The sequence below is a fragment of the Passer domesticus genome, chromosome 1 (genome assembly GCF_036417665.1).
Source record: "Passer domesticus isolate bPasDom1 chromosome 1, bPasDom1.hap1, whole genome shotgun sequence".
Classification (NCBI taxonomy): Eukaryota; Metazoa; Chordata; class Aves; order Passeriformes; family Passeridae; genus Passer; species Passer domesticus.
This window is the reverse complement of record NC_087474.1, coordinates 2,796,319-2,868,407: the sequence shown is the minus strand read 5'-3', so window position 1 is coordinate 2,868,407 and position 72,089 is coordinate 2,796,319. Positions and strand designations below refer to the sequence as shown.

Genomic DNA, 72,089 nt, shown 5'->3' with positions numbered 1-72,089 from the left:
TTCAAAGGCAAAGGGAAAATATGCACACACAGCATTCCTTGGAATAATTAAAGCTCAGCTTTGATCTCCTCCTTCCACCTCACCCCACAAACACAGCAGGCAGTGCCCACTTCATGGTAAAATTCTTGCAATCACTCTTTGGATACAACCTTGAATCATTAAAATAATTTCAAAGCTGTCTAAAAATATCAACTCCTTCATGAACTGGAGTTTTGGGGAAATAAGAGGAAAGTGAGTGAAAAAATCTCCTTTAACTGAAATGAAATTAATTTAGGGCTCTAGAAATAAGTTGCATTCATTCTGCATTCTTTGATGGCCTATTTCAGTGCCACATGGAATTTGTGTGTATTGTATAGGAAATAAAATAGTACCTTCTTTTTTGATTATGATCTCTCTCTGTAGACTACATTTGTGTTTGTATGAGCCTCATCAAGCAAAAAGTTATACAACTATATTTAAACAAATACTTGAGCTTAAGATCTTAAATTAATGACTTAAATGAAAATTTTTATATATAAATAGAAATTATTGAGAAAAAAAAAAAACAGTGGAAGTTGGAGTCATTTTCTTCACTGAACACAAAGAATTGCAGATATTCAGTTACCACCTACTTATAAATAAAGATGGAGAGCTGTAACTGTGGGGTTACTTTGTGCTGATATTGATGATTTCTCAGGTTTTAAAGATCTATTGTGAGTTTATGATTTGCCTGAATGATTTTCTATTTAAGAATTCCTTGTCCAAATCTTTCTTAAAGGAATTCCACCGAGGTCAGCACCAGTTCCTGCTATCAAAGTTTCACAATGCCCCAGGAGTCTGGGGACATCAAGGAAGAGCTGGAAGGTGCAGTGTCACTTTTATTCCTGTTGCCTTTCCATTCTGCTTTCCATGAGCAATTACACTCTCCAAATGTGATCAGGGTGTGCTGTGCTTTACAGGATTGTGGCTCATGAAACCCACATTGGTTAAATGAAATTTCATCAATGGGACCAACACTAAGTGATTTCAGAGGAAAGTTCAAGCTCACTGACATCTCTCCTTTCCTGAATTTCTATATTTTTGGGGAATATATATGTTTTAGGATCAGAAAAACTTGTTTTGAGATTAAGGGTTTCTTAATAATTTCTCCAAACCTATCATTCCTGCTCTTCTTATTGGGACACAAATCAACAACTTGTGTGTCCACACAGGAAAATCTGGATTTTTATATTGGGCCCACTTAAAGACTTTTTAATTTCCCCCCTTTTCATTGTGAGACCTACATGGTAAAGGCTAAAATGTCCTCTATTTCCTGACCAGATCTGGTAAAGATAATTTTCAGTTGAAAATGAAAGACAGATCTTGGGACAGCATTACTATCAAGTAGGGAGTAACTCCCAATCCAGTGGGATCATGGAATCCCAGAATATCCTGAACTGGAAGGGACCCACAAGGATCAGTGAGTGCAAACCCTGCCCCTACACAGACACCCCAAAAATCCCACCCTGTGCCTGAGAGCATTGTCCAAACACTTCTTGAGATGTGTCATTTCACAAAAAGACTCCTTGACTGACACTATTTTACAAATAACTACATTTGCGTAGAATGAAGTTTAACCAACTTCTTTATTATAGTCAGGTATTTTACATTTGATATTTGTCCAAGTACATTTAGAAGCAAGTGAATTTATCTCCTTTCTCCTGTTTATTGTTACCTTCCCTGAAAGCTTATGCTGCCCCTGAGAGCAAAGCAAAAAAATTTTCCTGCTTTTCAGATTTGCACAGTTCTACTAAATAAACCTGCATTTCTGTTTGGTTTTAAACCCATGAATACCAGTGATGCCCAGGACGAGTTGGGATTAAAATAAACAGCAGCACAGAGAAATTTCAGCAAAGACAGGGAATTGAAGGAGTAACATCATACTGCTAAGGCTTCAATGTGAAAAAAAGACGAAATGAACAGCATTTTAAGGACTGTTTCAGTGAAATAATTAGTTTCTATTTCTGCATCATCTGGCTGACAGTGCCAGATTCAGCTTTACCCGGCATCTGTACATGTTTGTCTTTGTGGGTTTTAGCACATTGATTATAGAAAGAGTTTGGCCAATACTGAAAGAGGACCTTGATCCAAACTCCAGTGTGATATTTATGCTCATTCCTGTCAGTTTTGGGGCAATATTTTCACAAGTACATTAAATGAATTCAGTAGTGTCGAGTGAGGAAAAGTTTGAGGGGAGTGGGAAACACCTTTTTTATTAAAGGATCCTTGAAAGCAATAATAAAAGACAAAACATTTCAGGCACCACATCCACACCATCTTTGTAAGAGAATCACAAATAATATTTTATATTTCCAGACTAATCCAGTCAGATTAACAAATGTAACTGACCCCAGGGATGATACAGGAAATTCTGTACTGATGTCACAACATGGCTTCAAAATGTCTGAGAATAAGAAAATTTCATCTTACTGCAATGAAACGTCACCAACTTTAGCAGTTGTGACAAACCCCTGCAATCTGGGATTTTCTAACCCCCAAAAAAGGATCCAGACTGTAAAACGATAGACAGCTCTAATTTAGCAATATGTCTTTTGGGAAGGAAAAAGAAATCACTGTAATATCAGTTTTTGGACAGAAAGAGGAGAAAACAAGTGTGTAGATAAAAGGAGGTTTCAGAGGGCACCTAAGCTATTTTTAGCTATTCAGTAAGTGAATATTTGAGCAATCAGGAGGCTTTTAGGATGCTTTACTGTTACATCAGTGTAGGATGAGCAATGATTTAGCAGCTGAAAAACTTCACTATCAATGCTTTAGCTAGGAAGAAGCCATGGGCCAAACTAGAAGGAAAAGGTTAAAAATAACCTTTCGCATAGTAATTTTGGGAGAAAACAGTGGATCTGATGCCTTGTAACTCAGGATCACTGAGCAGCTCCAAGGGTAGAGTTATTTCTTCTCTCTTGTTTGTCATCCCAGTTGATATGTGACAAATTGGGTGACAGATTTTTCTCTGAGAATTTATAGATCTGAAATGAGAAATGGGTTGATGAGGCCTTCCCTACTCGTGCCCCCAGGTGTCCCCTCATTCCACAGGACTGGGGAAAGATTTCCTCCACAGATTGCTGAGAGTTAGGCTGAGGTGTGAAATGAAATGAAGTGGAAAATACAGGAGAAAATATCTCTTACTGAGGGAACATTCAACAAGGTTTAAGACATGAAAATAAAGCTTAAAGTCAAAGCTGGGATCATAAGTTAAACAAGGAAAAGATTAGTAAGAAAAGCATAAATGACCAGTTCAGATTTTTTGGATGAAGCAAGAAGGAAGGAAAATTTTGCATGTAAAGGAGTTCAGAAATTATGATTAAAAAAATTTAAAAAAATTTAATTCCTTGTTTGGTAGAAAAATATGAAAGCAAGGAAAATGAGAGGCTGAGGCATGTGTATAAAACCTACTTATAACCAATTAAACACAAAAATAAACAATTTCTCTATATTTTTTCATTCCTTGTTTTGATTTTATATTTTTAGGATTTTTTTCACTTGGAATAGTTTCATCACTTCTGTAATGATAAGTGACCAATTCCCTGACACCAAGGAGACTTTACATCAAGCAATTGGCAGCTACTGGAGATTTTGTCACCTCTGAAAACAGCTAAACCTCTCATTCTGTGGCATGCTGGGAGTACACTGAGCACTGGACAGGGAACTATTTTCAGGATTTCAGGTCAGAAATTCCATGTTTACATCTTACAGGACAGTCCTGTCATGTATGCTCGGCACAAAATAAGAGGGAAATGAAGCCAAAAATGAGCTTTCATATTTGAAACAATTTGTTCTTCTGCAACACCTACAATTTAATTACTATTTAATATCCTCTGCAGGTATTAAACCCTGACATGTGGCAGCATTTCCCCAAAGCAGACAAAAGCAATTCTCCAGCTGTGGGTGTGCAGCCACTCCAGCCCACAGAAAGCTGCTGCTTTCCACAGAGCTTTTGTGTTCTGGGATGCACAAAGGAACAGATTAGAAGCTTTATCAGCTGGAAACTGATTAATTTAGTGTTTGTTTTTGTAGCTGAACCAATCCCTCTGCCTGCCTGCAGAAGCACAGGTGGGAAAGGGAAGGTGAGGAGATGGGCATGGATAACTTTCTCCTCTAGGTCCCTGGCACAGCTCAAAATGAAGTCCAAATTTCATTCCAACACAGGATTTAAGCTGATTATTCTTGAATTTTCCTAATTGCAAGGGAGCTGTAATGTGTGCAGAGATGGAAGGCACAGCAATGTTTATTTATGAGTCAGATTTCTCTTGATTTCTACAAGAGCCCTTAAGTGCTCACCTGTTTCTTCCTTGGCTGGTGAGAAACACTTCAACATGAAGAATAAAGTCCTTGTTTTGCACCAGCTTCTTATTCAAATGGGTTTGCTGTTGTTTTACTTTATTCTCTCATTAATATTTATTTTTCTCTTCAGAGTTTTGGTTCCTCCTCTCTTTTCTAAACCCCAAATATAACTGAGAAAAAAAGTCCAAATTAACAAAAAATAAAGTGAGAAGACTTCAAATCAATTCAGGTTGGTAAAGTCCTATAAGATTATTGAGTCTAACCATTAATTCAGCACTGCCAGGTCCTCCACTAAAGCAACTCCCTGAGCATCAGGTCTTTGTTTTGTTTTCAGTCCTTGAGTACTGTAATGAAGAATGAAGCAATCAGGATGTCCAGACTGGGAAAAAATAGGTCTTTCTTGAATTTACATAAATAAGGTCAAAATCTGGGGCAAAGAATAATTGTAGAAATCAGATTGCATTTCCCCCCCTTATTTTTCACTCTGAATAATTGTTATCATCAATTTTCTTTTTAATTTGTCATCATTAAGTCCCAGGTAAACTGGAGCCAAGAGAAGCACTGAACTAGTATGGTCTTTTTAGGTATTTTTCCTCATATTTCTCCAGCAGGGAGCACATAAAAGTTGTTCTGTAGATGCTGGGGGCACAAGTGATAGAGAATCAAGGTGTGCTGAATTTCAAAAACAGTGTACAAGGGGCTGCACTTCTGAATCAGTTTACAGCAAGGATTTGTTGCTTCAAGGTGATTTCAAGTGGAGTAGATACATGAAAAGGATTTTGTGTGGATTTCATGGTGTGTTTTAATGCATACAAATGTAAAAAGACCCCAAACACCATGAAGATAAAACTTTCTTAAAATAAGAAAGACCAAAACCTCTGTCTGCAGCAAGCCAAAAGTTTGGGAGTTTATTTTTTCCTTCCAGGCAAAGAAGACCACAAGAAGCTGGGCATCTACTGCAGTAATTCCTGGCAGATTTGCATAACCTGCACTTTAAATCCTCAAATCAGCAGCTGGATTAACTCCCTGCAATGCTGCAAACTCTTGGGTGACCCAGGCTCTGAACCCAGCCCTGGCTTTGTCAATAAACTGCTGCAGCACTATTGACCAGAGCTTAAATGAGTGTTTGAATGATCCAGCTTCAAAAGCTTGCAGAGCAAAAGGCTTTAAATGCTCACAAGCTGGGGGCAGTTCAGAGAACAGATAAACACATTATCCAGGGATGGACTGGTCTGTTGGGACATGGATATCCACATCCCCCACAATACAGGGTTTTTTCTTTACTAATCCACAATTTTCTGTACAGTTCTAAATTCCTTAAATATTAAACTGTTTCCTCACATTCATGCATCTGTTGTTTAGAAAGGCAGGTTGTTTTACCTTGTGAGTCACTCCTTTTTATTCCTCATTTGTTTATTTTTTATTTTCCCTTTAATCTATTTCTTCCTATATTTTCTGCATTTTGCCAGCATTATTCAGATGCCTCATGGGTAATGATAAATATGTCTTTAATATTTGGTAGGATCAAAATTCATATTGCCTGTTCCAGAGAAAATTGTTTTGTCAATCTCATTTTTACACTTGAAATGTCCATTCTTGATGTCAGGCTTGGAGAACATTTAGATAGAGGTGTAGGCACAGAAATAATCTGGGAATTTTAAGGATGCTGGTGACAAGGACATTAATCAGCTCTATCACAAAATTATTTATAATCAGACCTAGAAAAATGATAAGGAAAAGATCTCAAAACACTAAATCCCAAACAAACCCAAAATAGGAATCAGTTGTTATCCTGAAGAGTTTCTGAGGTGTTTGTAATGGATTTACTGTCTGAATGTGAGATTTAATCCCCTGCAGTGCTGCTGTTCACTTGTCTTTCCCAGGACCTCAAGAAAGGTGCTGAACTCACAGTCCTGTCCCTGGAAATTTATGTTCTCTGGGCTCTATTTAGTTTAATTGATTAAATCTTCTTTGAATAAACACCTAATGCACTGAGACACACTGAGAAGTTCATTAATCTTACATTTATGTGTCTTAACCATCCTGGGAAATCCTACCCTGAATCACCAGTTTCTTCTCTGTTTAAAAAAAAAGCATTTTCACACTAAATTTAGTCCTTCAAACTACATTGCAGAGTCAGTTTTTACTGGTTTTGTTTTGGTTTGGTTTTTACACATTGCTGTTAATTTCCCAGCCATGAACAGAGCAGGTGTGAGACCAGGTGTGCTGTACTAAGAAAATACTCAAAATTTTTAATGAACCTTCAGGTGTTGGAAATATTTACTGGAAATGCTGAAATTACCAAGGTTTCTTGGAAGTTGGGCTGCAGCTGCTGACTGGAAACTCAGTCCCTGAGGACACTGACAAATTCCCTGGCCCTGCTCTTTTCTCCATGGGATCCTGGGCTGACTCAACTCACAAGTGTCAGTGCTGTCAACTCTAAAGATGATTGTAGTGCATCAAAAAGTCCAGGCACACATTAATGTGTTCCTAATGGAGCTGCAATCCCTTAGTTCAGCACTATTTTCTACCTTGTTTTATTCCTCTGCCAATCAGAATTGAGGTACTATGCCCCAAAAATATATTTTAAAAAGATAACTTTAAAATAAATGTTAATTGAACAACAAAAATTAACATTTTATTAAGTTTTCACAGATTTTTATCCACCCAAAAGTTACATTTGCAGGAAAACTGACTTATTTATTTATTTAATTATTTTTTTTACCTCTTCAATTATGGGCCAAATCATGCCCCTGTGAAACACAAGTTGAAAAAGATCTACTTTATCAAGATCTCAATAAGAGATTGAAGTTTTCCTCATGTTTAGCCCTATAAATTTCCGTATAGGAACCCAGATGAAAAAATTTGCAAACTTATAAAAGTCTCAGGAACTTTCACACCTTTTCTCAAGTGGAAATTTCAGATGGTGACAGGAAGAAGCAAAACTGACTTCTCAATTTTCACCTGTGGACTTCCATCCCCAGGGCTGAGGTTCAGTGGGGAAAGTGGACAAAACACAACCAGTGCTTTGTAAAATCTGAGCTGACAGCTGGCCTGGTTGAGGGTTTTATGGAGACAAAATATGGACCTGTTCATTTGCCATGCACTTCACCTCTTTTTTTCAGTGGAAGTTGCATGGATTTAACTCCTAAAAATATTTCTTCATATTCATTGCAAAATCATAGAATGTTTAGGTTGGGAGGGACGTAAAAGCCCATCCAGTGCCACCCTTGCCATGGGCAGGGACACCTTCCACAGTCCCAGGGTGCTCCAAGCCCCATCCAACCTGGCCTTGGACACTTCCAGGGATCCAGGGGCAGCCACAGCTTCTCTGGGCACCCTGCAGGGCCTCACCACCCTCACAGAGAAGAGTTTCTTCCTAATATCCAATCCAAACCTGTCCTCTGTCACTGTGAAGCCATTCCCTGTGTCCTGTCCCTCCACCCCTTGTCTCCAGTCCCTCTCCAGCTCTCCTGGAGCCCCTTCAGGCCCTGCCAGGGCTCTGAGCTCTCCCTGGAGCCTTCTCCTCTCCAGGTGAGCACTCCCAGCTCTCCCAGCCTGGCTCCAGAGTAGAGATTCTCCTTCCATCATCATTTTCTTCCTCCCCTGGACTCATCCCAACAGCTCCACGTGGTTCTCATGCCCAGGGCCCCAGAGCAGACCCCAGCACTGCAGGGGAGCTCTCACCTGAGCAGAGGGGAATAGATTCAGCCTGGTACCTCCAGTGAATTACCAAAAGTAATCTAGCATTTAGTAGAAAGATAAAGTAGAAATATATGGAGAGATAACAACCTGGCAGAATGTGGGGGATTTTTGACCCAATATTGCCTGAAGCTCTTAAATTTTGGACAGAGGTCTTGCTCTTTGTTCATTAAGCTCAGAAGAGCTCATTGGAAGTGCACCTGGACAGATAACCTGACCTAGCTGGTTATTTCTGGAGTAGGAGATTAAACATCCAAATTTTACAAATTGATACCAACGGTTGTGCAGGAAATATCTTCCTTCAGAGAGGATTTTTACTGAATAAGGTTGAAGCTCCATCCGGAAACGACGCCTTCCATCTTGCAGTGCATGTTCTGTTTTAAAACCACCTCATCACTTCAAATCTCAGCATCCATTTCCGAAATGATTTCACCTGATTGGAGTTATGTAATGTCTCCTCTTGTGTTTATAGTTTGAGGTGTCTGATGTATTTCCTGAGATCTTTAGGGTGCTCAGAGAGTGAGTAGGCAGCTCTCTGCGAGTTTATTTTAAGTCCTGCTTTATCCCATTCTGATCACATTCAAAGCTGCTTCCATAGCAACACCTAAAAATATTAATTTCTAAAAATAAGAAACTCCTTTAGTCACTTACCACAGGCAATTCTCCTTTTGTGACAAACAAAATAATCACCTCTGTTATTTGAACTAAACTTTGGAAATGCTGTCATCAGTTTTGGTGAGATTTAAGTGACTTCTCAGATAAAACTGTCCTTGAGCAGTGATAAGGATCTTTTAATTCTGCCAAAATACCCCTCCTCTAAAAACATGAGAAACCCTGTAAGTAATTAAGATGGGTTGTTTTAAATTAAGACATGAATGCTCTTCCTGCTGGAGTCAGGGATAGGTCTCCACACCCAAACCCAGATGGACTGGAAAGAGGAGGTTGGGCATGAAATCCATGCAAATAAGAGTCCCATTGTTTGCACCGGAAGGTAGCAGTAGGATTAATTGGATCTTAATTGGATTAAGATTTTAAACTGTTATAGAAAAAACAAAGAGAATTAGAAAACCTCTGGACTTTATGGTAAGGACAGTTATGATTTGCATCTCTATCACAGAAGCTCCCCCAAAAAGGAAAATTATCTAGACTGAAACCTCAGTATTACAAGATATTTCTAAGTAATTTCTATTTTTAAGAGAACAAGTTTTAAGCATTTATCAAGACCCTAAACTTGGAGAATGTCAATGATGGCTGTTGAAGCAATTCACATAAATCAGGTATGATAGTTATTTTCTTTTTAATTTTTTGGTAATCTATTTTTTTTCCCCTAAACCCAGCTGAACTTATCTTGGTATCTCTGAGTATCAGGTAGTTTTACTTGAAACCATGGAGCACAATTCTACTGTGTTTGACAGGTACTCTCTGGTTCTGTCCCTGACATTGAACCTGAGCCAAGCAGGGAGTAAACATTTCCACCATGCCTGGAGACACAATGTTTTCAAAAACCTCTCTTTGGCTTGTTGATATAGATTTGTGGAAGAGCCAGTCCCAGGGCAGTGCTGTTGTCAGTTATTGATATTGCCATTTAATACACTTTACTAATGAGTGGAAATGCAGCTTTAATCACTGATAGACAAACAAGCAACAAAAAGAAAAACAAAAAAAGAGGAGGAAAACAAAAACTGATGGGAATGTGGATCTGCTTAATTGGGCTCACCATTCATCTCATGGGGTAGCTCAGACTCAAAGGTCTGTAGGGTTGGAACCCTGCGTGCTGAGAATTTCAGACTTTCTGTGCTGCCAGGCACTGACCCCCAAGAGAACACTGCATTGACCTGAGGCCTGGAAAATGCTTCCAAAATGGAATGACAGAACTGGGATTGTGGGTGTGGAGTTTGAATAGAAGTGTGTGATATCACAGGGTGGAAACCTAGAGTTTAAGGTTTTAGTAATATATATATTACTATATATATATAAGGCAAGATTGAGGTTTTGGGGCAGTGGCTGGTGCTTCTTCTTCACCTTTTTCTCCATGGGTTGGAGTGGTTTTGTGTAATTGAATAAAAAAGTCTACATTGCAGGCAATGAGTGGTTGGCTATTGAGTTAAAAATAAAAATAATTGAGGTGTCATTTGTTAATTGGACAGTTTATCCTTAAAAGGCCTTGTAGAAAGAGAAAGATGGGGCTGCATTTTTAGTTTGTCAGAGTGAAGTGCTGCAGAACTCAGGGTTTGTGAGACTGTGACATCGATAAGAACTGATAAACATCTGAGTCCCAAGAAGAAATCCCATTTAATCTCATGCATTTAATCACAACCCTAGCAAAAAGAAAGATAAAACCTGACACTGTAGCAGTATGTGAAAGGTGAGCTGGTGAACCAAGGTTAGGTAGATACAACAGAAGGGAGATATAGACACACATTATACACAGAAATTTTATGCAGATTTTTCAATAGTGGATTTGTAGGTGAACCATTAGCACAGCTGTGTGGGAAGAGAGGAGAATTAGCATTTTATAAGTCTGAAAATTTAGACACACACGCCTACTTTCACATTTGTGAAGTATTTCCTATGTGCTGGTGCACTCCTGTAATGTGAAGCTCAGCTGTGGGTGGCTGCATTTCATCCCAGCATGAAGAGGTGCTCATGTGTAAGATGGATGAATCTGTCATACGTTGAGAGAAGAGCAGTGGTAAATGGGGCTTGCCAAATGTTTTCAGCTGAAATCCACTCTGAATAAGGACTTTTGTCTGGAAAATGTTGTGGGATTTTGTTGTTATTGTTTTTTGTTTGGTTGGTTTGGTTTTATTTTTTATTTATTTATTTATTTATTTATTTTTGCCCAACTAACCAAATATCAGAGTAATTTATCTATATGTTCTTGACTGGTTCCGAGCGTTATATTTAACTTCACTCACATGTCCATTTTCTCTCTAAAATCTCTTGTGTGACAAGTTGAGGTATACATTGAGGTATAAATCACGAGAAGTCATGAGTCAGAAAGCAAATGTTGGCCAATGAAGATTTATGAATCTCTAAACTGCAGGTTCAGTAAAAACTCCTTTTTTAAAAAAAATCACACGGCCTCACAAAACCTGTCAGTGCATATTTGTGTAGTGGATGCATAGTTTGACACATTGGGCAAAAGTTTACACCCATTTTCTTCAAGACTAAGTCTTAGTCTATGCAGGGAAACTCAGAAAAACGAAAGCTCAGGGAGTCAAGTCCAGACAAGTTTTTTTAATGAATAACTGAAACACAGCCACAGATTTGAGCATTTTGAAGTGAAATTCTGGCTGTACTTTTACAGAAGGGATGGTTGTTGGTAGAGTTGCTGATAACCCAAAAATGTTCAGAGGATCTTTTCCAATTTTTTCCATAATCTTTGACTATAACCTTGAGAATGAGAAGTGAGGAATGATTGGCTTTTGGATGTCTTGGCTCCCAAAAACAATTTGATGCTCCTGGATGGGGGTCACAACCAATTGACTACTGCCTTTTCTCAAATGGATAATTTCCTTCTGGATTGCAAAGAAGAACTTTTGAAAATTCTTGCATTTAGCCAGATGCAGATTGGATTTTTTTGGTAATCCTGAAATGTTCTCTGGGATGTTGACTGTCATTATTTTCCATCATGTAGTCAAGACTTTCTGGTGATATATGCACCTAGAGGAGAAAAGGTGGCCAGCCGGATAAACAGCACTGATTCAGAGAGAACTGGACCAGCTTTACATGGGAAAGATTGAAAATAGGATTTCTTTCCCTGTGAATTTCCAAGCAATTTAATTATGTCTCCATAAACCTGAACATTTTAATTAGTTGGTAAGTAATTCACCATAACCACGTTGTTCTTAGAGTACTTGTCCTCCACATTTCCTCACTGATAGAGTGGTCAGGCATTAGAACAGGATGCTCAGGGCAGTGTTAAAAACCATTACGATGTGGTACTTAGGGCCATGGTTCTGGCAAGGTTGGGTTAATGGGTGGACTCCGTGATCTTAGAGGGCTTTTCCAGCCTAAATCAGCCTGTGATTCTAAATTTAGGATTAATCCTCCAAGTGGGATCTCGGAAATACAGTGGCCATCTTGTCAGTCCTTTATATTGACTTCAAATCATCAGGCTTTTTGGTATTTTTTTCCAAAATCAGTGTCTTTTTTTTTTAATTCTACCCAAGGATGGAGGGATTGAAGAAAGCACAGCTACAAATCATCTCTCATTTCTCTCTCTCAAGTGTTCAGCCCTCATGACATGAAAAGGTTTGATGGAAATGTTATTAATGGGCCACTGTTCAAATATGACAATGTGCAAGTGTTTGTGAATAGGCTTTTCTTGTCACGCTTAATGTGTCACTAAAATAATTCTTCAAAATCTTACAGCAGTTTTGCAGCACATGATTGCCCAAATTATCCATGTCTGACACTTAAAACACTCTGTTGCAGTGCAATACCATAATTTCTTTATTGCAGTACATTGTGAAATATCATTTATAATTAGAAGTGTTTCAATGTGGTTGTTTGGATGGTTGGGGTTTTTTGTGGTTTGTTTTGTATTTTTTCTTTTTTTTTTAATTTTAGTTCCTTCCTGCAAATAATCTTTTGAAGAAAACAAAAAAAGACAGCTACAAATTCAGGAAATCAACAGCAATTGTATTTGTTGTCATAGTAGAACTAATATAATTTTTGACATTTCAATGCATTTTTGTTTGTCAGGAAATTTTCATCCTGTTGGATACAGATGGGTTGTCAGAATATTTTTCACTTGAAATAAGAGAAATTGATTACTCTGTTTTTATTCAAAAGGGCTACAGGACAGGGCAATTCTCAAAAAAAAGATCAAGTTAAATGTTCATTTCTGGAAACAATCGCTTATATTGTAAAGCAAAAAAATCGTCTCTATGCTTGTAAATCTGTTGCAATTTTCTGAAATGGAGTGGCCTCTGTCCATAAACAACATTGTTACAAGGAGCAGGTTTTCCTATTTATTGTTGGAAGCAATTTTCAGATAATTTTATCAAGACATGGGACGTGTCAGAATGAAACATAGCAGCTGTGAGAGCAACCTTGGAGTTAAAAATGAGTTGTGATCCTTCTGCTCCTTGCTCCTAAACCACACAAATCTGATGCCTTTGTAATTCTATGGATTCGCCTGCTGGCCTTCTGTGCCTCCAGATTTATCTTTATTAAATGTAAAAGTATCCTCGAGGATACTTTTTCAAGGGATACTTCAGGTTGGAAGGGATCTCTGGAGATCTCAAATCCAATGACACCAATCAAAGTGGAATCAAGTCGACCAGGTTGCCCAGGGCTGTTTCTGACAGGGTTTTGCATATTCCTGAGCACAGAAACTCCACAATCTCCCCAGGAAACCTGCTCCAGTATTGGATCACCCTCATGGCAAAAAAGGTATTTTATGCTTGAGTTGAATTTTCTGTAATTCAATTTGTGCCCATTGTCTCACATTCTGAAAAATCTTCTGCCTGATGTAGTTGCAGTGCTCCTACAGTTGGGAAGAAAGGAATCTCAGGGAGACTTCATTGTTTTGCACAACTACATGAAAGGAGGCTTAGCCAGGTGGCAGGCAGGGTCTTCTCCTAAGCCAAAGGAAGAGAGGAAATCTCCTCAGTGTCCTAGGTTGGAAATCGGGTTGTGTATTCTATTTCTAATTTGTTAGAGGTGGGGCAGTTATCTTCTGTTAATTGGGAGGTTTTTTTATCTCTCCCACAGCCAGTCCTCCCTCCAGCAGATCTCTGCTCTCCATGGCCACTGAGTGTCCCTGCAGGGCTGATCAAATTCCAGCATCCCATGGGGAGATGCTCCGCCCAGGGCAGGAGCCAAGCATTCCTACCTGGATACAATCTGAGCCTGGAACAGCACAGCAGCCTTTGCCCACTGCATTCCCAGAGGAGCAGCTTTCTCCTGCCCTGCATTCCCAGAGGAAGAGCAGGCCCATCTCCAGCAGCCCTGGAGCTGCAGAGGAAAAGTGCAGCCTTGTGCAGGATCCCTGCTCCAGCAGAAGCACAGCTGGCACTGCAGGAGGGCTGAGCCCCCATGGGATGGGACTGTGCCACCACCCTGACACACAGGGCTCAGCTCCTGCTCTGACTCTGGCAGTGGATTGTTTTTGGGTTTTTTGTACTACTGCATTTGTATTTTTAATTTTCCTGGTAAAGAACTGTTATTCCTGCTGCCATATCTTTGCCTGAGAGCCCCTTAATTTCAAAATTATAATAATTCAGAGGGAGGGGGTTTACATTTTCCATTTCAGGGGAGGCTCCTCCCTTCCTTAGCAGACACCTGGCTTTTCAAACCAAGACACTCAAGTTCTGCCAGTAGAGGTGCACCTGAAAATGTGGTTGGGAACAGCAATAGGCTGTCCAAGGAAGTGGTGAAGTCACCATCTTCACCATCCCCGAGAGTGTTCAAAGAACCTGTGGATGTGACTCTTGGGAACACGGGTCAGTGATAAACACAGTGGCTCTGGGTGAATCGTTGGACTCAAACTTGGAGGTCTTTTCCAGCCTTAAAGTTTCTGTGATTCTGTAGAAGCTGTTATTTACAATTCCATTTCACATTACATTTTTTTGTGGCCATGTCATAATTATGCCATAAGTCACAATTAGATACTTCAGTGATGTCTTATATGGCATACCCGGCCTGGCCACCGGGAAAAAGTGTCATAAATAAGTAATTTCCTTAAGAATGGTTTTAAAGTATCAACAGGAATTGTATCCCTGGCAAGCCAGACAAAGAAATGCAGTTCCACAGTACCTAAGGCAGCATTAATAGTTTCTGTTGATTCACTTAGTGGGACTTACAAGAAAGATGGGAAAAGACATTTTAGCAGGTTCCGTTTAATGGGACAAGGGGAAATGGCTTCAAAATGAAAGAGTAGAGAGTCAAACTAGATTAATGGAGGAAGTTTTTACTATGAGGGTTGGAAAACACCAGTTCCTCAGAGAAGCTGCAGATGCCCCATCCCTGGAAACACTCAAGATCAGGTTGCATGTGACCCTGAGTCACCCCAAAGGGACTTGGACTAGATCATCTTTATAGGCCCCTTCCAACCCAAGCTGTTGCAATCTGTGAATGTTAAATTTCCTCCAAATGCCCCATTTAAAGCCAAATGCAGCATCCCTGATGCTGCCACCCACAGTCCCACTCGCAGTCAGTAAATTTTCCTTTCAAAACAAAATAAGTCATCTTCTTTGAAAATTCACCAGAATCTGGGAGCAATTTATGTTCATGCTCTGGGGGAAAGTAACACATATCCCTGTTTACATGGCAATGACAGTGTGCTGGTTTCTTTCCATTCTTCTCTTGGTGTTTTTTTCTCCACAAAACAGCTGAGAAAGATCACAACAACCACAGGCTGGAGTGCGCTTTGGCCAAACCTCATTACTGGAAAAGAGATGAAATGGCAACACTGTCCCAAACTTTTCCATGTCCATGAGAAAGGAAGCAATGATTTAAGGAGAGAAAGAGGTGTTGGAAGCATGAGAAAGGAGAAGAAAACAAGATAAATGGCTGTGACCTTGGAGACATTGCTCCTGGGGATGAGAGAAAGGAAGGAGGTAAATGACAAATCCCAGAATGGTTTGGTTTGGAAGGAGCATTACAGATCCAAAGTCCTGCTATGGACAGGGACACCTTCCACCAGAACAGCAAAGGCAATGTCAAGAGGTTGCTGCACTGAATAGTTCCTGTGAGTAAATACACCCCATTTCTTTTCAAAAACACTCAACTTCCCACTGTCAATTTTCTAATCTTCCTGGGCAGATTCCTTCTTGGGATGTGGTCTGTCTTGGGGAAATTAATCCAAATCAGACTAAAGGATTATTTGGTTAAAATCAGTGTTTCTCTGGTGTTCTGGGATACACAACAGCTCCACTGCAGATTTCCCTCTCTCAAAAAACACGTGGATTTTTTCACCATTCCTTTGCTGTTCCATGTTGACTTAGAGGATGGTTGGGTGAATGGATGCTCTTAATTCCCTTATATTTAACCCATTATTGAGTTCATTGAAATACTTTTAGGTTCATGGTTTTCTAACTTAAATTACTGCAGTGTATCCCTACCCTGTTGTAAAATCTAAACTGAACCATGAGTCATTTATAAACCCTTGTTTAACTGCACACAGAAATTCTTGAAAAGAATACTAACATCTCCACATAAATATAATGGAATTGTTGTCTCACTATCACATATATTTTATATAAACTTCATTAGCCCCAGTCCAGCCTTTCCACATTCTCAGTTATCCTGATCACAAGTGGCATCTAATTTATGACAGGACCATTCCTGGTTGTAGTTGTAGGCTTTTTTTGCACAGGCCATTTTTATAACATCTCAAAATATTGAACAAATCTGCCCACACCCACCTCCAGCATCCACCTCCTTCCCATCTGTGAGACTCACTCCCTTTGTCCTATAGGCTCATGTGAAGGAACAGTGATGGCAAACACTGGAAACAAATATTTCTCAGCAGCCTCCACCCTTGACACCCAAGTTCTTGGTCTGCTCTTCAGCCCTCTGCAATCTTCTGGTGCTGTGGCTGTTTGGCAGCTCAGGGGAGAGCCAAGCCCTCAATGTCATCTCTCCAAAAGCAGTGCTGGCTAAATGCAGACATTTCCATTACTCACTCAGCCCACACTCCCTTGTAGTCGATGCACATCAAGTCCACAGAGTCGATATTAAAGGCATGATTCATTTTCTTCTGAAGCCAACCTGTTGCAACAGCAATGTGCTGTAACAAAATAATGAGCTGCTGAGCAGGTGCTTGGGATGATGGCACAGAAATGAGGCTTTGAAGGGACCTTACCTCAAACCCAACCCATGGCTGGTGCATGCTCCTCAGGGTGCAAAATATTATGAGTTAAAGAAAAAAAACCCATTTAAAGTGAAGGTCTTTCCAAGAAACCTGCATTTCCCACTCATCCTCTGTCCCAGAATTTCCTTCCAGGGCTGGGAGGATGCTAGGGCAGATGTAAAACCTTTCCCTTAGCTGCTCTACATTTCCAGGGAATGTTAACCTGCTGGCAGGCTGCTGTGTGCCAGGATGTGTTTGTAGGTTGTTGTTGTTCCATCAGCCTGCTGGAAGGAGATCAGATGGAGCACGCTGATATCTGGGGATGATCATTCAGACAGGTCCAGCTGCAATCTTTCCAATCACCGCTGTGTAATTCTCTGCTTCACACAGGAAACAGCCCAAGGACAGAAACTGCTGGATTCTAACACTGCCTCCCACCAAGGCTCCCTCCATATTGAAGGTAATCTGAGGACCATTTGTTTTATCTTCCGTGAGGAACAAAGAGTCTGTGGAAGTCTGTTGTTGTCTTACTTGAAAGAAGTCTGAAAAAACCCTAACCCCAGATAAACAACTTTTACAAGCATCAGTATCCTGTTCTGCTAAAAATGCATTTACGACACAGTCTTTTAAGTCTGTGCCATTGATCAAATAGTTTACATTTATTATGAATAGAAACCCTGATTATGTTTCTCCATCATTAAAAATGGGCTGAGAACCAACCTTCTAACAAACTTCAGCTGAACTCAGTGGCCTGAAACCAGCAGCTGACTTGGCAACTGAGCTGATCCATGAACTCTCAAGTCTTTGTTTATCTGTCCATTTTCTGTCTATGACAAAAAAAAGTTTGGTGAAACTTGTAGGGAAAAGTCTTGGGTTTTTTGTGATACCAACTCATATGAGTAAGAGACTGGCTTTCAGATTTAAATGTTATCTCTTCTGAAACCTTTTGGAGAGTGAGCATTCAGAATCTCTGACAAGAACATTTTACCTCAACTATAACTCATAGAGAAACTTTCCTACCTACTTCAGGCAATAAGGACAAATTAAACAGTTAATTGCTCATGGAGGATGTGGCCATCTTAGTCCATATCATATTCCCTTTCCATGATTTCAGGTTATCAAAAACCATCCCTGCTTCAATTTAAATCATCTTGTGTTTCTTCCCTTCTCTTTTAGATTAGAGAGGAGAAGATTCATATGAGAGCAACCCAAGGCCACAGTGTTTGTACAAAGGTGACAAGTTTGGATGGTGTTTACAGGAATCAGGTACACACATTCTCAAAACTGTGATATCAGAAATACCTGAATTTCTGCCCTAGAGATGTTTTAGCAACAGTAGAAAGAATCAGACTTACTGATCTCACACCTTAGTAGGAATAAGTCTAAAAAATGCCATTGAATACAGCTGAAATTATGGGGAGTTTTTACACTACCTGCAAATCTCACCCACAGACTCTGCAAGCAAATTTTAGTCTCTCTTTGGATTTAAAATAACCTCCAATTTTCTGAATAGTATCCAAAATTAGATTATTTATTTTGGTAGAAGTTACTCTGGGTTTGACATCATTAGCAAAGAAATATCCATGCCAAGCAGTTCTGAGGATATGAGTAAGTATATGTGTCAAGATAGATTTAAAAATAAAAAGTGATTATACCAGATCGATATTCCAAATCATAACTGTGCAGGGAGAGGAGAAAATAGCAAATCTATTTTTATTTCTTGTCACCCATCAATTATGGCAATAACAATTACTACTTTATGTCTAATCAATTAAATCCATCGGATACACGAAATCTAATAATTTGGGAAAAATACATACCTGTATTTTGAGGCTACACAGAAGCACTGTGACTAACTGAACAGCACAGGAATACTGGTTCTTGTGTTTATTGATTTGTTCCAATTTGGAATCTATTTATTACAAATCTAGAGTTGGCTTCTGTTGCCAAACAGATTTTTGCTTTCTATACATTTTTCATATATTTGTAGCTTTGAATATTGCTAATAAGTGGTTGTAGCTTCTGGTGCTTTTCCTACCCTTTCCCCCTCTTTTTCAGAACAATGAGCTAACCTTCTAACACATGGCTGAAATACTGTTTAGTCTTATTTTCAAGAGGAGAACCTCCAAGAGGACATTTTGTTTTCCAACCAGGATCTGACAAGACAGAAGAAGAAATGGGGCAAAGAAGCCTCTGGACAAACCCCAATGGGGCAGAACACAGGAGAAAATTACCTAACCAACTGCTCTTCCAATTGGATAATATTTGTTAAATATTCTAATTTGTTGAACTTACAAAACCTGTAGAAATCTGATGCTGGGTGTGCCCATAACCATGGGGACACCTGGAAGTTTCCATTAAAGACCTTCCTTTTTTTTTTACTATTTTAACACTGTTGCACGTTTTGGGTTGTGATTTCAGGCAAGAATAGAGAATTTCTGTCTCACTCCTCCTCTGGTTATTTAGCTCTTACAACTATTTCATCTGCTAAGGTTTGCAGGGATAAATAATAAATGATCAGCTGGAGTTTTTTACTGTCACTATGGTCCCTCTCAATTGTTATGTATGTAGCAGAGAAAAAAAAATCACCTGTCAGCATCCTGGGACTGAGATTTGCTTAAGCTGGACTCTAAAATGATCCTGATAGATAAATAATGTACAGTGACCTCCCAAACAGCAAGGCTGGCTGCTCATTATGAGATAATGGGGGTGAGAAGTGTCATGGTTTGATGCCACACCAAAGCTATCAACAGCAAACCTGATCCTCTGACAGCGTGGATAATGCAGTCAGAGGCAGAACTGCTGCCCAGTGCAGTAAACAAAGCTGTGAGCTGTGTTTCAGCCTGTTCCCCGCTCTCCTTTGGTTGCTTGCTGAGAGCAAAGCCAAGGATTTATGCAAACAGGGAAGCACTGTGCACACAGGATGCAGCTCCAGAGGCAGTGAGGGCTCAGCAAGAGATGGAATTGCTGTTTTGTGTGTGCTAAGCCTCTCTCCAAACCATCTCTGTTAAATATTATTTTTAAGTGCCATATATTATCAAAGAGGGATGCATTTAGTGGCAGCTCATCTCCTTTTTTTTGCAAACATTTATCACTCTCTTCCCCTTCCCTCCCCCTCAAACCTTATCCCCCCCTCTTCATCTGTAAAAACAACTATGCTAGGGATCAATTATCCTAAAGCACTAAATCATCAGCAGGACTCCCAGCTGTAAAAACATCTGCATTATATGCTCTGCTTCTTCCTAAGAGACAGAGATGTAATTGATTCCCTCATTCTGGCTTGTTGAGGAGCTTCTGGTTTGTGTTATGCTGGGGGAGTGGGTGGGGGAGGTGGGAGGGAGGCATCTTGCCTCGCTCTAAACTGATTTTTGTTCATGAAACACATGCCTGGACTGAGAAGCAGAGCCCAGACCACTCTGCAGAAAGCAGCTTCACCTCTGTTACCTCCCACAGCCCTTGTCTGCTCTTTTAATATTGCAGGGGTAAATAATTTCCCCTGCAGCAAACCAGGCATTCCTGTGCTCCCAGGAAAGGAAGGATTCATGTGTTAGGGAAGCTGCTGCAGAACTGCCATAGGAAAATTGCTCTGTAAAACCTTTCCCTCTCCCTCCCTGCCTGTAGTTGCCTTAGTGACAAAACTAATGGCCACTGATGCCCCTGCTCCAGTGCAGAGGAGGAAAACAAAGCCATTTGTGTTGTCATTCCAGCACTCTTCTGCAGGTCTTCAGGCTTAAATGTGCTGCTTAAAAGAGCCTGTGAGCCTCAGTCTCTCCATACCTGTGGATTTACCCAGTTACAGCTGACTCGAGGTACAAATGTTCCAGCTTGGCCTTTTCTAGGGGACTCAGTGCTTTCAGAGCAAAAAAAATCTAAAAATCACAGAAAAATCTAAAAAAAAAAATTGAATCTAAAAAAAATCTAAAAAAAATATGACAATGGTTTGGGTGGGAAGGGACCTTAAAATGTCTTGTTCCAACCCCTGCCATGGTCAGGGACACCTTCCCCAAAAACAGCAAGGACAGTGTCAAATCTGAATTCCCTGAGTGCTGTGGGTATAATTACTGTGGGTAAATATATCCACTTTCCCTTCAAAACACTCTAATTCCCACTGTCCATTTTCTAATCCTACTGGGCAGATTTCTTTCAGGAACATTTGCCTTGGGAAAATAAACCCCAATTCAGATGAAAGCATTATTTTGTTAAAATCAGCACTCGCGTGATATTCTGACAATATTTCAGCCCAGATGTAAACCACAGCCTTGTGGTGGCTACTGAGAGGAAAATGAACTCCATCCCAGTCAGAACCTGCACAAGGCATGGGAGTACCACAGTGAAAAGGCAGACTGAGGTTCAGATCTCTCCTCTGAGCCACACCTTGGGAACAGCTGCTTCAAGGCACTGAGTAAATCCATTATAAGCCCACACAGGTGGAAAATTAGGTACATCTATCTTTCACAGCAAAAATAAAAAGACTGCTGGGTTTGTAGTCTATGAGTTTTACTGTCACCTTCACTTAGATCTAATGGGTTGTTTCTGCACATAAATTACTAGCACTGTTCTTTTTCTCTCTTTATTTTTTTCTTTTCCCTTGGGATGTCTATGCCTGGGAAGAGCAGAGATGATCAGGAATGTTTCCTTCCATGATGAACTTCACTGTACTGCTCCATGATGCACAGTGACTTACCCACCTCCTCCCTCACTCCTGAGACTTCTTCTTTGAAGAAGTAATTTTCAGGGAGAACAAATATCTATGGGAATAAATCGCACAGGACTCAGTTTTCTTCATGGTGGAAAAAGGCCTCCTTTTTATTAACATAACTTCTTTTTATACAGTTTTACAGACCTCATGTGGGACTCCAATTGGTCAGTAGTTTTCTTGCTAATTACTTTATTGGTCATTAACAAGTTGTTATTCTATATTGGTCACTCAAATGCTCAGTGTGTACGTGTAAGGAAGGTTGGTTCTGAGAGATAATTTTCATTTTTCTAATGGTGTAAAAACAGTTTATACACATGCCAGTTGTTTTTTGCCTAGGAATAGATTGTTATGTTAATGAACTGCTCACACCAGGATTGCTTTCACACGGGAATTTGCAAAATTCCAACTTTGACAAGGCCAGCCACTGATTCCAGGAGAGCAGGCCTGATTTTACGAAGCCTCTCTTTATGATTTTCCTACTTTACTACAACAAATATCTCCTTCTCTGGACCTGCAGGGAGGTGATCCTCTGCAAAGTGCTCCAGGTGTCAGCAGGGAGGTTGGACTGGATGATCTCCAGAGGTCCCTTCCAACCCCAGCCACTCTGGGACTCCTTGGAAGGTCCCTCAAGATGGTTTAATGGGAATCCTCAATTTCAGAGGAGACAGAAACGCATGGCTGATTTAAAAATATATCTTTTTAATGGATTTTCTCATTAAGGACCAAATTCAGTCCTTCAGGGTCACTGATATCAGAATAATTCAGACCTTAATTCAGGGAAAGGGGGTAGAACCTTCACACTTTCACTACTCAGATATTGGGAGAGTCAGAAGACAAAACACCTGGAGAAATTAAAATGCCAAAACAGAACATGTTTCTATGCTATTTAAAAATATCTCACCTGAAGAAACACTTATAAAAATGGTTTTTCAAGTGCACCTATATTTTTAAAAATGTTATTTTAGAATTAACTATCTCATGGAGTTAGAGTGCAGCTATAGGAGCAACAATGTGGGGCACCAAAAATCTGCTTCACTAAGAGGAAAGAATTTTAGACTTATTTTAGAATTTTAGACTTACTTTAAAAACTTTATTGTTTTTAAAAGTTCCATTTTCAGTGTCAGGAATGCCAACATCCTTGTTCTCTCCTGCACTGAATCTATGAAGTGAAAGATAATGGAATGTAATCTGTAGTAACTTTCACAAAAGACAACCTGGGTAAAGATTTGAAAGTAATGAATTTACTTCAGCAAACAAGCAAAATTTTGTCATTGCTAAGACAAAATAAAAGAAGTAAAAAAGTAAAAAATGCATATTTTATTAAGTAACACAGATCTCAGACCCTTTGGGATCATACCTATAACCCATGGTTACTTAGGAGTTCCAGCCCCAAAACAGAATTTTATTTTTTTGAATGGTACAAGGTTCAACACAGAAGGAATATTTATTTATCTTTTATAATCTTAGCGGGAATAGTTTGAAATCTCAGTGTTAAGAGGCTGAATTACCAAGAGGTGTTTTATTCATACATCTTCAGAGGCAAGAGTACTTTCAGCAGCAAGGTTATTCCACCACCCTGATTTCTCACCACATTTTAAAGCAAGATTTCCTTGGAAAATTGCTTAGATCCACTGATTTTCTCTTCTTTTCTTAGTTACTCTCTGATGACAATTATCAATCCTCCTAGCTCTTATCAGCATTAACAGCTGCCTGTCCCTGACTTATATTGTTATTCTTAGTTAATCTTCCTGGCTGGGATTTTCAAAGATAATAAACTGCATCTAAACATATTTGGGGAAAGAATGGGGGTGGAAATAATCAAAAGAACAGATAATTTTTACATATCTCAGTTACCCTGCTGTGGTGAAGCAACAAAACAAATCAATGACATTCGAAATTAGGTGGGAATTATTCTAAGACACTTTGCAAGCTTCTATCTTTAAAATACCAGTTATTTATTCCATGTTTGCTGTCTGATAGGGTGGTGAATTAATGCCTGAATAAATGAGGGAGCAGAAGGAAGTTCAGCTGGCTTTTCCACCTGGGATCATGGTCTCACTGCTTGGAGAGTAAAGTTTGATTCCATTTTCCAGGCTAAAAAATTTACTTCAGAGTACTAGTAGTAGGAGCAGAAATGTTAAGGAGCCAAAACTAGATTTTAAGCAGAACATGACACTGACTCCTTCACTGTGTGATAACTGTATTAAACATGACCTAAAAAATAGCCCCAAATATCAAAATCCCAATATATTACAACAGACAAGGTCCATGTGATTTTTAGTTAATGTTCAGCTTCAAATGTAGAGAAGAGATAAAAATTCTAAGTATAAGCTAATCCTGATTTTTTTTTTTATTCTTGGATTATGCAAATGTAGCAAAAAAAGACTAATCAAAATTGAATTATAGTATAATACAGACATGGAAATGGAAGACATCTGACAAGCAACAGGTATAAAATACCCCAGGCTTGGATGATCTCCACTGACCTCTTCCTTATTCCATTTTCCGTTTGTCAGGTTTGAACAATGAGGGGAAAATGTGTTGTTAAGAAGTTCCCTAAGAATGTTTGGAAACCTATCCTGATCCCAGTTATTTCACTTAAAGGATTTAGTAAAAGTTAATAGCCATTGTCTCTGTATTGTGCCTCTTACTGTTCCATATAGAACATGACAGCACCTCTGACAGCTCCCAGGCTTGAAATCTCTTTTGTGTATTAAGAAAAAAAAATTAAATACTGAGAATAAGTGAGTTGAAAGTGAAGGAAAAAGAAAACCCTCTTGTTATTTTTCTCTTTTCCATAATCCAGTCACCTGTTGTAGCTGCTGTTTTCCCTTGCAGGGCTATCTGCAGGTTGAATTTATTGTCACAAATTCCCATCTCAGAATCTGAGAGGATATAATTTTGTAAGCTGTTTATTACAGCCTTAAGCTTTTCAAATTATGCTAAAAAATCAAACCCTGGAGACCCAGAATGAGAAGGAGGATGTTTTATATCCAAGAAGTGACTCAGTGTGCAGTCTCTAATGTTTTTGCATTACACCAAACAACATTTCCTGCTGCATGTTCTCTGAGGAAAGATTCAAATTTAGGGATTTGTTTAGTTTTTAATATAGACTTCAGTGACATCTGTGAGACAAATATTAAATTATTCCTTTGTGGGATGTACAAGACAAATTTGTGCTGAGAACAAAATAACCAAAAAATAATTTATAACCTCATGTAAATATTAAATGTTAGATTTTCTGGTGATTGAAGAGGAAAACATGGTTACAATATATGTGTAATATACATATAATGAACAAAGGATAACTCAATATAAAAAAATGAACAAAACCTACTTATAATTAAATAAAAAAGGCTCACATAGATGGCAGCAAGTTGATACCTTCATTCTGATAAAGCTGAATTCCACCCTCAGGGGAAAACAACCCAAAAATTTATTTTCATCTGAATTCCAAGAGGTTTCCACAGTCTAACTATTTTAAAACAAACTGGGAGCAATTAACCAAAAATAAAAGTACCTAAAGGAAGGATACTGGTACAGAATGCTCTTTATAAATTTTTGAGTAGAAACCTGTTGGAGAACCAGTCAGAGAAATCCCTGGACTATGCTCCACAGGATGTAAAAGTAGATGATTTATAAAAATCTGATTTTTGATTTATGAGGGGGAAGTTAGTGATGACATCAGTGACTACAGTGGGAGAATTAGTACAATAATAGGAACTCCAGTAAATCACCCTCCAGGAATAAATGAGCCCATCATTTCTGACCACACCAATGAATCACCAGATTGCACTGGAGGCATTGTGCTGCTGAAAAGCCAAAAACCACATCCATTTTTAGATGTGGTACACAACAAATTCTGATCTTTTATTTTTATTAACAACTTTGGGCCTTCCTTTTGTGTGTGACACATAAAATGGTGAGGGATGTATCAGCTCTCTAGAACTGACACCCTTGGCCTCTGGACTTGGATTAAATAAGTCAGGTTTTGCAAGTGGTGTCTGGAACAAGTTTCTTTTATCTGTGGAAGAGCTTCAGGGCATCCTGTGACTCCTGAGAGCCAGACAGAGTCATTCATCCCAAACTGAAGTCAATAATTGATGTAGTAGGACAAGGGGAATGGCTTTAAACTGACAGAGAGTGGGATTTGATGAGCTATTTGGAAGAAATTCTTGGCTGTGAGGATGGGCAGGCCCTAGCACAGGGTGCCCAGAGAAGCTGTGGCTGCCCCTGGATCCCTGGAAGTGTCCAAAGCCAGGTTGCACAGGGCTTGGAACAACCTGAGACAGTGGAAATGGAGTTTTAAAATCCTCCCAACCCAAACCTCTCTGTGATTTTTAGAGCTATCCAGAGAAGGGCATTCACCCCCAAACTGCTGTAATTCCCAATGAATTATTCTGCCTGGGATTGTCTCTGCTACAAGTATCCAAACCTGATCCTTCTCTATGAGTCTTCTTCCTATGCTCACATGGCAAATGATTTCTAGCACAACCTTTATTGCACGTGGTTTTCCAAAGATAAACTGTTAATCTATGAGAAATACAACATTCCCATGGATTTGTGATTTCTCCAGCCAGAACCAGAGCTCTGCCCATCTCTGTTCTTGGCAGAAGTCACCTTTGTTTGCTGCTGCCCTGTTTGATGGCTCCATCCAGACCACACATAACAATCAGCACTTCTGAGGCTCCACAGCCAGGCTAAAGCCATATTAATAATTGAGATGGGCCAGAGAACATTTACTAGCTCTGATCCATGAAAACTCTGAGCTTTCAAAATAGGATCAAGTGCCTGCATGGATAAATGGGAATGCTCCTTTGCTTGTGGCAACTTCTGCACCATGCCTGGGAATTATTGGGGAGGATAAATTGATTTAACATATTTGCTAGGTGGTGCCTTGGTCACTGTTCTGGCTGCTTTATTTATTATTTGAGATGTTTACCCAATTATAATTTAGATAATTGTAAAGAGAATAAATGTAAGATTTGCTGGAGGTTTGCAATATGACCAGGAATTCTCTAGATATTGAATTTTTGTCTAAATGAACATATAAGGACAGCTGTGGGCTCAGATCATGATTTATTCAATAGAGGAGGGGATGAGGGTATTGCTTCAAGACCAGACATCAATTAGGTGAGCTGAATAAACTTTCTGACAGCCTTTTTCTCCTCTGCATGAAAAGTGAGGCTGATCCTCTGGGTTAAAGCCAAGCCCATTGTTCAGTGGATGAATTTTATTTATGCAGATTTTTATAAGTTCTAATAATCTTTTATTTATGCTCCTCTGCCTCTAAACTGTTTCTTGGAGCTTTGCATGCAGAATTGAAATAACCTCATTTTTCTCTTGTCTAAAAGACAGATGTCTTAAGAAAGACTCCAGGGTGCCTGGAGAGACATGAACATTTCACTCTCGAGACAATAATGATATAAGGCTGGTGCATCTGCAGTGAGCAGCTCCCCAGTGCTTCCCCAGGGGAGCAAAACCTGCCTGGTGCCCTTTATTCTGATTTTCAAGGGCTGCCTGGGTAGCTGTTAATGGGGGATGTTGGCTGAAGGGGAAAATAGTCCTAAATAAATCTTCCTCAGGTTATTCTTGGTGTGCAAGTGCATAATAAGGAGGGCACCCAAATCCTGGAGGGGTATTTGGGTCAAAGAAGACATCCCATAATTCATCCTGATCCTGAACAGAGGCCAGGGGATGTAACAGGTGGGGCTGTGCAACAAGGCACAGAGCAGGTTTTTAAAAAGTAATAATTAATGAACCTTCAAGAGGAATGCAGGATATCTGAACAGAAAGCTCATGAAGAAGAATTTGGGTAAATTTTGAGTTCTCCTTTCATAACCTCCTACCTGCAGTGTGTTTGGCAGATGTGCACCTTTGGCAGATGTTCACAAGCATAGCCCACGTTCTGAATATTCACCTTCCACTACATTTATGGCTCTGAATATCAAAGTCCTTAACCTCAGTGCTCTGACTATTGGCCATCCTACCAAATTCCAAAAGCCTTTTTCATTTAAAATGGGATTAAGGTCTTCTCTTCCCATCATATATTTCTGATTTGCTCTCTTTGGTGGTTTTGATGCCTTGTGAAGGCTGAGCTAGAGCAGAGACCGGACAAAGTTAAAAAATAAAGCAGGGATTTATTAAAAGGCCTCAATGGATCCACCTTGGGCAGCACCAGAGCCCAGCCAGGGCTGCACCCAAGATGAACCCAAATGGTCCCAAAATGCACGAGCGCTGCCGGGGTCTCTCCCTGGGCTCAGCTCTGCTCCATGTGCACATTGCAGTTCAGTGTCCAATCCCAGCTGCAGCCCCTGCAGTCCCATCCTGCTTGTTTTTCTCTCTGCAGCCCACGGGGTTTGTGCTCTTGGGGCTGAGATTTGATCATTTGTCCTTGGTGCCCAGCTGGAGCAGGAATTGTTTTGTCTCCCTGCTCTGTGCAGAGAGCTCACCATCCCCTGATGTGAAGCCCAGACCCACACACTAAAGCAGTACAGAATCTGAAAATATAAAGCTAAAACCTGAGATATTGGGATGTCTGTCCAGGATGGACAGGGGCAGCCATAATCCCATTTTCATTCCCTGTCACCTGTTTATTCACCCATTATCATGGAAGGTTTGCTGTTTGAGTTTCGATTTTTCTGTAATGTGGCACAGTAATTTGTAGCTCTCCCTTGAGTCATTGATTATAATTTTTAACACCATCTCCACTCCTTTACTGAGGCTGCTAACACGAGTTATTGCAGTTAAGAGCAAAGCTTTCTCCTATGAAATGTGTCATCAGATTTGTAAAAGCTATTACTGGGAGATGTATTCATATGCCTGCACTGGTGCCAAGCACCTAATGATCTTTTGGGAAAAATAAAAATTAAAAGAAGAAAAAGTTGAAGGAAGATTAGAGGCAAGTAATAATTTTTCTTTTTCATTTTCAACAATCCAGTTTCTAAAAAAAGAAAAATCTTTTCTACTTTGTATTTAGCTACAGGTAGATATGATGAGATAATTTGAAATAATTTCATTTAAGCATAATCAAGGCAATCTCTTCTGAAAAGTGAACTCTTTTTTGTCATCATAATTTCAGAGTCTACAATTTCCAAATCCATTGCTGGTGACACTGTAGAGTCTTCTAATAGGATTGTATTTGCACAGCATAAGAATGGATTTCACATGGATTATTATTTTCATCATACACAGCTCAGCTGTTCTCCAGGATATTCCAGTTCTTTGGTCATTCCAGAGATCCATCCATCCTTTTAAATTAACAAATAAAATATCAATGGGAAAAAGTGAGTGAGCAAAGTAAATAAAATTTATTTATGACTTCTAAATGGCCTTTTTTTTCTTCTTTTTTTCCCCTTTTATCACAGGAGGCTGCAAGTAATGGGCACCACTTGAGACTTCCAAGCCCATCGATCACTTCCTTAAACGTCTCCTCTGGTGCTGCTCAGGATTTGTGGCAGCCTGGAAGTGCTGATGGGTAAATACCTGGCTCTAAAGACAACTGAGCACTAAAAGGCTCATTTCTTACATTTCAATGCATATTTCAAAGCATGACACCATGCTTTTCTGCATTAAAAAAGCCTTGAAATAATCTAGATTAGTGCAGCTCTTAGCGCTTCCTGTTATTATTCATAAATATGGAAGGGCAAATAATGGGAGTCTCCCTTCCTAATTAAAGTTTTACTATTTCTTAGTATATAAGAAATAAATATTTAGATATAAAATATCTAAATAGTAATATATAAATATATAAATATATATTTATATGTATACATTAATTATTGATATATAAATATTAATATACATGTATATTACATTATACATACATTTGTACATGTACAATATATGTAAAATTAATATGTATAAGTTTCTTGTTAATATAATATATTAATTATATTATATATAAATATAGATATAATATATAAATTAATATATTAATATATAAATATAGATAATTATATTAATATATAAATATAGATAAATAAAATAAAGATACATAAATATAATTTTGTAACATATAACATTATATAATAGTAGATTGATATAACATATTAATATATTATATTATTATATTAATATTAATTGTATATAAGAAAAAATATATTATACATTATATAATATGTTATAATATATAAGATTATAATATATTCTAATATTTTATATTATAAAAATAAATTTCTTAATCAATAGAACTGGGTCTTAATTTAACTCTTGTGCTCCTGTCTCAGAGCTTTACAGCAAGTTTCTGAAGCAGTGGGATTTGCATTTTAGCTAAAATTCATGGACTCTGACATGTAAATTTAAAAATAATATTTTTTTGTGAATTTCTTTCTCTGTAACTTCAAAATGTCATTTTTTTTCTTTTGTTTCCTGTAGAAAAGGTATGTTTCCTGCTGTGGTAATTTTGCCAGGCTCTGGGAATACAGTTTGCATTGACAAACAACAGAGCAGAAATAATAAGTGAGAAACATTATTTGGTTTTATTGTTAGGCTTTTTTGCTTGTTTCTTTTTTTCCTTACTGTTTTATTTGTTGGTCAATAGGCAGGAAAAAATTGGCTTTTTTGGGATTTTTTTTGTTTTGTTTTTTTTGGTTGGTTTTGGTTTAGTTTTTGGGTTTTTTTTTTTTTTGGTTTTGTGTTTGTTTTGGTTTGGGGCTTTTTGTTGTTTCGGCATGTTTTTGTTGTTGTTGCTTATTTGTTTTCTTGGGGCTTTTAATTTTTTTACTGTTGTGGGATATTTAAATTTTTTTTTCCATTTCTTTTGGGTTTATCCCTCCAGGACATCCCATTGAAGTTGAACCCTACTCTGCCCGTGGCCACTGGAGATCTTTGCTCCAGGGCAGGGCACCCACTGATGGAACAGCTTTTAAACACCTCAAGAAGATTTTAATAATACCCAAATCTCGGATAATTTGTACTGTCAGAAAATCCACCTGTAGCCTTTACAGGACCTATTTAAATCTTATCAAATATTCAGCAAATGATGGTGCAAAAACCACCAGTGGAGGGGGAAACAATAATTCTCCACATGAGCTCAGATATCAAGTGGGTATCAGTGGGGCCTGCACTGCTCTTGCCAGCAAGATTTTAAGTATTTCTGATTTATCTGGAGCAGGATTAATCCAGCACCAAGGTGTAACTTGGGCCAAATAAGTGAAGATTCAGGCTTATTCCTGGAAAAGAAAATAAAATTATAGGCAGGAGAAATGTTTTGATTTGTCCATAACAATTTTCATTAGTTAGCTTCCACGTCAATTTTGGTACCTCACTGAGCTGAACTGTTATAAAATCAAGATAAAATATTGATAAATAAATAATGAATAAATTAAGTCATTAAATAATTAATAAAATGTTTCCCCAGCAGGAAGTGAAAGTTCACAATGGAGCTGGAATGACCTTCACAAAGGATGTGAACCCAGCCATGAAACACCTGAACTTTTCACAAGACTTTTTTTTTTCCAGTTACCACTCTGTGGTGTTTTAGCCATCATTTGCATTTTATTCTCCATGGCACCTTGAAATAGGGTAATTAACCTGATTTTCCAGCTAAATTTAGTGCAGATAATTAAATTTTGCATCTCCAAACTTCCCCCCTAACATTAATTACAGAGCTTTACATTTGTTGCTACTGATGGAGTGTTAAGATGATGTTGTGGAAGTCCGGGGATGGTTTGCACTGAAATATTGTCTTTAATTCAGCTCTGAACAAACTGAGTGCAGCTGATCTGCACCAACTGCTGCTCTCACATTAACCTTATGAAGCAATAAAGAGGCCCTGAATAATTTATACCCAGAGGGGGATTGCACAGCTCTCCTGGAGCCAAATGGGATGAGCATGGGAATCACCCTGGCAGGGTCATTCAACAACCCTCAAAGGAATCCTGAAAAACCAAGAGCATCTCTCTTAGGAGCTGGCAGAGCTCCTCAGATGAAATATTGAAATAAGAGGGGGAAATAAAACAATTTGTGCCTCCACAGCAGTGTTCTAGAAAGTGGCTGTGAGTAGGTGAAAGTACCCAGAGCCACGTGTGCAGGAGGAATTTCTTAGCCAAGGAAAACAACTTGGGTGTTTGCTGTCAAATATTCAGCAATTTGGTAAGTAAATTGCTTTCTGAAAATCTCATTTAAAAGCAAGCTGCCACTAACAAGATGAGAGTATTAATATTAACAGGGGATTGCTGTAACTTTTAGAGAGTAGTGGAAGATTTTATTTCCATTTTTTCATGATAGTGGAGAGCATCAGGGTACCATGACTCTGGTTAATGTATGATAAGGGGGAAAACACTATTCAGTGCTCTTCATCATCCTATGAATTGAACAGATTATTCTGTTCTTTGCAGATTCCTTTGGCTTTTTCAGAGGTGGTGAATATGAAATCTGGAAGAAAAGCTTGTTACATGTTTTTGTTATTTACAGAAAAAAAAACAAAACCTGACTAGTGAATTTTTTCAAATGCTGAAAGTAGAATTAACTGTGGATCTCACGGATAATGATTCAATTCCTAGCATTTTGGTGTTTTCTGAGGGAAGTTAGAGAGCTCCTTGGAGGCTTTTCTTGCTTTGTTTTTCTTGTTCATTAGTGAAAAAAGGAATGTGAAAATTGTCAGTCCTTTCTGGCCTTTTTTTTCCTCCAAGCTGAAAAACATTTTAAAGGGAAGGGCTGAAGAGGCAATCTGCTACAACTGAATCAAAGAATGATTATTGTATCAAACCTCTGACCACCACAATGTTTTTTTTTCCAAATTAAATAGCATCATCTGCATATCAGGGCACATTCTTCAGTGTGCGAAATGATGAAGTGAAATGATGCCAGGAGTTCATAAATCCACCCTATAAAAGAGAGGTGTCTCAAGCTGTGCCGTAGCCCTGTGCCTGCCCAGTTGAAAAAGTCCTAAAATCTTTAGAAATATTTAGGTCCTTAACCATTAAGTGTCAGTTTGAGATATGATTTAGATGCTTGATCATAAAAACCTGGTGCAATTTCAGATGTTCTGCCATCTCCAGGCTGGCCTCTCCAGCAGGGGACAGGTTTTAGTACCAGATCCATCAGTACTGGGATGCCTTGGTGTCCCGGGGAATCAGAACTGAGACTTTGTGTCAGTGCTCAGGCAGGTAAATCCACCTCCTAGAATTGAAATATTCCTCCATAAATTTAGCTTTTTACACTGTCTATTACCTGTGTAAGTTTTCCTGTGTGAGGTGTTATACTGAGATTTTTGTAAAGTGAAACCCACCCCAATATCTTGGTGATGATTCCTACCTTTACATCCCTGTCAAGGCTGGACCTAAGTAACAAACCTTGAAATCAATGTGACAATCTGTCACAGAGCAGGGAAGTGACATCTAAATTCCATTGTTAATGCTCAAGGTGTTGGATTAAATTATTTTCTCCACAACTCCCTCATTGCTGGCTCCCTTCTGACATAAACCACCAGGCAAAGATTCAGGCGCAGATGACAAAGTCAGTTTTTGCTGACTTAATCCTTGTCTTGACCAGTTGCTGAAATTTTAATAGGCATGTTTCCATGTCAGAAGTACACACATCCTCCTAAATTAATTTCATCCCCTTTTTTACATAACTGGCAAAATAAGCCTTACTTAAAGACCCATCATTTTCAGAAGTGACCTGAAGTCCCACTTTTTCCTGTTTATTCTTCACTCAGCTTATGACATGAGCTGTGTCTAAGATTATATTGAACATGAAAGAATAGATTAAAGATGAAATATTAGAACAGAAATTGGGGTGCCTATTATGGTATTTTGTGCTGTCTAGGCCATGCTATCCTTTATTCAGCTACATGATGACATAAAACGAGGATTTTAAAACCCTCTATTGCATTGACAGATCTTTATATCTCTTATTTTCCATTCAGATTTGTGTCAGCTAGTAAAGAACTGCCATCCTCAAAAATGCTATTTAAAGTGATTTTACTAGGGAGGGTAAAAGCTTGTTCATCTCAGAAATAAACATGTACTAGATGTGGTTGAAATAATATCTATATACATTCCTTTAAAAATTGCTTGATAAAAATAGCCATTTCCCTTCAATTGTTCAGCCAGATAATGGTGTGAAGTTGCACATGAAAAAAGGCTCAACAGAGCCTGCAAAGATTAAAAATAAAGGAACTTTTTCTCCAAAATCATACAAAATTTTCGTCATGGTTATTATATTAGGAAAGTGGGAAGATGCTTTTCCTGGCTGAACACATCCAGTGCTCTCCAGAATCTTTAAGTCCATACTATTTTTCTGTAGTATGGATACTTTTGGGCTACTGTGCTTGTTTTTGTTTTGTGGGGTTAATGTGGGGGTTTTTGGTTTGGTTTTTTCTTTTGGTTTTGTGGTGTTTGTTTGTCTCAGCTGTACACACTGATTTTATTGATGTAGTCACTTTTGATTTTGCAGCCAGCCTCACTGACTGGTTTAGTTACACATTCAAATAGCAAAATCCGACTACAGAGGAATCCAGGGAAGCTTCTTCAGTCTGGAAGGAAGACAGAAACACAGGTTCAGTGTTGTGTTACAGCAATCATGTCAAAGCAGCACAACCAGAGGGACACAGAATTAGACTACAAAGAAGACAAATGAAACCCCTCATAAGTGACTAGAGGTAATTCCTATTTTTTCCATTGCATTTGGGTCCAGGTTTATGCTGTTACACCTGTGAAAATAAGTATATATGGAGCAGTATGCTAGTATAGTGGCAATAAACCACGTTACAGCCAAACCTTTTGCTCTTCTCCATATGAAATTTGATTTTAAATTGTATTTCAAGATTAGACTGAGAGTATATGTTCTGTATTTATATCATATTCTTATAAAAATCCTCAGTTTTTTGGAGAAACATGTTCTCAGTTACATATCAGCATTTTTTGAAGAGGAAGAAAATCCACTTGGGAAATTTCCAGCCTTCTCTAATCAAGCACTCATCATTAGAAGAACAACTTGAAATACTTGGAAGGCCTTGAATCCCAGCCCTGCTCAGGCTTGGGGATAACTCCAAACATCATTTAAAATCTAATTTCTATTCAAAACCTAAACATGTGTGTCATCTGTTTTATAAGGTTCCTTTTACAGCCAAGCAAAAAGAAGAAAGAAAGAGAAAGGTAGATTCCTGCTACCTCTAGAAGGAATTTTTCTGTAGAAATCATAAATAAATGTTTTAAGATGGATGAATCACTGCCTGTAAGTCTCTGTCTCTCCTTACAGACCACTGAGGGTACCTAAGAGTTTAATTTTAATTAATTTGGTTAGTTTATGATTGCTAAAACCAGCAAGATTCTTCTCAAAATATTTGTCTATTACTTATTTTCTAGCTCCTTCTGTTTTCACATGGTCCTATTGAACCCTCTAGAAATATAACCACCAGCATCTTGTTACACCCAAAATCCCCACTATTGGTGCTCTTTACATTCCAATCTGTTCCAGTAGGAAGCTTGATTTGATTCCCCAAGCAAACGGGTGGCTTATTTCTGGTTGCCTGATAAAAAACTTCATGCAACTTGCCTTACACATCACCACTGCAGCTCTTCCATTTCTGTTTCACTGCAGAATGCCTTAAAATGCCCCCTCAATCCAGATCTTCTGGAAGCTTCATCTAAAAGTGCAGTCCCTCCTTCAACACTTCCCATTCCTTCTGATTCATTAGCATAATTGGGTAGTGATGACTGACTAATGAGTACTTATCAAGAATTTCCTATAGCATATCTTGCTGCTAATTTTGCGAATATCAAGGACACAGCTATCCAGTGTGCATCGAGAGTCTGTGTATGGAAATCAGAAATGCAGGGTTCTCACACGAATAAGAAAATTATAGTTATCCACTAAGGCTTCTCCTTCTTTTTTTTTTTCCCTACTGAACTGTTTTCTTCAGACAAAAACCCTTTGTTTTTCAAAAAAACCACACCATGATTATTAAAGGATACCATGAATAATATTGACACCCCCAAAATTTTCCATATATATATATATATATATAACAACAGGAATGGTAAATAAATGAATAAGATGTGAGTCAACTTAACTGGTTATGCAGAAATGCAAATCTTTCTTGTATCCCAGCTCAGGTAGTCCATAATTTACAGTGGAATGCAGACATAATTCCAAAGAACATAGATGTGATTTATCTGCTATAATGAGGGGTTTTATTTTCCAGCAGAAGTCGTTCCTGTCCATCCATGATCAAGGAGTCGAATTTAGTTTCTCATTACTGATCTAAACTCCAAGGAGATGCACAAAATATGTTCTGTAAATCACACCTTATAAGCATTTTTTCATTTGACTATCAAATAACAGGTAGTGTGAGTCAGACCTTCCTTAATCAGAGACCCAACTGCACAGTGCAAGGGCAAAGATGGATGGGGCTGTGGTTTAGCCCAGGGGAAATTAAACAAAAAAAAAAAATCTGTGGTGAGTTGGCATTGTGGATGCCAGGTACCCACCAAGCCACTCCATCACTCCCCTCCTCAGCAGAACAGAGAGGGAGAAAACAAGATGGAAAAGTCCTTTTGGGTCAAGAGGAAGCCTGTTTAACAAAGCAAAAGCAAAAGCTGTGTGTGGTCCAAAGGAAAATGAAATATATATTATCTGCTTCCCATCAGCAGATGGAGAATATCCAATCTCTTCCCAGGACATAGAGTATGTTGTTTCAGAAGACAAAGCTCATAATTAGGAGTATCCCACTTCCTCCTCCTTTTTCTTGGCTTTTATATGAAGTTCTGGCAGCCAGACAAGGTCAAGCCACTGCAGGTCTTCATCTGTGTGAAAGACAGGGAACCAAAGACAGGGATTCTTGGGATCCTTTCCTTGACAGAGTGGTTGTGGAGTTGGACCCTTCCTGGCATTTTTTTATAATAACTTGTCTATATTTCATCTCCCTCTAAATCACATTCACGCTGACATCTCAAAGAGCATATTCAAAAAAGTAGAATTCCTTCCAAAGTTTCCAGAGCATGCCAGGTGTAGAGGAGAAACAGATTGCTCTGAGTCCAGATTCTTTTAAAAATAACTCTTCAAATTTTCTACAAAGAGAAGAGGATGTTGCCTGGAAGCACGTCCCACCCTAGTCCTTATCTGCCCTTCACTGTAAAATGATTGCAATAACCTGGAATCTGTTCTGCATCATAAAACTGGTTAAAAGAATGATGCTTATAATGAGCTTTTAGCATGTTGCCTCCCACAGCCTCATTTGAGTTTATCACTGCCTTGTTTCCTGCTGGACATGAGTCATCCCGGCAAGTCATCAAGCAAATCATTCCAGATTCCTCTCCAAACATCAATTAAAAGTTGTCTTGCCATCAGTATGCACCCCAAAGAGTACCCACAAAGAAACAAACTTATACATAGATGTGACTGCTCCGACTAGCTCAAGTATTTTGCATTTTACTTCATGGGAGCTGTGTTTTTATCCACGTGTAGGGTGCTCCAAGTAAGCCAGGACCTTCTTAATCCAAGCCTTACCAGGAACTTCTTTCAGTCTAGAATGACATTGGCAGCTTCGCAAAACCAAACAAGGTCATGGCAGATCATTTCCATTTGCCAAATACACCTTTCAACAGAATCCTGGGCTCTGGGCAGCAGCTGAAAACTGTGTTCACACCGGGGGTGTGAACTGGATTTGTGCAGCTGTCAGGGATGTTGTCACTTCTGAGTGACAGGTGCGTGTCAGGTGGTTTGCAATGATTCTTTGGGCAAACAAATCATCCCTTCAGGTCTCCTGAAGTTTTAAAGCTTTCAGTGCCAGTTTTTATTTATTTTGGGGGCTGGCAGAACAGGGATCTTCCAAAAATGCAGATTTTTTCACTCAATGGTCCTTTCTTTTCCTGTCATTTAATGACAGTCCCTTAGGAGTCTTCTCAGTTTGGAGGCAGGTTCAGAGCCCTCCACAGTGACTTTACACATTTTGCACCCCTTCCTCCTCAAACTGAGAGCAAACTGTGCTTGCATATCAATAGAAAACAAATTTCTATCGTCAGGATTGTGAAGGTGGTAAATTCCATTTCCTTCTGCTGTGTGGAGGTAAAGACCTGAGGAAACCACATCTAGTCAACTGCTCCTGATGGTCTTCAGGTAATTAGCCATGACTGGAATCAACAATCTAAACTCAGAACTTATGTGGAGAGATTCACCTCCCTGATCTTCTGTCAGCTATTCTCTTTCTGGTTACATGACTTGTTTTTAGTTTTTTGGTTTGGGTTTTCTTTTTGTGATAGAGTCTGGTTTTGTCACTGATTTGGACATGGGGTCTGGGCAACATTTCTAAGATCTTGGCATAAAAAGCTTTTCCTGTACAGGATGAGTGATCAGTCCCCGATACCCTCATTAATGCTCATGGTTGATGCATTTTGTAAATTGAGGATTTGGGGGTTTTCTGCAGTGGGACTCTCTTAATCTTCAGTTTTGTGTGTACATCATGGTTTCAAGAAAGGCACAGAGATTTCTAAGCTGGAGGAAATCAAGAACCAAACTTGATATGATAACTCAGCCACCACACCACAGCACCCCAGCTAATTAGTTCCACAGAGAAACAGGATTAATTAGCCCAGATGCATCATCACCCTAGTTAAACTTTAGAGTTTGGGCAGCTCCAAACACCTTGTTCTGCACTCCACCAGTGTGGAACACAAGCACAAGGACATTCTCTTGCTCAGGAGCCCAGTGGGTGCCTTGCATAATTGAATTTACAGCAGACCCAACAGTCTAGCGAGTCAGGACGCCAAATAAAACAGAGTGGGCTGGCAGTATTAATTCATGGGTGTTCTGAATTAATGGAGAGATTTTTGCAGCTTTTTTAATAGCACAAAATTATAAAAGAACCAGCAATTGGCACAGTAAAATTTTATGTGTTAATAACTTTTTAAAACAGCAAAAGGGAAGGAACTTTTTAATGAGCCACGTTATCCCTTTTGTGTCTGATATCTGAGTACTTACAGAAGACATAATTCTGACTCTGGCATTCTTACAGTTTGGCAAAGGATGGGAAAACGGAAGACTCTAAGAGGAAGTTAAAGTTGGACAAATCAAAGCAGAAATAAGAACATATAATAAAGTGGGGTTACAAGGATCGTTAGTAAAATCTTCATGGAGAAAATCTTTCAATCAAGATTGGTTTGAGGCCAATCAATGGATGGGAAAAAATGAGTGGTGGGATGGAATTTTGGGCTGTTGTAGAGGTTGGTGTGGAGGAGCAGACTGGCTCTTTTTGGCTCACAAAATGGAGCCAGAGGCGACAGCTTGTTGGAATGAAGATCCTGACAGGAGCTGAGGCAGACAGTGTCTGGGTGTGCAGGCAACAGAAGCTCCTGAATTAACAGCAGAAGAAATTTCCCCTCCTGTGCTGGCAAGAATTGTTACTTGCAGTTTGGAAAGTCTGTGCACCTCCACCAGGCAAAGACAATTCCACTTCCAATGTACCAGCTGAAGTCTCAAATTAATGAGCCAATTAAAGTTCTATCATCACCTGAGCAATGGTTACTGATGAGATGCACTCTGTCAGCCACGTGGCACATGTAATGAACTGTCTTGTAACTTAAACTCACTGAGATAATTTTAATATATTTCACTTAGCACTTGTGAAAAGGCCAAGCATCCATAAAAAAAAGTTCAGCTTTCAGGCATTAATGCTTCCTGCAGGCTGATGTGGTGCATATGGGGCATTACAACAACCTAGTTAACTTGCCAAATTGTGATAATTAGAACCCAAAACTGAATCCTGAAGAGAAAATTATTCTTTGCTCTTTAAGAGTTTGGTTTATGATGGAGGCCTCTGCATGTAATATCATTCTCTGCTTCACAGCTGGGCTGAAAAACACAGGGGAATTTTGCCTTTGCCTAAAATGTGTGAGTGCATAAGAATTTCTGTCATGTACTTAGTCACACACCACAGAATTATAGAATTATAGAATATCTTTCTTTTAGCACCATGCTGTGCTTTGCACCTCTGCCTGTCCAAGGTATGTCCCACTTTTGAACAAATAATTTCAAAAATTAACTGAAACACCACTAAAAAGGAAAGGTGTTCACAATTAAGTCCATCATTATGATAATTTTATGTACATCTCTCCCTGCAAAGCCTCAATGCAGTGCCAGCCCTAATGTAAAATGTTACAAATGTAACAATAATATAAAAACATAATGGGTCGAATTCCCCACAGCAGAAAATTAATCCAATGCTGCTGATTTCAGTGGAGAAATGCCAGTTCATAAAAGCTGAGGAGCTGCTGTTTTCACGGAGATCATTTTAATGATTAATAAGATACCAGATTGGTATTTGTCGTTGTTTGAAGCGATCAGTGCTTGATATCCTCACATTATTATTTAATTCAAGCATCAAAAATGTTATCACTTAATTTGGATGAGTATGTGTGCATAAAACCCAAGCCTCACAAAGCCTATTTAGGATAATCCTGTCAGCTGGCAGCCAAGAATTGACTGATTTGTCACCCAGTATGAAGCTGGAATCTCTCTTTCTTTCTTTTCCTGCTTTTATGGGGATGTGCTGCATTGTCAAAGCCAGCTTTTATCCTCCACTGGAATTAAAGAGAGTTTCAGAGAAGATAATTAACTGCACACAATGAGCAGGGCAAGGGAAGGATGAAGGAGGGTTTGTAGGAAAGGAAGATGTGTCTGTCATGGTCCCTGTTAAGTGCACAGGATACACAGCCAGGTGTTGTTCCAACTTCCCTTCACTGCTTGAAGCAGAAAAATTTAAGCAGCAGGGCATGGAAAAGGAGCTGGTTTAGAAGGGGTTGATGGAGAATTACCAAAAGGACTTTAGGTGCTGAGGGAATATTCTCTGAAGTTTTAGAGTCCTTCAGAAGTAACAAACAAAGGTGCTGCCACTCTGTGTGACATAATGGGGTTCTGATACTGGTCCTCATAGGTTTGGACCCTTAAACTTGAAACTCAGCATAGTCCAGATATAAAAGTGTCTTGGTTTGTAAAGACAGGTGTCTGCTAAGGAAGGCAGGAGCCTCCGCTAAAATGGAAAATGTAAACATCCTCCTCCAAATTGCTATAAATTTTGAATTAAGGGGCTCTCAGGCAAAAAACATGGGAGCATGAAATAACAGTTCTTTAAAAGGGAAGGAAAAAAAATAAAATAAACAATGCATTAAACCAAAACAACACAGACAGAGTCAGAACACAGCCTGACACCCTGTTGGTGAGAGTGTTGGTAGCAGTCCAATTGGAATTGTGGCTACAGCCCTCCTGCAGTGTCAGGTGTGGTTCTGTTGGAGCAGGGATCCTGGAGAAGGGTGTAATATTCCTCCGAAGATCCAGTGGAAGAGGCAGCTGCTGTTCCTCTAGGAAATCCAGTGGAGAAGCCGTGCTGGTGTTCCAGAACTTAGGATTATATCCAGGTAGGAATGCTTGGCTCCTCCCTCTGAGCGGATCATCTCCCAATGGGTTGCTGTAATTCTTATCAGCCATGCAGGGACATTCCATAGCCTGTTATCAGCAGATGTCTCCTCAGAGGGAGGAGTGGGTGTGAAAGAGATAAGGAAAACTGCCCACTGAACAGCTGCTATACAGATGGCAAATAGAATACAATTGGCTTGGTAATCCAGGACAAAAAGAGAGCACAACCACTGCTCCTGAGGACTGCAAAGTGTCTCCTGGTGTGCCACTGCTTCCCTCAATCCTACTGCTTTTACACCACCTTCCAAGGCAGGGTTTTCCTGCTCTGGTCCACCCCAAGGGAAAATCTGGTGACCAGCATGTGCCACTGGCTCCTGCAGCTTTCTTTTCCAGAGCAAACCCAGGAGATCTCTTCCCTCTTGTGAAGGAGGGCTGGGGCAGGGGCAGGAGCCATGGGGTGGTGGATGGGGAGTGAAAGCTGCAGAGCAGCTCACAGAAGCCTTTCCTGTGGCTAGGAGGTGGAGAACATGGAATATTGAAGCACAGAGAGTGTGCAGAGGGGTATTCAGGAGGAAAGCTGCTATTCCAGCCACCTCCTGTTCTCTCTGCTCCACATATTGATCACCCCCAAGGTTCCACAGGGGGGTGATCAAGACAGACAAAGAAATCCACACAAAACTTGTCTCTAATTACTGCTGAGCAGGTCTGCAGGACTGTAGTAACAAGGACAAAAAACATTAGAAAAGGAAAAAAACCCAAAACCACCCACAATGTTTTATTCTTTTATTAGTACATTATATGGCATCTCTGAATCCTAAGGATAAAGTAAAGCATCTTGAAATATACTCCAAGAATCTGGTCTTTTTCCTTCATTTTTTCTTTTGCCAAACTGTCTTTCCTGTCTAGAAGATATAATGATTTTTGACAGTGTGCTTAAAGCTTAAGGGCTGTGTGCTCTTCCTTAGAGTCAAGCACAGTGCAAAGGGCAGGAAACTGCAGGGATCACATGGATAAGGAGGAAAGAAAACATAATTTTCATTCCTCTGGATTTTCAACACTTTTCATAGAGAGAAGAAAGCCAGGGCAACCCCTGAGAAGCATGGAAAATACTGAATTTGGGGATTTCTAATGGGATTTGGATGCTAGGAAATAGCTATAAGATAACTGTATATAAGCTGCACTCAGTTCAAAGTAAATCCTGAACAGCCCATTCCTTCCAGTCAGCCTCCATGGATGCAGAAATCCAGTGAAACTGTGATTTTGTCTCAAAAAGACATTTATCTGGATGGAAAAATTACTGGCCACAGGAAGAGCAAAAATTCATAGGATGATTTTCATAGTAAGAAGAGATGGATAAAACTCAGTTTTCTGAGTCACTTTCTTGTTCACTCTTGTTCATTCCCGTCGCCCCATAAAAACTTTAAAGATGAGCAAATTCTGCTGGTGCACAGCAGCACAACACCTGTGAGAACCTGCATTTAAAGGATAGAAATCTTATCTCAAAATATCAATTCTTTTTCTCTCTGTAGAAGTATAACCTTGCAGTCTGACCCCATGATTAAATAGCTCCCATAAAGTGAGATATCTGCATTGTTGATGAATATGGCTCAGCAGGAGCTGAATTTCTTGCTATGAGTAACACAGAGAAACAGATGATTCCTTTGAGTTATTGCAGACACTTATTTCAACATGAGATTAATCATCCCCAACAAATCCCTACTTCTGAAAGAGTTGAGAGAAACAACCAAGGTACAGACATCTACAGAGTATTTGCAGATAAATCATATCCTTTCAGACAATTCTTGGTTCTTTTCAGACTATTCTTTGTTCTCTAAGACAAACTGATATTCTGGGTCATAATAGCATTATCATAATAATGATTATTATTCTTCAAAATTAAAAGGAATGAATAATGAAACACCTAATGAATTTCCATAAACCCCTGTGTAAGTCCCCTTTAGGGTTCAGTAGGCCAATATTTTTTGATGGAATCAAATAAAGAAATGTGTATTATTGTCATGGTTTCTTGGAACCCTTTTCTTTAGATATTAGGAGGATTGGTGTTGTTGCAGAGTCCTTGTGACAAAGGGAAGCTGTACAGCTTCTTTTTTTCCTCCCTCCAATATAACTCAGGGTTGGGGAGAGCTTTTCCTGCTGGTTTACTCTTGTATAACTGGAAGCAGAATTAGGTCCACAGCAGGTGAGCCATCTAAGGCAGAAGCTGGTAAATTGAATTGGAAGAACACAACAATATTTTAAACTCTGTGTCTTCTGTGGCTGCAGAGAAGTCAACACAAACTAGATGATGTGCAGACTGCTGGGAACGGTGGGTTCACACTGCTTGAAAGCACACAGACTTCTTGGAGTGATTGTGAACTTCCCCTAAAAGTGCAATTTTTGTACAAATAACAGCCCTTCATGCTTGGCACCTGAATGAGTCTCTGTTTCCAGCAGAGAAACCGTGGGTTTATGGCCTGAGAACGACAATAGGAATGTGTTTATTGCTAGGGTCACAGCTGGGGATGATTATTACTTTTTTCTTTGTCAAAAGGAAATGCTACAGGCAGCTAAATGTGCTTTCAGGCTGATTCGAGGGAGGATTCTTGGTAAAAAGTCCTCTCTTTCTGTCTCAGTTTTGAGTTTCCTTTGCCAGGTCCAGGTTTACTGCAGCACCAGGAGGCTGGAGACCCATCATATTTTCGTTCTGATGGGAAACCATGCAAAATTTGCATAATTTGCTTTATTGAGGAGGCTGGAGAGACATCAGGGTTAAGGGTTGGGAGGATTAGAGATTATCATTCCTCTGCAAATTTACCTCAGTGCCCATGCATAGCAATGGACAGTCAGAGAGTCTGTCTAAGCTGTGCATGAGAGGTTTTCTCTCATTAGAATGTAAAATCTGAAAGTGCTGCTAAAATCTATTAGCACCAGGCTCCAGTGCTGGCTCATGTAAGGCCAGCTTGGGGAGGTGACAACAAGCTCTAAAACCCCAGTCTGTAGCAAATCCCTCACTCTGGGTGCTCTAAAAAAGACATTCCACCACCAAAATGCTGTGGCAGCAGCTCCTCTCTGCAAGCCAAGACCAAAGGAAAGCATTTTTCTTTCACCTGTTATTTTGCACCTCCCCTTCCAAGTTCAGCAGTCAGCTCGATGGTGACCTCAGCTAATATCTGCTCTCAGCCTTTACATGGCCATGAATGCATGTCCAAACATCATATTTTTTAATTAATACAGTCCGTCCCTCCTTTCTCCCATCAACTTGGGGAGCTGAGATGTAATCTGATTTAATTCCTGTAACATAATCTTGTTTGGTTTTATAGTACTTCCCCCTGCTCATATTAAAATCCTATTCATTTACGTGTATGCAGTGAGAGATGGATGTGCATCTGTGGGTGCACTGGAAACGTGGAGCAGCTGGTGGATGAAGAAAGGCTGAAATCCAGAAATTCAGGGGGGCTGAAATTGGTCAAGGCTGGCAAAACCTCCAGGAAGATGAGTGTCTGATATGTATTTCAGAAATGTAGTCACAAAATTTCCCATGCAAAGGCAGCTCCAAAGAGCACAAGGTGCTTTGTTCAGTTTCCCATTGCCTGACTACAAGCAATGCTCTTTACATGTAATTCTAATTTCATAAAATGGACTTTAAGAGTCAGGAAGTCTCATGTTTCAGACTGAATCAGTTGGTGAACATCCAAATTGTAAATATAGGTCGGTGCCTGACCATTTATAGACATCTACAATGTAAACATCTTCAGCCGAGAGTCTCCTTAGCATAAGAAGAGAGAAATAAGTTTTATTGAGAGCAGATCAAGGCATCAGAAGGGTACACATTGCTAATGCATCAGAGGAACCATGCTTAAAAGGGTTTATCTCCTTCTGACTGCAAATTGTTCATAGATCCCTGCACCGCAAATGTTGGGAGCTGCTGAAATCAATTGAGAACATCTCATGGCTGGAATTGGCTCTGTGGGACTGTCTTGGTTTGAAAAGATAGATGTCTGCTAAGGAAGGCAGGAGCCTCCACTGAAATTGAAAATGTAAACCCTCTCCCTCCTAATTATTATAATTTTGAAATTAAGGGGTTCTCAGGCAAAGATATGGGAATAGGAATAACAGTTCTTTACCAGGAAAATTAAAAATACAAATGCAAAAAAAAAAAAACAAAAAGCCCAAAACAAACACTGCCAGAGTGAGAGCAGGAGCTGAGCCCTGTGTGTCAGGGTGGTGGCACAGTCCCATCCCATGGGGGCTCAGCCCTCCTGCAGTGCCAGCTGTGCTTCTGCTGGAGCAGGGATCCTGCACAAGGCTGCAGTTTTCCTCTGCAGCTCCAGGGCTGCTGGAGATGGGCCTGCTCTTCCTCTGGCAATGCAGGGCAGGAGAAAGCTGCTCCTCTGGGAATGCAGTGGGCAAAGGCTGCTGTGCTGTTCCAGGCTCAGATTGTATCCAGGTAGGAATGCTTGGCTCCTGCCCTGGGCAGAGCATCTCCCCATGGGATGCTGGAATTTGATCAGCCCTGCAGGGACACTCAGTGGCCATGGAGAGCAGAGATCTCCTGGAGGGAGGATTGGTTGTGGGAGAGATAAAGAAAACTGCCCCATGAACAGAGGAGAACTGCCCCAGCTCTGACAGATGGGAAATAGAATAGACACTTATCTTACAACCCAGGACAGGGACACAGGGGAAGCTCCTGGCAGCTCCTCACAGAAGCCACCTCTGTATTCACCCCCGGCCAGAATCCTGCCATGCAAACCCACCACAATGGAAAAGAGGGATTTGGATGCCCAGGAGGAATTTAAATGACTTCAATCTGGAACTTCACCACCTCTGAGAGAGTTAAAAGCAGTTATAGTTCACCACTGATCCCATAGGGAGGGGTAATCTTCAGGCCCTAGACATTATTGGAGAAAAAAAATCCACCTGACAGGTTCCAGAAGAACCCTAATTACAACTTTAATTTCCCCAAACAGTCAGTTTCTCTCTGGAAATAATGGGTCCTTATGTGAGAAATTAGTATGTAAATACCAGAAATGGTGAATTAAGTGGAAAGACCCCTATTGTGGTGTGAAAACATAACCTGCTACTCTATATCAGCATTTTATGGATATTCCAGCTCAGATGGGAAACACATAATTTCAAGTATTATATAAAAATACAGTGAAGGACAGACCTTGTTTTGGCACTAAAAATATTTGAAATGAGATGACAAGATAAAGGATGTCAGAGGTGAGAGCTTTTTTTTTTTTTTTTTTCTGAAGCAGATTAGGAACAAAATCATCTCAGACATCAGACTTCTGGAGCTTTCCTCTCCCAGAGGGTCACGTTGCCTTCCTACCCTGTGTATGCTCAAAAGACAGCTATGGGTAATAAACTCAATTACTGGAATTAAAACCAGAGCCAGCTCCCACTCTCTGCCCCCTGAGGAAATGCCTGGACTTTACTCCCATGGAATTGTTTGAATACATTAAAATAGTGTGGTACAGATGATATTAAAGTCCTGATTAACCCAGAGACAGAAGCACAGACAGAGGCACACAGAGGTCAGGGATGTTGCTCTGTGTCTGAGCAGAACCATGGATTCAATTTCAGGGTCCATCTCCTGTTTATAGAGAAAAAAAAACTGGTTTTATACACAGATTTTCTAAGTTCCTGAGATGTATTGACCCTTAGAGAGTCAGCAGGATGAGGACAGTTCAGCCTGGGACTGAATGCATGTAAACACAGGTATAGAAATAATTATGTCATTGGTATAAAATATTAATTCTTGCCTTCTCAAAGCTGAGCAACAGATAGCAGAATTAATTTTTAAAAAAATATTTATATTGAAGACTAGCAAAATTGGTTCATACCTCCTCACTTTCCCTCCCTATAAGCAATTTCTGACTGAAATCACTTACTTTGGGTTAATCAGTTTCCTCAAGATTATTATAATCAAGAAAGAAACCAAAAACCCACCCCCCAAAACAAAATCTGCTGATTATGTATATACATGAGAGATGCTGCCTGTACTGCTTGATTTCCAACAAGCATTTTGTCTCAGACAGGATTCTTTAGAAATATGTCTTAGATAGGATTCTTTAAAATAAAATAGCCAATGAAAGCTTTTGTCCCCCCTAAACGAAAAAACACCACAGCTGTTTTCTGTACTGCTGCATTGAACAGCAAGCAAAAATGCAGCTGTAAAATCAGTTGCAGATCAGCATGGCAGGCCTAAGTACAGCTAGTTCTGCTTGTCTTGCAATTAATGTCAAGTAAAAGGAGGTGACAGTAATTGGGGTTGTTGGGAAATGAGCTTTCCTGAGAAGGGAAGAGCTCTGTGAACAGAGAAATGCAGGGTGCATTGAGAGCTCCATGCATCAAGGAAAAAAATCCACATTCGGGACTAAGGGGTGGCATTATGCAGTTAATGAAATGCACATCTGAGGAATCCCTCTGAAATACGCAGCTGGAGCCATCCCTGGCTTATGTCTGGGAAGGAAAGAATCCCTGTCTGGTGATAATCCCATTATATCTATGGATGGTGTTTTCCATATTTTTTTTAGTTATGGAATTTTACCTGGAATTAAGACTCACTAAAATGAGTCAATCATGAAAAATGGTCCAGATAAACAACTTTTGCTGAACTTAACAACATGAAGTTCTGAGTCATATTCATTGCCTCTCACCTTTGTGTCCTTGGATGAAAGGGAGACATCAGGGCTGGGTACCCTTGTGCAGGTCTGGGCCCTCACAGCCAGGGCAGAGGTGCCTTTTGCTGTCTGTGGGATTCAGAGTGACTCAGCTCCTCAGAGAGATGTGTTTTGAAGTAAGCACTGGACTTTCTCTCAAGGGATTCTGTCCTGTTGTTCTCAGAAAGTCCTCTGGTCCATTTGAGATGCTCAGAGGTGTCCAGATATCCATGCAGGGGTGATGGAGGGAAAAAATCATAAAATCAGGGAATAGTTTGGGTTGGAAAGGACCTTAAAAATCATCCATGGCCATCCCTGCCATGGGCAGGGACAGTTTCTACTAGACCAGGTTGCTCCAAGCCGCATCCATCTTGGCCAGGAAAGCTTCCAGGGATAGGGCAGCCAAAATATCTCCAGGAAACTGTTCCGGTGTCTCAGCACTATGATTCCATGATTCTGTAACTCTGTGACTCTGTGATTCTATGACTCTGTTACTCTATCATTCCATTTTTCTATGACTGTATGACTATGATTCTATAACTCAATGACTCTGTGATTATATGACTCTATGATTATATGACTCTATAAATCCATGATTCCATGATTATATGACTCTGTGATTTTATGGTTCCATGATTTTTTGACTCTGTGATTTTATGATTCTGTGTGAGATGCCAGCAAGTTTCTGAGGATCTCTGTTAGGGCAGGCTATATTTAAAATCATTTTGTATTTGTAATGATTTTAAAGTCATTATATTCTTATCAAAATCCCACATGCCTATGTTCACTGGCAAGGAACTGATAATTAGTGAAAGAAAGCATGCCTGGTATGTTCTGGGATTTATGCAAATTAATATGTAAATGAGAAGGCCTGGGTTAAAAGCGTTCTGTTTGAAGAATATTTCTGTATGAATTTTTGAGATGACTTTCAAAGTTTTTGGTCAAATTTATATACCTGTTAGACTAAAACAGGTATATAAAAAAGGGGAGAAAAACTTGTAAACATTTGTCTTTCTAAAAATGCTTTCCGTTTTTTAATCATTAAGTTTTTAACTGCTGCTTCTTGATTTTTTCCAAAACAAGTCTGTCGTTCTGTGCAGTAATTTTAGTGAGAATGATGAGAGTTGGTGCTTGAAGCATCAACACGTTTAGTGAGACTTCTCTAATTTTCAACTGATCATACTGAATGTGTTGGATAGGGTTGAATGAAGTGAGATAGCATTTGATCTTTATTAATACACTCTATTAGCAGAAATACCACTTCTCTCTAATGTACTGGTGATCGAGTGAGGTTTTTAAACAGTGTTCAAGTGTGCACAGATGGATACAGATGGTGCATGAAGCAATTCTAAGTGCATCAATCAACAGCTTCAAGTGTGTTTCATACACAAGAAAATACACATTGCTGAGAATGCCTTTGGATTACCACAATTATGCACTAAATGAAGATCCCCAGTACAGCTCCTGTTATGCAAAGACTGAGTCAGTCAGGCAGAACTGTTTCCTGTGTCATTTAGGATTGCTATGAAATTCTCCATCTGGACCAAACAGAGGGAAAAATAAGAAACACGAAAAAAAAAATATGATGTCCTTGCCTTATACCATGGTGGGGAATAGGAGAAGTGAAAGATGAAATATCTATCAATGAAACAGTGAAGAAGTGACAACAAAGATTCACTTAGAAATGGAAGGAGAGGGTGAAAATTAATTGTGAAGGTCAGAAATCTGTCTGTACTCATCCATAAATTCCACATGGCATTAAGCCCTGTCAGGGAAGGTTTAGGTGGGATATTAGGAAAAGGTTCTTCACCCTGGAAAATATCCCAAGGCAGGTGGTCACAGCACCAAGGCTGACAGAGATCAAGAAGCACTTGGACAACTCTCTCAAGCACAGGGTGGGATTTTTCAGGTTTTCCTGTGCAGGGCCAGGGGTTGCACTAGCTGATCCCTGTGGGTCCCTTCCAGCTCAGGATATTCTGTGGTTCCTTGATTCTGCTGTGTTTAGGCAAAGCAGACATCACAGTTAGTAGCAGAATAAGTACAGATAGACAAGAGCATGGTACTACAGATAATTTTTCCATCTTTAACCTTGTATTTCAGGACAGGAGGAACCCTGTGCAGAGCCCTGTGCAGAGTCTACTTATTATTGATGTACTGACAGAATTGCCCTGAAGAATTTCTAAAAGTTGTGATCATCAAATCACAGAATCACAGAGTCATGGAATCATGGAATGGCCTGAGTTGAGGGGGACTTAAAGTTCCATCCACTTCTAACCCCTGCCATGAGCAGGGGCAACTTCCACTATCCCAGTGTGTTCCAAGCCCCGTCCCACCTGGCCTTGGACACTCCCAGGGATCCAGGGGCAGACACAGCTTCTCTGGGCACCTTGTGCCAAGGCCTCAGAACCCTCACAGGGAAGAATTTCTTCTCAATATCCAGTCTAAATCTTCTCTTTGTCAGTTTAAAGCCACTCCACCTTGTCGTGTCATTCCATGCTCTTGTAAACTGTCTCTCTCCCTCCTCCTTTCAGTCTCCCTTTAGGCATTGGAAGGCCACAACGAGGTCACCCCAAAGCTTCTCTTTTTACAGAATTCCCAGAATGACCAGGTTGGAAGAGACCTTCAAGACCATCGAGTCCAACCCAGCCCCAACAGCTCAACTCAACCCTGGCACCCAGTGCCACATCCAGGCTTTGTTAAACACACCCAGGGATGGGGACTGCACCACCTCCCCGGGCAGCCATTCCAGAACTTTATCACTCTTTCTGTGAAAAACTTTTTCCTGATATCCAGCCTGTATTTCCCTTGGTGCAGCTGCAGGCTGTGTGCTCTGGTTGTGCCAGTGCTGCTGCAGAAAGAGCCCAGCCCAGCTGAGCACAGGCACCTTTCAGGAGCTGTGCAGAGTGATGAGGGCAGCCCTGAGTCTCCTTTTCTCCAGGCTGTGCACCCCCAGCTCCATTTTTCCAGCCTGAGCAATCCCAATTCCCTCAGCCTTTCCTCCCAGCAGAGCTGCTCTCATCATCCTGGTGCCCCCTCTGGACTGGCTCCAGCAGCTCCAGCTCCTTCCTGTGCTGGAGAGCCCAGAGAGCTGATTGCACACACTGCATCCACATGGGAATACAAGTAAGGGTGATGAATTTACTGCTCTTACAGAGCACTGATCCTGCTTCTTGCCTCTGGGATAAATGCTGCATCCCTGAGGAGCTGATGGCTGGCTCAGCCTTGCTGCACACATGAATAATGCTCTTTCCAAGGAGAAACATGATGGGAATCATTAATTCAGAAAGAGCTGCTGATTCCAGCCTCTCCAGCACTACACCTGGAGTGTATCTATCATCCCAAAGGGAATCTCCATCAGAGCAGACTGGTCTTTGAGGAGGACAGGAGCCTGCATCACTGAGCTGACCTTATTTCATGCTGCTGTTGACTCACAAGAAGGAACTGCAGCACAGAGATCTTCAGTGTCCAAGCAGAAAGGTTAAAGGGAAACAATGGACTGCAGATTTGACAATGGAATTGAAATGTAGCAGCTGAAAGGAAAACATGTAGTTAGATGCTGAGGCACAGACAAGAAAAATATATTAGGTTGGAAAGAGATACAGGGTAGATTGAGAAATTCAGTGCAGTGAAAGCCAGCACTAAAAAGAACAAATTTCAGAAGCAAACATAATGTAGCCATACCAGCATTGCAGATGAATCATGGAATAATTTGGATTATGGAAGTTCACTTTTGCCTGAAGTTTATCCAAATTTGTAAATCTCTGAATTCAACCTCTTCTTCTTAGCTTGAAAAATTGTTTATCCATCAAGTGTTTGTACAGCATGTGGACTTTGCTAATGGCTTATTTTTGGTCTGGACAACTTTTTGATCCCCTTTACATTTCCAAAATGAAACTCAACACTGGGTGAAAATCAAATTTCTCTCTTTCTTTCTGATTTTTCAGAGACTTGTCTCCATAGTTTTTCATTTATGTCAGTGACTTTATGAATTGAGTGGGTTTTTTACTGCTGAATCTTTGTTTCAAGCTTAAAGAACCTCCAGGATGTTGGCATTTGAGATTCTTGAGGGGAAAATAAAGGATCAGAAATGGCATAGAAGTAAAAGAAGTTGAAAAAACATATTGTAGGGAATTGTATTTATGGGAGGGCAAATATAAGTGAATTTCCCATGTGAATATATGATTTTTAAAGAAATGCAAATTTCAGCAAGTATTTAAGCCCTCTACACCAAGCTCTTTCATTCTGGGGCTCACAAGTGATGTGAGTTTTCAAATTTTTCTCCTGAATTTTCCTGGAGTATTCTGGGAATATTTAGGCTAGGTAAGAGGTTGCTATTCAAGACCATTATCTCCAAGAAGCACCTCCCACAATTTCTCATTTTATCCAGAAACAGAATAAATTCTGTGTTTGGAGGCAGGACTGAATTAAATGACACATCCACAAGAATTGTGCAGATTTTCTACACTGTAAGTGTTCTTTTAATCACCAAAGCAGACAGATTTAAGGCAGATTTCTATGCTGGGTGCTCCACAGGAGGCCAGAGGAGGGAGTGACACACTCACAGAGGAAGAACCTTTTTGGAAATCAGTTAATCACAAAAAAGACTTTGGGTTTGGTGCAGATTCACCCACTGATTCCATACATGGAATTTATGAAAAGGGGTTAGAGTTATGGTATATTAGCAGGTAAATTTCACTGGGTGTTGCTTTTTGTCCCTCACTCACACCTCCCACATGCCCAAACCCCTGAACCCTCCACACCCTGTAAGGAGAAATCCCCAAAGGTAACAGGAATGTTCCTGGTTTTGTCTTGCTGATATTTCTGAGAGAATGAAGAGGATCCCTGGGAGCAGATCAGCTGCTCCATCTCTGCAGCTGAACAGCACAGCTGGCGTTGAGATGTTGCCCTCACCAAAGCACACAGCTTCCATGGATCATCTGAGCTCACAAATGCCAGGGGCTTTGCACAGCCATCCCTGCCATCCCTGAGTGAGCCTCTCCATCAGGACAACCTCTTGAGGTTCAGTGTTATGAGGATTATTATTATTATTATTGTTGTTGTTGTTATTATTATTATTATTATTATTATTATTATTATTATTGTTGTTGTTATTATTATTATTTCATATATGATATATATAATATATTATACAAATTATGTAGTATATATAAATATTATATATAATATAAATATAACCTAGTATATATATTATTTATTATATATTAAACATTGATATAATATATTTCTATAGCATATTCTAATATATAATATATAATATGTATGCATATTAACTTATACATATATTATATATACATATATGAATATGTATATTTTTATATAATACATTACACTATATATTGATATATTAATATACATATTGATATGTATTAGTATATATTAATAGGCACACTAATATGTATATTATTATATATTTGTATAATTACTATTCTGTAATAAGATTAATGCATTTATATTATTATTATATACTAATCTATTCTATATATCGATATAGAATAACTATTATTGTATTTTTATATTAAATATTATTATATCACTATTTCCCTGACAGCCTGGGAAAACAACTTCCCTGGGCTGTTCAGGGTGGGAAGTGCCTTCCTGCTGGATTAGTCAATCAGGACATTAAGGCTGAGGTTCATCTTCCTTCAGATCTCCACAAACTAAAAATTTTCCAGTGCAGTGTAGCCACCTGGACTTCAATTATTCCCTTAGCAGAACAACCATGTCAGGGTATGATTAGCCTGATATTAGACATTTCTTGGAAAACCATCAATATCACAGGCCAGATCACCAGTGACTGTAAATTCTTGTCCAGGTGAAAAGCTGGAACCAGGTATTCCCTAGGCTCCCTTCCAACCAAGCTGTTTAATGATTCTATAATGATGGCCTCTCCTGTGCAATATGGCTAAATTTATCCCAATAAATTTATTAAAAACTCACAATTTATTCTTCCTTCTTTCCCACCACTGGTGTAAAACACAAAGCACTCACCTTTTCCTGGAGGTTTTTTTTTACCACTGTAGGCTGCTTATCAGAGGACAGCATTCTGCTCTAACCCAAGAATCACTCAGCCACAAATTAATTCCTCATGAGGAAGATTTGACCTAAGTTATCAAAATCTTCACAGGAGCAACTGTGGAGCTGTTATCTCTGCTGATTCAGCTATGGATAAGCAAGTTTTGGCAGAGAAATTATAACAAGAAGCTCCAGGGTGGTAGTTTTTCCTTCAGTACCTACTTACAGGAAGGAGCATGGAATAATTCCCTGTATTATCCAGCCAGTGGAACCACAGGGGTTTAAAAAAGCTGAGCATAAAACCTTTATTTTTACCCTTTTATTTTTTTTTTTTTGTTTTAGTTCCTCATAATTTCTTTCATATTTCAGTTTTGTTTCAGAACCACAGAAGATGAATTTCCTCCATTCATTGCTTGAAGAAAATGATACTGAGACATTCTTTTTATACGCAAAATATTTGGTGTCATGTATAAATTACTTCCCCCCAAAAAAACCAACCCCCCCCAAAAAAAAATCCAACACCAAAAAAAAAACAACAACTAAACCAGAAAGGAATGTATGAGTCAAGAAAGAAGAGCAGAACGAGTGCTGTGCTTCTCAGGGGTTCCTAAACACAAATAGGGGATATATTAATATTGTAACAGGATTCATTTAGTGCTTGTGATCCTTAATTTTGTAAGTCTTCAGTCATTCTCTTCAAGTTTTGCTAATTTTTTAGACAATTTCCTCTGAACTCTGTATTTTTGGTGAGTAAAATGCTTCTCTGGGCAGCCTGTGCCAAGTCCTCACCACCCTCAAGGGGAAGAATTTCTTCCTAAAAGTCAATCAATTCTTGATTGCAAGGAGTTTTTCCTGTTCCTCACTTGCTGCACTGAACAGGTCCTGCTGAGATGTCAGGCACTCTACATAATTTTTTGCTTAGGTTTGGGTGCTAACAATCCTGTTTTAGACATTCATGAGAGATTTATGCCACCACTTCTTCATTTATTTATGAGCACATCCTTGGCAGGAATCAGATCAGATCAGATGCTGTTCGTTGCTTTGCTGGAACATTATCCTGGGTTATTCTGATTGTAAATTCTATTGATGTAATTTTTCAGATTCAGTGGAAGGAGAACTGGCTTTTTGAGAATTACTAATACCCTCTTCTTTTTGATCTACACTTTTTTTTTGTTGTTTCATTTTGTTTTGTAGTTCTTGAAAGATGATTAAGATCCTCGCTTTCAAGTGTGTTTTTTTCTGATGAACTGTTTATGCATGACTAACTTTAATCTTCTGAAGTCCATTTCCTGTAGGTTCTGGTAATCTAAACACTGTAGGGCTTGAGGAAAATCAGTCAGCCTCTTCTTCCAACATGCAGTAAATTCTGAAATTTGGTTTTTCAGTCAGAGCTGTGTCCAGCTAGATCTGGATAAACTCCCCAAATCCCTTCTATTGTAACCCACAGCCCGTGGTTATATCTGTGTGGTCCCATTTGGCCAGTTTGGTGCTGCAGATGCTGGGAACCTGATTTTGAGCTGTGTGAGGAGGTCTGTGTGTTAATGCCATGTGAGAGAAGTTAATTTTTTTGAGCCAGTGGTATGTAGGCAGTCCAGGACACAAAAGAATGGACATTGAGGAGATATTAAAACCATCAGGGAAGAAACAGAGAACTGAAAAATGGCAAATCAACAGGACAAAGGGGCAAAGAGACCTGGCCAGCAGCCACTTTTAGGGTCATGGGTGTATTAATCTTTCACTTGGTAGAAAATGGATCCTTACTCTCCACAGTGTGTGTCAGCCAATAAATATTTGCTGTGTGCTTTTCTCTTCTTGATGCTTTGCTCATAATTTGTGTGTGGTAGGAAATACCCAGAAAAGCTGATCTCCTGAGCTGGGTTTTGGGGGATGATGGCAGCTTCATGGCAGGCACCAGCACCATGTACAAAAACTGCGTTGGAAAGGTCAAAGCAAAGTCAAAAAAAAAAGTTAATGGCTTTAATGGCTTTAAACTGAAAGTGATGAGGTTTAAAGTAGAAATTAGGAATAAATTCTTCCCTGTGAGGGTGTGGAGCCCCTGGCACAGGGTGCCCAGAGCAGCTGTGGCTGCCCCTGGACCTCTGGTACTGTCCAAGGCAAGGTTGGACAGGGACGAGCAACCTGGGATAGTGGGAGGTGTCCCTGCCCATGGCAAGAGGTGGGATGTGGTGATCTTGAAGGTCCCTTCCAACCTAAGCCATTCCATGATTCTATGAATATCTGCAGGAATGACTGCCTCAGGTGTTTTTCCCTGACAAGGAAGCATTTTTTTAGTGATTTTTTTTGATTGGCACTTCATAATCTTCAATAAGAAGCACAACCTTGGAAATCTGTACCCCTCTTGAAAAGATGAAGCTCATTTTGCAGAACAGCCCACATTTTTCATGTCTGTGAAGAGTCACACGTGCATTCAAAAAAAAGCGATATTTTGCTTTGTGCTTTTGATCAAGAAGTCTTACTCTGCTGAGGCTTTTTAGAGCACACCTGATAAAACCCATTATACATTTTTTTTGCTTCAATGCTGATGAAAAGCCTCTGACAACTGACAATAGTGAGGCCATCTGTCACTTTGAAAACCTGTATTTTTGAAAGGAACAAAATCAACCTCTTTTGCCCCAGTAAGGAAGCAAAAAACACAGACAGCTCTTCCCATACATAAAACACAGAGCTTGTGAATAACACATGGGCATCCCATCATTCCCATTATCACAGCTGGGAGAATGGAGTACATAGAGGTGAAGTAAGTGATGAGCATTAGGCAGCAGCCTTTGACCTGAGCCAGAGAAAGAGCCTGAGTGTCTCACAGGGAGTCTTTGTGCCAAGGGTTCACAGCTTTGTGACTGACAATCTGATCTAAGTGTGATCACCACTTTTGCTTTCCTGGAAGGGAGCTGTACTTCAGCTCCTCAGCTAAAATTCAACTTCTTTCATTAGAACTGGAAAATGGGGCTGAATAAAGGCTGAAACTGCAGACACTCATTAATGACTTCAAGCTTTGGCAACTTTGGTTCCTGTCCTTCACTGTTTTGTCAAAAGCAGAATTCCTGGAACTCTAAATAGCCATGATACTTTGGGGTTTGGTGTTATTTTAGCCCTTTTGTGTTTTTTTTTTTTTTTTTTTAAACAAAGATTGTAAGCACGAACACTTAATTTTTGTCCTTCTCCTGCACCTTCTACCAAGTGTGCTCTTCTTGCAGTGCTTTACAAGGATAGGTGTTTTTCAGTAGCACTTGTTTTCTTCTTTTGTCAGCATCTTGAAAAGATCACAAATCACTGAGGACTAGGTTCTAGCAAAAAACTTTGGCTCCTGCTACAGGGCTTGAAGGTGCTTGAAGGTTATGGGTAGTTAACACCCCTGGGTGTCTCTGACCAAGTGTTTCTTTAAATTCAATCTTGTGGGTGAAGGAGCAGGTCAGGGTGCTGGGTTCTGTAACAAAAATACAGAACACACCCATGCCCAACACAGCTGCACTTTGAGCATCTTTCTTGTGCAATTTCACACTGAACTAAAGATTTCAGCCCAGCAAATTTCAACTTATAGTGATGACCTTTAACACTCTCAAGTAGCTTCAAATCTCCAGAACACTTTAGGTATTGGTGTTGGACTCCGGAGTCTGAGCTGAGCAGAGCAGATTAAATCCTGTAAACATGGAAGTTTTGGATGCTAAAATACACAGGTGGATCTAATGCTCCAAAGCATCTGGCAGACATTGTGTGATAGATGAATAATCCTTTACTGCAGCCCACACAGTGCTGCCATCTCTTTATTTATTTATATAGAGGTACAATTTATTCACATACTTGTACCAGGGAGAGGTGAGTTCAGTTCTAGAAATAACTACACTGAGATACAGATGAGTAATATTATCAAGCCTGTTAAATTATTGCATATTTTTCTCTTTTGCAACTCATTGAAAGTCCCGCTCTTCACTGATGGATTTAGACATTTTTTTTTTCTGAGCAGTGCAAAGTGAAACTGATGTAATAAATTAAGAAAGTCTGAGCAGACTTTAAAGCACTATAATTATTCTAACTCATCACTTTTTGTGCTTGATTTTTTTAGCAAAATCAATATGTCAGTGCTTTTACTTAATGCAAGATAGATATCAGGAGGAGTGACGGGTTGTGAGATGTGGCACCTCCAGGAGTTACAGATTGTCACCTGTGCTTCACAGTGTATAAATGGCCTTTTGTTAAACACCAAGCTCTGGATGCTGACTCTGCCTCCAGTTCTGGAGTCCCCAGTACATGAAAGATATGGAACTGTCTGAGCAGAGCCTGAAAAGGGCCACAAAGATGCTCAGAGAGCTGGAGCACCTCTGCTATGATAAGAGACTGAGAGAATTGCTCATCCTGAAAAAAGGAAGGCTCTGGGGAAACTTTATTCCAGATACTCAATAAATGAAGGGCATTCTGCTACCTGGTGTGGGGCTGGCTTTGATCTTAGGTTCTGGGAATACCCTGCCCAGGAACTCGTTCATCTGAGGTTTTGGTAATGGTAAAAAGAATGGAGTGATAAAAGCTTTTGTTACACAAGGAAGACAGAGATTTTTATTTTTTTTTTACCAAGACCTATAATGACAGGACAAGGAGAAATGGTTTTAAACTGAAGTAAGGTAGGATTACATTTGACATAATGAAGAAATATTTTTTTTTACTGTGAGGGTAGTGAGGCACTGGAACATGTTGCCCTGAGAAGTCATGGATATCCCATCCCTGGAAGTGTGCAAAGCCAGGATGGATGGAGCTCTGAGCAAACTCATCTTGTGAAAGATGTCCCTCTCCATGGCAGGAGAGTTGGGATGAGATTAAATTGGGTCCCTCCAAGCCATTCTGTGATTTTGTCAAGACATCCTTATTTATCTATTTACCTTTCACAGAATAATGAGTCTAAGGTCTAAGAGCTTGAGGTTGGCCACAAGCAACCAAACCCAAGTCTCACCAAGATCAGCATCCCACTTGCACTGCTGCATGTTCATGGAAGAGTTTGAGAGAAGCTCAGCTGTGTAGTGATATCACCCTGCTGTGCTCTCCCAGCCCCCAGTGAATTGCAGTTTGGAGACTTCCTGAAAGAAAATTTTGTCTTTATATTAATAATCCTTAACGGACTTTGTCATATTAAATTTCTTTGGAGTTTTCTGTATATGAAAGTGTTTGGCCTCTGGAACATCCTTTGGTGAAGAATAAGAATTTAACAGAAAGTTATGTGAAGCAATTTATGCTTTTGATTGTTCTGTAGGAATCAAAAAAAGGCTTTCACTTCCTTATTGCTTATAAGAAGTAACTGTCTTTCAGAATCTCTCTATTATTCCCACAATTCAAGTGAATCTCCTGTCATTGTACCTGAAGAAACCTGCATGAATTTTCTCATGCTAAAACTCCATAAATATTGACAAATTTGGTTTTTTTTATCTCCAAGCTGATATGAATTTCAAAAAGCTAAACTGTCTGGTAAACATGTTTTCCCAGAGTTTTTCTTTTGTTGTTGTTTATTTGCTTTTTTGTTTTTGAATCTTCCTCTCTTCCTCTGATCTCTGTCATCCCTACCATTTCCTTGTGTTTCACTGTTTGAATGCCAAACTAGACAAGAGGGATTCTTCACCTCTATCAATGCATATTCAACCAGAGAAATGTGGGTTTTTTTCCCCAATTTGGATTCAAGAGACTTTGCTGTCCTTAATGGAGCCACCTCCATTGACGTCAGCCAAGAAGTTCAGCTCAGCTCCTTCCCAGGGATAATGAGAGCACTGAGTGAATCGTTCCTTGATGTGGGGTATTCTTTGGGCTGGGAAAGCCCATTTGGTGTTGCTCCTAACAGCTCCTCTCTGATGCAGCTGACACAGTTCTCAGCTTCCTCACAAGCAGCAAGCAAAGAGGCTCCTCAGGAACAAAGTATGAGCTGAATGAAAGAGAAGTTATGGCTGTGACGTTGCCATAGCAATCAAAGTTCAAGCCTGATGCCAAAATGGTACCACTATAATCACCCATCAAAGTGTCCAGTTGCCATGGCAACTCTGAAAGGCCCCGGACTTCAACTTCAGTATCTCCACAATTGAAAATAAATAAATAGGGTTGCTAGTGTTTTAAATAATTAGAGTTTATGTCTTTACAGTACCCTTCTATGATAATGACATGCTGAAGGCAAACCACTTGCTAAACACTATCAATAAATCCCACACTTTGTCAATCACCATTGTGTGCACCATTACCACCCTGGCCAAAGTTAACGTCTTTTTTCCTCACATGTAGAAGTGTTCCATAGCCTCCTGCCTGCTGGAACGTGTGTTGGGGCATCCTGCTACGTGGTGTGGGGCTGGCTTTGATCTTAGGGTCTGGGAGTACCCTGCCCAGGGACTTGTTCATCTGAGGTTTCAGTAATGGTAAAAAGAATGGAATGAAAAAAGCTTTTGTTGCGTAAGAAAATTTTAGTAGAAGTCACTTCAAAATTGCTGTTATTTTTTTTTTTCCTTTCTATATACCTATATACCTTCTGTATGTATATGTATGAAAGGCAACCTGAATGGCAATTAAATGGGAGTCAAAAATACCCCAAGTCAACTGGGGAGAAAAAGAAAATCTTTTAATTTAATGTGCACATAATTGGAAGAATGCTACTGGGGAGCTGGACTCTTGCCTAGCTGTAAGTCAATCTTTTCCCTGTGTCACATGCCCCAGTGATGATGTTTGTGACATTAGCATTTAAAGGACTGAAAGAGTAGAAAGCCAAAGTGAAAAAATGTTTTAATTCCAACTACTTAATGGGGGAAAAAAATCTCTTAATCTCTCCCTTTCCTCTTATTGGTTTCTGTACCAGGAGAAAAGGAATATCTGTCCATTTTGGTTTTGGATGATCCAAACTGGAATCCCATGGCCAATATCACATTTCATGTTCAGTTTCAAAAGGTTTTGCCTGTACAGTCTCCCCCTTAAGTGGGAAGTTCTTACAGCATGTCTAAGGGTGAGAGTTTTTTACTGTACCTTGCAAATATTAAATCATGTAGAAGCCATATATGTTCTAATGAATCAGGGCACATGAAATACTTGCAAGTATCTTATGAGGAGCTGTTTTTTCATAGAATCATGGAATGGTTTGAGTTGGAAGGGATCTTAAAGATCATCCAGTCCCACCGCCTGCCATGGGCAGGGACAACTTCCACTATCCCAGGGTGCTCCAAGCCCCATCCACCCTGGCCTTGGACACTTCCAGGGATCCAGGGGCAGCCACAGCTTCTCTGGGCACCCTGTGCCAGGGCCTCCCCACCATCACAGGGAAGGATTCCTTCCTAAACTCTAAACCAAGTTTCTCTCTTCAGTTTGAAGCCATTTCCACTTGTTTTGTCCCTCCATGCCTTGTCCCCAGTCCCTCTCCAGCTCTCCTAGAGCCTCTTCAGGCCCTGCAAGGGGCTCTGAGCTCTCCCTGGAGCCTTTTCCTCTCCAGGTGAGCACCCCCAGCTCTCCCAGCCTGTTTCTTCATTTTCTTCCTGTCTGGAACAGGATGTACTTGTGCACCACTGCAAAGTGCCCAAAATTTGAACCACATGAGACAAGTTTAGTTAACCTTGATGCTAATTTCTGTACTAATGACCTTGCTTAGACAATAGGTCATAAATGAAAACAAATCCTGGGAGATTTCTGCCTTCTCCACCTATAGCAGCAACCACGCATTTACTGTTGCCCAAGATTTTTCAAAATCTTTCTAACACCAGATTTTGATTTTTTTTCTTGTTGGCTAAAGCCACTGAGATTATTGCTAATGAGAGAAAACTTGGTAGGAATCCAGGCAATCATTTTTGGATATTATATCCAGGTTCTTACAATCTTCTATTTTTTTGCTGGGAATATTGCCAAGAATGCAAAAGATAGCAATGTTTGGAAAAGATATTTTGGGTATTAGGCTCTTTCTCTTGTAAGGAGGTTACAGTTAAGTACACAATGATATATGTAATGATTTTTATGACTCTGTAGTGATAAAATCCCCTGCACATTTTACATTATTAATGCTGAAGGAAACAGGAAGTTATTTAATAAACCCACATTGATTAAAACTTTCACTTTTTCACAGGATTATGCATTGAAATAGAATTAAATAATTTTGCACGTTATAAGACCCAAGGAAGTAATTGTGAATAGTTTTCATTCCTCGCAAAGTTAATCAAATATTTCCTTATTGCAATGTTATCCTGTATTCCTCCTTTTCATAAACCATGAATCATGGAAGTGACAAATCAGAACTTAACATCCCAACGTTCATGAATCAGCAGCATGCTGATACTTTAATTTTGTTCTGCATTATTTTCCTTATAATTCTCAAATTTTTATTTCAGAGGTTATAAATTGTGCTGTATTTTCCTCATCTCCTACTCAATCAAAAGCCAACTGGTATCAAAATACCATTTTCTAATCCCACTAGCAGTACTTGATCTTTACTCAATCAAATACTGTCATCAGTAAAATGTCATGGCACCATTCACCCTTTCCTGTTCTAAGTCAGTTACAAATATTTTGACCTTCCTGTTCTAAGTCAATTACAAATATTATGACCATCCCAGGTTATAGCAGAGCATTCAGAAGGATCCCATTTCAATGTCATCCATTGGGAGAAATAGTTACTTATTTCTGTAATGACTTTCCAACATTTTATATAACTTTTTAAACCAAATAATGTCCTTCTTTCTAATTCAGCAATAATTATTTTCTCTCTCAGCCTTTTTAACAATTCTTTGGCCAAAGTTCTGGTTTGTAAAAATCTATAGTGAATAGAGCACAAAGAGTAAGAGTTTCCATAAAGTGAAAATGGATCAGATAAGGAAAATATGATACTTTTCCCTAGAGAGAGTTTTGCAAACCAATTCTTTGATCCCTCTCATGTTGCTCTCAGAGGAAATGTTTCTATTGATACAAATTGTAGATTAAGAAATCTCTAAGCTGACAGTTCACAATTTTACACAGATATTCACGTTTCATTGAAAATTTTTTTATCAACATTTCTGCCTTCATTGTAGAGAAAGTCATAACTTCCTTTCTGTGAAGATTCTGATTCACACTGCTCCTGCTTTTATTGGCCATTGCAGGTGGTTTTTATTATTCATATTTCATGTCTCTATATTATTGATATTCTCTTTTTCTACTCATATAAGGTAGTTATTCAATATTATATTAAGTATATTAAATATTGTACACCATGTGTAAGGTTTGTAATGCAAATGATAATTCATAATTTACACCTTAGACCAAGGTTCCATTTAACAGGAAACCTGAGGAGAGGCATCTTAACACCAGATCAAAACATCCATAACCTCACAAAGTAAGAATATCAACTTACACAGAGCTTTGCTTCAAATTTATTCCAAAACCAGAGCAATGAAAATTGCAGGACAATATATTCTGACAGTCTCGAGGTCAACTCAAATACCACCTGTACCCTTCAGCAGACACCATTCCATTTTTAAGACAGTATTTGCTATAAATACTAAATAATGGGAGGGGTTTTTTTATTGTTTTGAAGGAATGCAAGGGCGCACCCACACTTGATGGTGTGGGTTATGTTAAATATGTTAAATATGTTTTGATGGGCAGACTGGTGGTGCACACATCTTGCACCCATGAAAGCAGTCTGACTAACACATCACTTGACTCCAAAAGGAGCCTCCTGGGCTACAGCTGGGTCATGATTTAGCCTTTTCTATTTGATTACTCATTTACACCTCGTTTTTATCTGGGAGATGAGTATTTGTCTCAAAGTCCTGAGAAATTATGTATGGTGGCAGTGACAGAATTTATAATTATCATACTTCTGCCCTCCAAAATTTAATGGCATCACAGATTTTTCCCAAATCCAGTGGAGAATGGGCAGGAATCAGTCTCTTCATCAAATTTACACTTTCCCCCCATTTTCCCTTCCACTGGTCCTGATGACACCTACTCTGAGTCATGTGCTGAAGCAGCACAGGAGATGAGTAGTTAAAGCTTTGTAAGAAGATTCTGCACAGTGCAAACAAGATGTCTTTGCATATCTATAGTGGCTGAAATGCATCATTCATTGAAGAGGGACAGCTTTCATTCAGAAATAACAGCTTTGGAGGAAGATTTCAGCTGGCGTGGCATTTTAGTAGAGCTTTGGGTGTGATTCATGTAAGAGTCAAATGTGCACACACATATATTTTTATATATATAAATATATAGATATATGTGTGTGTGTATGCCTGGCAGATGATTCAGGCTTTTATTTCCCAGATGGTTGCTGTGACCCAACTTTTCTGAGGCAAAGATAAGATTTGTTATACAATTTGTTATGTAAGCAGTTTTCCCTGCCACTGCCTCATTAAAACCTTTGTGAAGCGAGTGAGAACGAGCTGAACTGGGTGAATCAAACCTTTGGGTGAGCACTTGGGAAAGGACAACCTTGTAATTTTTCAGCTTTTTTGTAGAAAAGCTCCATCAGTGAAGTAACTAAAGCTGATCATTTAAAAGCTGGCCAAAACCAGCATGAGTGTTGAGTGATAAAATAGGGGGAAAAAAGAGGCAACTTTAAAAAGAGCTGGTTTAAGTTGGGATATTAGAAGAAATTCTTCCCCATGAAGGTGGTGGGGGCCTGGCCTAGAGAAGCTTTGTCTGCCCCTGGATACCTGGAAGTGTCCAAGGTCAGGCTGGATAGGACTTGGAGAACCCTGGGATAGTAGAAGCTGTCCCTGCCCATGGCAGGGAGTGAAACTGGATGAGGTTTAAGGTCCTTCCACCCCAAACAATTCCATGATTCTGTGATTCTGTGAAAGAAATTTTACCAAAAGAGTGAATCTCTTGTAACTTTCTGAATTCCTGTCATCTCCCCAGTCCCCCATGTCTGGTCTTTATGCCCCTTTTATAAAATTACCTGGCTAAAAATCTTAAATTAGGGTACAAACAAAATGTTGACTGAGTTAGGCAACATTTACCAACTTAGAAAAGTGTAAGGAGAGGGTTGGGAGTGTTTGTCTCACTCCTATCCCTCTCTAGGTGGATCCTATGATCATAAAAATGAGATCCTGAATAGGCTGAGTCCTCTGGGCAATGTGAACATTCTACATTAATGTTTAAGCTGACGGGGGGGAAGACACCAAAACAAGGGCTGCTGCCACATTCCGTCCTCCTCCTGATAAGAAACTTCAAGGCAAGAAAAAAAATATAAAGAAGAGAATAAGACTTTTTTAGTCTTTCAGATTGATGAATAAAAAGGGCTGGGAAAGGAGTAATGGAGTCACAGAGGGCTGGTTTCAACAAGAAGGAGGGAAAGCATTTTGAGAAACTCCCATAGAGCGGGAGGTCATAAACAGCCAAACAGGGATGGCAGTGTGATCCTTATTTATAGCAATATTTATTTAATTTGAGAGGAAGATAGAAATTCAATCCTTGGCCAAACTACCTGAGGACTCAGAAAGGGCACAGAGTATAAAAATGCTTTTGTATATAAGGAAATATAAGGAAAAAGCAGCAACCCCTTCAACAAAGTGCTTATGCCCTCACCTCACCTGTCCTTTGTAGAAACAGCCTGACCCCAGCTGCTAAACTGAGAGAACTGAGACAGCCTGAGAAGGGAGGAACCCCGTGGACCCAGGAGCAATTATTTGGCTGGGCTGAAAACATCAATAGTGTGTGTGAGAATAGAACCCCAGAGCCATGGAGAATAGGAAATATGAACCCTTGGGCTGAGTGTGGAACTGAAGGTCTGCTGGGAGATTTCTGCTTTTTATGGCTGGGGCTGTTGTCAGCTTGTCACTGCGTGGGAATGAAAGGAACAACTTTAAAGCATTTGTCAAGGTTGATTTTAACAAAGGCAGGTGCTGCTTTGATACCTTGCCAGTGATTTGACTTTTCTATTAAACATTGTCTAAACTCCACCTTATCCTATATCTACCTGGAGGGCTTGAAAAGATTGTTGCTGGAAGTGAAAGCTTCCTTCTGAGGCAGCATTTACCCAGGAGAGTTCAAATGAAATGAGGTTCCTCATCACATTGATCAACATGGAGTAAAAAATCTGCAGCTGAAACCCATGTCTTAGCAAAGTTGTGGCTCAGATTAAATCCTGGTGTAGGTTTAAGACCTTCAGGTTAGGTGAAAGCTTTCTGCAGATCTTTTACTCTCTGTGTCTACTCAGTTACTGGATAAACACCCATACAGGGCTATTTAAAAGTGAAATAAAAGCTACTACCTAATTATAATCAGTGATGGATAATTTGAATCCCTACAAGCCAAATCAACCAGGTCCTACCTCCCTGTAAACTCCAGGATGCTTTGGATGATCTGGTGTGAGGATGTTGATCCACCCTGTTGTGCTGGATGTCAGTGTTGTCTCAGATGTTCTGACACCCCTGGCCCTCAGCTGGGAGCTGGAATGTGGCAGTTTTGGGGGTGTGTGATAGATCTGGGAAGTGGGGAAGTGTTGGAACCCTGGCTGCTGAGAATTCCAGACTTTCTGTGCTGCCAGGCACTGACCCCCAAGAGAACACTGCATTGACCTGAGGCCATGCAGAAACTTCCAAAATAGAATGACAGAACTGGGATTGTGGGTGAGGAGTTTGAATAGAAGTGTGTGATATCACAGGGTGGGAAACTCAGAGTTTAAGGGTTTAGAATACAGTAATATAGATAAAGCAAGATGGAGCTTTTGGGGTGAAGGCTGGTCCTTCTTGTTCTCCTTCTTCTCCATGGTTTGGATGGTTTTGTGTAATTGGATAAAAAAGTCTCCACTGCGGGCACAGGTGGTTGGTTATTGGGTTAAAAGTAAAAATAATTGAGGTGTTATTTCTTAATTGGACAGTTTATCCTTCAGGGGCTTGTACAGAGAGAGAGATGGGGCTCCATTTTTAGTTTGTTAGAGTGCAGTGCTGCAGAACTCAGGGTTTGTGAGACTGTGACATAGATAAGAACTGATAAACATCTGAGTCCCAACAAGAAATACCATCTCAGGCATTTAATTCCATCCTTGGCAGAAAAAGAAGATAAAACTCAACAGGGATGATGCCAGTTTCACCTGCAAGAGCTACATCAGGAATGGCAGATTCTTCACCATCCAGCTGCTAAAATTCCCTTTCTCAAGCCATGCAAACAATGAGGAGCCTGGCTAGGAAAGGAACTCTGGGTCAGTTCTAGCCCAAGGCTCTGTTCTGACAGCAGAGGAAAAATTTCATAACCTCATTCACATTTTATTTCATTTCTGGGCTTCTCCACATAATGATAACTTAAGAGAAGAAGGTACTAAACTGCCTTCTTCTCCAGAAATATATTCTTGTAAAAGTCAGTTGGTTTTTTGAACCATGGCTTGGGGCCAAGTAGTCTGAAATGTCCAAGCACCCAACATAATTTTTTTTTCTCAAAATATATATTATAGTAGAGAAAATACTGCTATTACACTTCACAGCTGATTCAGGGTTGGATAGGAGAGGAACAACAAATATTTGGCAATTAGGAGCAGCCTTTAATACCTGGCCTCAGTGCCCTCTTTAAGGGGGACAGAAACATACATTGCTATTTCTGCTGGAATTTATGTATTTCCTGATTTCTCAGCACTGCTGTTCTTCCCCATCCTCTTTTTCTGGGAGAAAAGGAGCAGCTGTTATTACTGATGAGCACAAAGAAATGGGCTGTTAGATCTGCTCAGGTGGCAGTGATTTGTCTTGAAAGGAAATGTAGTTCTTTAGATTGAGTGGCTGGCAGATTTTTCTACCATGTTAAAAAATTACACAGTGAATCCAACTGAAATAAATAGAATATGGGGCCTCTTAGCATCACATAAAAGCTCTGACTTGAAATAGCAGCTCAATATACCTCTCTTTTTAGCTTTTTATAGAGTAATAATTGAGCTGCCTGCTCAATTTTAAACTTTAAACTGTTATGTAGATTTAGGCTGCTAAATAAAAAATTATTTTCCTTTTTCCTCTTTAGGTTTTATTTCCCTTCTCTTTCCCTTTGCAATGTATCTGAAATAAACTTATTTTTCAAGCAACCAAATGCCTCTTTCCTACACATCATCTGCTCACTGGTATTGCTGATGCCACACCGTGCTTTTCTATTTATCTCAGGCTGGGCTTAAATAAAAATGCTGGGCTAAAATACTGTGAATTAAGCTGTGACTATATTACTTTTGCTTGAAAATCCAAACTGAGTGTGTGGGGATATTTTTAGCCAAGTAACTTTGAGAAATGTGGCTGCTTTGACTCTCTGAAATGATGAGGAAATGAGAAGGGTTTTTTGAGTTAAAGTTTGAGCCAGGCTTACAGGTTCAGAGGGGAGGCTGTGACCTAGGTGTGCACTCTGAGACAACATATCCCCCCAAAAACATACTGGAAAGTGAAAAAAAACACCTCAGTTTTTCACCTTGATTTAGGAGAGAAGAGTCAAGTGAATATCTAAGGGTCAAAGTCAACACTTTAGTGGTTAAGCTGAACTCAAATAACAGGGATTTATTGGCATTTTGGGGCAGTGCTTTAATTAAAAAATTATGCAGCTGAGCTGAGGGATAAACCCATAAGAATGTAATACATTGCAAAGCCTAAGCTTAGCTTCCCTGAGATGAGAATGTACCTTAAAACTGTGAAACAATTCTTTCTTTTCCTTATCACTAATAGCTGGTAGATCCAAGCATTTCTCTTTGTGGTTGCAGCATTCCCAGGGAGTTTTCCCTCAGCATCCCTGTTCCCTGCTGCTTCTTGCTGTGTGCTGATCTAACCCCATCATCAACACAGGGCATCCAAAACGGGGCTGTCTCACCTGTGCTGGCCCAAAGGCATGCTCAGAATGGGGCTGCAAAAAATCCTGAAGCAGCTCAGGACCTCCAAACATCACTTGGTCCAACCCCTGGAATGAGCATGGACATCTTCAACCAGACCAAGAGTGCAGAGCCCAACCCAACCTGGCCTTGAATGTTTCCAGAGATGTTTCTACTGCATTAAGGAAGTCATAAAAAAGGAGGGAAATTGACTTCCTCTTGTTTTAAACTTGGTTTAGATCAGCTGTTAGGGAGGAATTCATTACTCAGAGGTTGGGGAGGCCCTGCCACAGGTTGCCCAGAGGAGCTGGGGCTGCCCTGGATCCCTGGGAGTGTCCAAGGCCAGGCTGGAAAGTGTCCCTAGCCATGGCAGGGGGTGGAATGAAATTAACTTTAAGGTCCCATTCAATCCAAAGCACTCTATGATTTTATGATTGTACAATTGTCTGTGTGCTTATTGCATTGGTGTTCTGTGCTTTCTAAGAAATGGCAACTCTCTACATTTTAGAGCACTTCTAAACACTGATCCCCAGACCCCTCTTCCCAAAATCTTCTCCTCATATCACATCCCAAACCTTTTATGTTTTTACCAGCAATGCAAACACAGTCTCAAGTCTTAAATCTCATCGTTGCATGACTTTGAGAAAGTAAACCATAAGAAAATAAAAAAGCAGTCACGTTAACATGCCTTGTTTTGACTTCTGAGAGTTTGTAATCGCTGATCTCCTGCCTTCTGTTTCCAAAACATTTTCCATAGCAGGGCACTCTCCATGCAAGCACAACGTGATCCTTGCTGGGTCTGCCTCTCCTCTGAGGCTCTGTGCAGTCTCACACGGATTCTCTTCCACATGCCTGGAATTCTCTGTGTGGACATTTTTGTCCTTTCCCAAAATACGTTTCTCCCATGAAGCACGACACGAGCGTCTTGCCAAAGCACCCTCCCCGTTTCACTTCCCATCTGCTGCGTCTTCCTCCCCATTTGGACACAAGCACCTAATTTTAGATAAATCCTAACAAACTCCAGGCAATCAGCTGAAGCCTAAGTTTGAATCCTCATCATCAAATTGCCCTCCTGCTATAGGCAAAGGGTAACAAACATTTGTGTCTTTCTTTTTCTTTCCCTCTATATTCTTTACCCTGGCTTCAGAGGGGATCTGCAGTGCTGGCTTTGCTTCCAGTTGGTTCTTTAGGAAAGATGAGATGAACACAAACTCAACTGTTTTACTTTTCCGTTTGTTTTTCCTGGTGTGCTTACCTTTATACTTAACAGTAAATGGGAATGTTTTTATTAGTGTGTAAATAATACTGAAATCTGTAGGATTTTTTTAAAATTATGATTATTGCTGTCATAGCTTTGATTTCAGAGAGATGTCATATGTTTTAAATAAAGTTTTGTACAACTTGTATGTGAGATAAACTGCATATTAAATAAAAAATAATCCAATAACTCTACTTTTGTCAGAGATTGATATCCTGAAATGTTCCAGGATGGTTTTTTCCATTGGTCAAATTTTCAGCTTATCTTTTATTTTTGTACAACACCACAACATTGTTGTTGCTGTTCAAAGAAAAACCCACTCTAAATTTTTTTCTCTCAAGTCATCCAAAATGTCATGTTCTAAGAAAGGAACAATACTGAGATGTCCCTTCTTCCTACATGGAGCTGTCATATAAAATTTCATTTTCCTCTCAGTTAAAAGAGTCTTTTCTCCTTTAGCTACTGTTATCACAGGCAAATATCAGCAGTTAAGACTTTGGATAAATCACAGCATTAACTAGAATCTATTCAAGAATTGACTGGTAGGTGACAGAAACAAACTACTTCTACATCAGTTCCCTCTGTCTCAGAAATGACTATTTATATAAATTTACATATGACCAATTCCAGTGTTTTTATACCACATTTTATCCCACATTCTAATACTCCAGTTGTCCTAAGGTATGGGTTGATTGGAGATGGCAAACAAGTGAAATCCAGGTAGAACTGCTTGGGTTGACAAATGTCATGGAACTGGAAATCATCCCTTTTTTGAGCTTGATGTTTGATGATTGTGGTTTTTTTGTTGTTTCTGTGTGGTTTTGTTGGTTTGCAGTTTTTGTTGTTTGGTTTTGGTTTTGGTTTTGTTTGTTTTGGGTTTTTGATGAGGTTTTATGTTTTGGTTTGTTGCATTTTTTAATCAGTCTGCATATGTTTTCTTTTTTTCCCCTACTTGCTACCCAAGTCTACTAAAGCCCTCATCATGTCAAATGCTCTCTCTGCATGTGAACAATGCTGCAGTTTAAAGGAAAATGTTTTAAAGCTGTCAAGAAACTATTGTTTTCCAGATGGCTGATCAAATGGGGGACAGAGACACACAGGGACTGGCTCCAAAGAGATGGATTAATAATGGATGTTGCTCCCTTGTGATGGAATGGGACAGATACAAAGCAAAGGAATAAAGCTGATACTGAGCACAATGTAATCAGGACTTCTTAAAGCTCCCTGTTCCTTTTCTGAAAGCCTGACATTCATTCTGCATGTTGCAAATGTCTTGATAGATTATTTAATGGCTACTTGTGTAGAACAGCAACTCAAATTGCTACCAGGATCTGAAGCCATGGATTTAAAAACAGAATATGAAAATCTCAGCTTGAACAGGGAGTCGCTGTACTTGGAGTGAAAATTCATAAATTAAGGATTATTTTCTGCTCCTTCTCGACCAGCTGAGCTCTGTAAAACCTCCCTAGTGAAACCTTCAGTGGAAGATAGTTCATCCTGGTTTGATGCATTGTAGAAAAATACTTCAAAGTGCTGCATAAATATAAAGAACATAGTGCCAGATGCTCAGAAGCACTAGAGACCTCCATGGCCATGAAATCCCACTGCAGTCACTCCAAGATCAAGTGTCACAAGGCTCCTGGGAAACCAGGGAGGTGTAAGATGGGTTGGATGACCTGAAGCATTAGCTGAAGCTGATGCCTGAGGTTTCAGCTTTTATATTTTTCAGATTCTGTGCTGCTTTAGTCTGTGGGTCTGGGCTTCACATCAGGGCATGGTGAGCTCTCTGCACAGAGCAGGGAGACAAAACAATTCCTGCTCCAGCTGGGCACCAAGGACAAAGGATCCAAATCTCAGCCCAAGAGCACAAACCCCGTGGGCTGCAGAGAGAAAAACAAGCAGGATGGGAGTGCAGGGGCTGCAGCTGGGATTGGACACTGAACTGCAATGTGCACATGGAGCAGAGCTGAGCCCAGGGAGAGACCCCGGCAGCGCTCGTGCATTTTGGGACCATTTGGGTTCATCTTGGGTGCAGCCCTGGCTGGGCTCTGGTGCTGCCCAAGGTGGATCCATGGAGGAGATTCTTTGAATAAATTCCTGCTTTATTCTTTAGCTCTGTCTAGCCTCTGTTCTAGGTCAGCCTGCACAAGGCAACAAAGCACTGTAGAGTTGCAATCTGACCTGTCCACTTTGTACCTCTCTGGATATGACACTCCCCTTCACAAAGCCACCCAGTGGGAATCCATGCTTGCATCTCTGTTAACATTTTGTCAAATTATAGCTTTAAGCACAAAGAAAAGGTTGGTCTCCTGCTCACTGGCACTAATCTAATGGTGTTTGTCTGACTTCTCCCCCATGGTCCTGCCAAACTTGTGCTGAGATAGAAAAATCAGCCATGGGGTGGTACAGCTGAGGGAGCAGAGCTCTGAGGTGTGAAGAGTTTCCAATAAACATCCACAACTTCATGGCAGAAGCAGAGCTAAATCCCCTCAGGG

At 39.8% G+C, this 72,089-nt stretch overlaps 3 long non-coding RNA genes across 3 annotated transcripts; 2 read left to right on the top strand and 1 right to left on the bottom strand.

Annotated features, from left to right (window-relative positions):
- Nucleotides 1–19,583: 19,583 nt before the first annotated feature.
- LOC135286823 (uncharacterized) lies at nt 19,584–21,167 on the top strand. The gene is made up of 3 exons (XR_010350851.1): nt 19,584–19,651; nt 20,533–20,634; nt 21,065–21,167. It is a non-coding gene; the product is annotated as an uncharacterized LOC135286823 (long non-coding RNA).
- Nucleotides 21,168–46,097: 24,930 nt separating this feature from the next.
- LOC135301021 (uncharacterized) lies at nt 46,098–50,223 on the bottom strand. Its single transcript, XR_010362794.1, has 2 exons — nt 47,543–50,223; nt 46,098–46,476 (listed from the first exon to the last, which is right to left on the bottom strand). It is a non-coding gene; the product is annotated as an uncharacterized LOC135301021 (long non-coding RNA).
- On the top strand, nt 48,065–58,015 carry LOC135301052 (uncharacterized). Its single transcript, XR_010362809.1, has 3 exons — nt 48,065–48,372; nt 49,646–52,564; nt 57,660–58,015. It is a non-coding gene; the product is annotated as an uncharacterized LOC135301052 (long non-coding RNA).
- Nucleotides 58,016–72,089: the final 14,074 nt, after the last annotated feature.